Source organism: Cibotium barometz, chromosome 29 (assembly GCF_041138505.1).
Source record: "Cibotium barometz isolate CiBa-2024 chromosome 29, ASM4113850v1, whole genome shotgun sequence".
Taxonomy (NCBI): domain Eukaryota; kingdom Viridiplantae; phylum Streptophyta; class Polypodiopsida; order Cyatheales; family Cibotiaceae; genus Cibotium; species Cibotium barometz.
This window is the reverse complement of record NC_141074.1, coordinates 24,903,179-24,975,267: the sequence shown is the minus strand read 5'-3', so window position 1 is coordinate 24,975,267 and position 72,089 is coordinate 24,903,179. Positions and strand designations below refer to the sequence as shown.

Genomic DNA, 72,089 nt, shown 5'->3' with positions numbered 1-72,089 from the left:
TATATCTTTGGAGGGCTGTTTTTGGTGGCTATTCTTGAGGCACTGAGATGGATTACTCCCTTCGATAGACTTGGAGTCATTGACATCTACTTATCATTGGTGGATGGCTGTTGAGGTTCATGGTTCTACTAATATTTTCCTTCACTTAAGAAAGTTTCATAGCCTCTTGGTTCTACCATATACGTGGTTTTGAGGATGAACCTATTTGGGTGAGGATGGGTTGTAACATGGTAGCCTATGAGCATGAGTCTTGCACATATAAATTGATGTTTAGGGCAAAGGACAAAGGGAATAATTGTCAAAAGCCAATGGGCATGGTCATGGTCATGTGTGAAGGCCAAGGAGTATTGTAGTGTGAAATGGGGGCTAGGTACAAAGGAAAATGAGCCAAATCCCTGAATGAATGATGTGATATAATACTTTGAGAGATTACTTAACCTTCTATGGTGGTAGAGTGCAATGGGGGCTAGGTACAAAGGAAAATGAGCCAAATCCATGAATGAATGATGTGATATAATACTTTGAGAGATTCTTGCTTAACCTTCTATGGTGGTACTCTCTTTGAGTGCATGTGCTACTCCATCATGAGTGTAAATCTCTTCTCTCTCTCTCTCTCTCTCTCTCTCTCTCTCTCTCTCTCACCCCTCTCTTGCACTTTGGGTCTTCATGCTCACTCAAAAATGATGTTTAAGGGTGTACACCATTTTAAGGGTGTACACCATTTTTAGAGACATGGGGCATAGTTTTCTTCGACTTTAGAACCCAAATGTAGGGGTTCTACTCGGCCAATTCCCCCTTTCCCTTTCCTCAATTAAGAAAGGAGGGACGCTTTCATTTTAATCATTTTTAGAAGAATCGAAAAGAAGAGAAATGGCTAGGGTGAGCTTTGAAAAGTGTAATTTGGTGATATAGAATGGCTAAGGCGAGCATTACTACGGGCGAGCAATGTTGCTTGCAACAAGGAGGGTCTCTTGGAGCCATGTCCCCTTCACGTAGGATCACTCGTTAGTTGCGTTGGGTTTGCTGCTTAGCCGAAAGCTATGAAAGCACTTTGTGGCACCTTAAAATTGGAGCCAGGCATAACATCGTGAAGTTGCCGCTTCTGCCTTTGTAAATGCCATGAGATTTAGCTTGGTTTAGATCCAGTGAAGTATTATCTATTGGGGGTGGCATTGCATATTGGGACCATCACTTAGCTCTTTTGGCTTAGAGGGTTGTGGTGTAGATGGTGAGGTTCTTGGGACCCAAACAAAGGGGTTTCTCTGGTAGAAGCCTTGAGCTTCCAACACCTTAACTGAGATCCAATGGGGTTTATGTTAAGAGTACCACACCTTGAGGGTCTTTCTTCATAGCTTTGTGCTTATAGAAGCCTTGAGCTTCTAACACCTTGAATGGGATCCAATTAGGCTTAGGTTGAGAGTACCACCACACCTTTGCTTGAGGATCTTGCTTGGTAGCTTTGTGCTGATAGGTAGGATTCAAACCAAATGGTGGTGGTTATGAGATCTTTGCTTGGGCATTGAACCTACCTTCGCTAGCTAGGGCACTCTTGGGTACCCACTCCTTCTCGCTGACCTCCTTGAGGCTTTGTTGAGGTTTTCGTTTGGGGGGTGGTCTTTGTCTATATCGATGAGGTTTTGGATCTCCACTATGGTTGACACGTCAAGGTAAGAGAAGTGTTGAGTTTTAGGGGTTACCAAAGATGAAGGTGGTACTGGGGTAAAGCTAATGTTTGTGGGGATGTTTACTCTTGCTCTAAGAACCAGGTATTCATGGGCTATGTGGTTGCTTCTACAAGTAGCACACCACGGCAGTTCTTGTCTAGTACTCCCTTTGAGTACTCTTTTTGAGTCCTTTGATCACATCAATTGCTATGTCTTAGGCACTCTTGGGTGCCTCAATCTTCTTTGAATCTTAGCTTTTGAAACTAGGCTCTGTCTTGGACTCATTGATTCTAACCATATACTATCTATGGTCAGGTTGCCCGTAAATTTATCATCAAAGTCTAGGTTAGTTTGGCTTGGTATTTCCTCAATAGAGGGCACTTTTATTCAAGTTCTTGAGATGGTTGATGTAATCTCTCATGGTCTCGTGTTCAGGCTACTTCCTCAATAGAGGGCACTTTTATTCAAGTTCTTGAGATGGTTGATGTAATCTCTCATGGTCTCGTGTTCAGGCTACTTGAATTAGTAAAGTTGCTATGCCTTACAGAATCTACTTGTGTGTACTAGCTTAGCTCTAAATCTTCCATGGTTTCTCTTTCTTGGACTCACTGATTCTAACCATATACTATCTATGGTCAGGTTGCCCGCAAATTTATCATCAAAGTCTAGGTTAGTTTGGCTTGGTATTTCCTCAATAGAGGGTACTTTTATTCAAGTTCTTGAGATGGTTGATGTAATCTCTCATGGTCTTGTGTTCAGGCTACTTGAATTAGTAAAGTTGCTATGCCTTACAGAATCTAGTTGTGTGTGCTAGCTTAGCTCTAAATCTTCCATGGTTTCTCTTTGAGAATCTTCTAACAATTGAAATAGAGCAAAGCATTATTGTTCTCTAGAGTTAAGTCAAAATCATGGATTGTGGTTCGAGGAATCAGTGACCCTTTCTATAGTACAGATCTATTTAAATGCAGCTAAATGTCTATCTCCCAATCCATCAAACTTTGAAATCAGCTTGGCTTTGAGAGAGGATCTTATCCTAGCATGACTATATTCTTCTTCCTCCCTAAATTGGTTGTTCTCATTAATGCCATAATGACATCAATGTTTCTCCTTATTTCTAGGGTTATATAAGTTTTGAACCTAGTCTTTGTTGGTTCTATAACTGGCTCAAGAGCTATTGTGTCCATGTGCATGGGTTCCATTTTGGGAGGTACCTGTGTTAGGATGGTCCCATATATGCATAGGCTAGCACCCCAAAAGATGCTTCTCTTCATTGTTCAAGGGGTACAAAGCTTGAATGCATCATCGAGTATCCCATGACTTGTTGGTACACTTAAGGTCCTGTTGCATTGGCTCCATGACTTGGTACACTTAAGGTCCTGTTGCATTGGCTCTCCACTCTTGCAATTCCCTATCCTATATTGGCACTACTGGTTTAATTGGGGTTACCGGCATGGTTCTTTTAAAAGGATCTCTCACCTAACAATTCTCATCCCTGTGGAAGCTGAATGTTCCTCCCTAATTGGTGGGTCTGATGTGGAAGGGATCCTCACCTAGGCTTTGGGTTTTATGGTTTGTTTCCCTTGTGAAATAAAGGTAAATTCTCTCCTTGCTTCTTCTTGGTCTTGAGGTGATTTCCTCTGGAGAGGTCCTTACTTCACTTGGCCTCAAAGTCTTATGTCCTAGGTCCATGTTGGAAGGAAAAAATCCCCCCTACCTAGACCTTTCCATCCTCCTCACTTTCTTAGTCCGCTCTCGGGATGTATATATATTAATGTTCTCATCTGCATATTTTGTTTGATCATTGGGGTGGGATGATAACACTTGCTCACTAGAGGTACGTCCAAAAGCTTATGGTTTCCCGAGCTACATACCTCTTTGTGTTGGTGATGGTGAAGAGGTTGCCTTGGACATCCTCGTATTGGCCTATGTTGCCTTGATTACTTTTACTCTCCTCAAAAAGAATCTATCTATCACATTTTGAGGTTGAATCAAAATTGAATATATGCAAGCTCTTGAACTCTTGATGACTCTATGCGGTCCTTGTACTACCCCTGTTGGCACACCAAATGATTGGATACTAGAGGAGTCTCACGTAGGGATGTACATACTTCCCCCGGATCTACATAAGACTTGTGTATCGTGTAGTGAGAGAGACGACACCTTTGGGTTATCTAAGGTCTCTGGTTTATGCTTTGGCATAGCTAGAAGTGACCATAGCTAGCAAGAGCACCCCATTATGGTGAATGTAGATGGAAACCTTTGTAGTTTTATAATAACCATAGTGCTATAGTGCATAGTTCTCATTTGCAGTTTGAGTACAAACTTGTTCCCTAATATTCTCACTGACCATAGCTAGCAAGAGCACCCCATTATGGTGAATGTAGATGGAAACCTTTGTAGTTTTATAATAACCATAGTGCTATAGTGCATAGTTCTCATTTGCAGTTTGAGTACAAACTTGTTCCCTAATATTCTCACTGATGGCTTGTCTCTCTCCAGTAGGACAAACTTCTTGAGCTCTCTTAGCCCTTCTTGATACTTCACCTATAAATACGTGATGCTCTCCTGGCTCCATTTTCACATGGTTTATACCCCCCATAGTACTGGTCTAGTCTCTTCCATTGTGAAGGACTCTTGGTCTGCTTTCAAACTAGTGTGTGCATAGTGAGGGAGGTCAATTCTACTTGTGGTCTAGTACGACACGTGAGATGAAGTCTCATATTTAAAGGCCGGATTTGAATAGGACTGGGCAATGATTCGACGTGCTCACAAATGCATAACCACTTGATTCAGCACTAGAATCACTTGCAAAAGTTCTTTCTATGATGGTTTTGGGTGTTCTTTGATCTTTTTATAATGTTTTTGTATTTTTCAAGATTCTTGATAAGAATATAATAACTTTAAAAGGGAAAAGAAAAACATGCAAAATGTAATTATAAATTCTTTTTACTTTTTCCACTCTCTGGAATCTAATCAGATCATCAGCGATTTGGATGATAGATGGACGATCTGAAAGTTAAACAATCCAAATAGGCCATGATTTGAACCTTGTGAAAAAAACAAAAAACAAAACAAAACATTTTTCCCATTTAAACAAAATAATTTTTTTTTTAAAACCTAATTCTACTCATTCCTCTCTCTCTCTCTCTCTCTCTCTCTCTCTCTCTCTCATTCATCTCACTTAGACTCTTTTTTAAGATTTTCCATTTAAGCCAAAAAAAAAATTAAAACTAATTCTACTACTACTCTCTCTCTCTCTCTCTCTCTCTCTCTCTCTCTCTCTCTCTCTCTCTCTCAGATTGTAGTAAAAACAATAGAATTCATAATTTTCATTTTAATTACATAACTTGGTATAGATTGTATAGATATCAAAACCTATAAAAGTTATTTTTATTTAAACCAAAGGTAAAGCCTATATAAACTAAAACTTAAAACAAAAGAAAGCATGCTTATATGGTAGTGTTTCTTTGTTAGATGGTGAACCATAGGGGTTTTCTTTTCTACTTAAACCTAAGTAAACCACAACTACTTAATTCCTTGTACCACCCTAATCATGTTTTCAAGCATACCTAGTTGAGACATGCATGAGGCATGGGGGAGTTTAGATAGATGGAGATGACGATCGTGGAGGTGAGTGCTAGTCCTAGAGTAGATGCTCGTGGAGTTAGTAGCATGTGGGGGGTTGAGATATGCGAGCCTGTGCATGGGGGAGTCAAGACATGCGAGCATGCGTATGGGGGAGGTGAGACAACAATCATGCATGGGGGAGAAAAGCTAGTTTTACGGGCATGCACATCAGAGGGACTAGTTGAAGGGAAAGACGCATGGAGCATTCCTTTACTGTTAGTGAAAATAATAATAGATTTAATAGATATAGATACCCTTTTTCTATCTCCATCAATTAAATCTTATAAGTTGGTAAGCTTACACACTACGAACTGAGTCGTTTTCGTCTTAATTTCAAACTTTTTTTCCCTTATCAGAACTACCCCAGTTCACTACCTAACGTATGGACTGTGCTTGCATCACCATAGCTGGCTTTTACATATGCACACGGTGGTTTGATTTGAAAAGAGAGGAACAAACAAGAAATTTTATACTCTCTCACTCACCTTCTCATACCCGCTGCATTCTCCAAACCCTCTCTTTTTCTTCCCCCCTTCTTTTCATAGGAGATCCTCCCTTCTTACTTTGCTCAACTGAATAGATTCATTCAACAACCCCCCCCCCTTCCTTCTCCCCTTCATCTCTAACCCTGTCGTATTGTAGATAGCGGTTAATTATGTAAAAGGATGAAGTAGCTCTAACCATAGATATTATTATCATAAGATTGATTTGTCTATAAATTTAAGCTAAAGCTCTAACCATAGATATTATTAGATAGAGAGAGAGAGAGAGTTAGAGACAGTATAGAAAGAGAGAGTTAGAGAAAGGTAGAGAGAGAGAGAGAGAGAGAGAGAGAGAGAGAGAGTTGGTCAATTCGAGAGAAATAGGGAGAGTTAGAGAAAGTAAGAGAGATTGAGATAGTTAAAAAAGAGAGAATTAGAGAAAGATAAAGATAAAGAATTAGAGGGAAAAGTTAGAGTGTGTTAAAGAGAGAGAGTGTGTGTTAGAGAGAGAGTTGGCCGGTTCTTCTATATCTTATTTGAGAGATGCCACGTGGTGGTTTCTAGTAGCTGCTCCATGTGGCAGCTCCTCCTTTCTTCTCTTCTTCTACATTATACTACTACTCTTTTAATATTCTTTATACCATACTACTATATACATATACATACATACATACATACATACATACATATATATATTATACACATATCTTATTTGAGGGTTAGATGTGTGCGTGTGCGTGCGTGTGTGTGTAGAGAGAGAGAGAGAGAGAGAGAGAGAGAGAGAGAGAGAGAGAGAGAGAGAGAGGGTTAGAGAGTGAGAAGGTTAGAGAAAGAGAGAGGGTTAGAGAGTGAGAAGGTTAGAGAGAGAGAGAGAGAGAGAGAGAGAGAGAGAGAGAGAGAGAGAGAGAGAGAGAGAGGAGGTTAGAGAGTTAGAGAAATTGAGTTAGAGAAAGGTAAAGAGAGTGAGTTAGAGAGAAACAATGAGTGTTAGAGAGAGAGAGAGAGAGAGAGAGAGAGAGAGAGAGAGAGAGAGAGAGAGAGAGGGTTAAAAAGAGAGAGAGAGAGAGAGAGAGAGAGAGAGAGAGAGAGAGAGAGAGAGGGTTAAAAAGAGAAAGAAAGAGAGCTAGAGAAAGGTAAAGAGAGTTAGAGAGAGCAAGGGGGAGATAGAGAAAAAGAGAGAGGGAGTTATAGAGAGAGAAAAAAAGAGTTCAAGAGAGTGTGTTAAAGAGAGGGAGTTATAGAGAGAGAAAAAAAGAGTTATAGAGAGAGGGAGTTATAGAGAGAGAGAAAAAGAGTTCAAGAGAGTGTGTTAAAGAGAGAGTTGGCCACAAAGAGAGAGACAGAGAGAGAGAGAGAGAGACAGAGAGACAAAGAGAGAGAGAGAGAGAGAGAGAGAGAGAGAGAGAATGTGAGTATTAGAGAGAGAGTTAGAGGGTTAGAGAAAGTTAAAGAGAGTTAGAGAGAAGCAATGTTCTTCTCTATTTTTTTCTTTTTTGAAGAGACTTTGAGGGAAGTGTTATATCTTCAAGAATTTAATGTGGGTGTGCCAAATTCAAAGTATATGCTAGTGTTAATGGACACTAATAAGAGAGATAGCACTAAAAATAATACTCACATACGATGGGTTTTCTTGGAGCCTCGGTGGGTTATATGTGATACCTTTTTTTGAACACAAATCAAAGCTAACAAATTCCATTGTTATCCTAGGTTGTCATGTTGGTGAATATGAACACGGAGAAAGAAACAAAGGTACATAATATATGAACTAGTACCTGATCCTCGAGCTCAGTAGCCTACGCACTACTCTCTTGGTACTACACTACTGCCATGTTGCCTGTGGTTACAGAGGACCTCTAAGACTTACATGGAGTTAGTTATGGAATAATCATTATATGGGAGTTAGTTATGGAATAATCATTAAATGAGAGTTAGTTATGCAAGGATTTCTTATATAGTATAATTATTAAAAATAAATATTTTATGTATTAATGACACTATTTATAATGATTTAAGAATGTTTTTATGTTTGTCATAATAATGATTATTTTTAAAAAATGAGTATATAATTTTTTTCTAATTTGTATAGAATTAGTGTTTAGATTTTGAACTCGTTGTCATTAGTTTGTTGTGTGTTTGTGAGCTGGTTTTCTGAGATCTTGTGTGTTTGTGAGCTGGTTTTCTGAGAGCTTTTCTTGCCATGGAGAACATTTCTTTTCACATTTTTGTAGGAGGTTTGAAGAGTGATCCTATTGTTAGAACTGTAGAGGGTCATTTTTATATTACTAAAGCTGATGATTTTGATGGAATATTATGTTCTCACTCTGGATTGAAGGTTTTTGCAATCAAACCACAAGGTGATTTGTGTAGATCATTTTATACCTATCCAGTCAGCTAGACCCGCTGGAGAGGAACCATGTTATATCTTTGATAAAGATATAACAATAGAATACCTTGTTATTCTAATAATAGGAGAAGAGTCAAGCAACACTACAACAAGCACCCCAAAATAAGTCATTATTAATCTTACAATAGAAGATTCTCCCATAGATACACCGTTTGCAGAAGAGTGTAGTCAAATACTTATTGTCTGAGCAATCTCATTACTTATACTGGCTCTTAAGGAATGCTTCTGACCAAAGACCATGATGTATTAATGCCAAAAAGTAGTTTGCCATGGAAAGCTCCACCATAAGCGTGGAGAGTATCTCTCTGTAATGGGTTCCAAGGCTTGGAGGACTGCTTCGCATAAGAAAAGAAAAGCACAGAGGACCATGTAGAAGCTTCGCTTATCATGCGATACTTATGCTGGCTCTCAAGACGTACTTATCCTATATGCCATGCAATACTTATGCTGGCTCTCAAGGCGTGCTTCTAACCAAAGACCACGATGTATTGACACCAAAAAGTAGTTTGCCTTGGAAAGCTCCACCATAAGCGTGGAGAGTATCTCTCTGCAATGGGTTGGAGGGCTTGGAGGACTGCTTCACATTTTAAAAAAGAAAAGCACAGAGGACCATGTGGAAGCTTCGCTTATCATCATTCAATGCACTCGTCAGTGTTATGCAGCCTTGACGTATATATTCAATTGCACCATCTTCAAAAAGTACATAGCATACAACACGTCCATCCTACATGCACGTATATGTATTTTCACTTAGCACACGAGGATGACAATTGAAGGACTTTAATGACATGCATGAGAAAAAGAATGGCATATTACAAAAAGATTGAAAACTCACATAAAAGTTAGTTGCTTCTCGAGCGAAGTGATGAAACCGCGAAGTCTGTGATACAAAAAAGTACCAATAACTTCTTAGATACACAAAAAAGCACGCGACTGGTAGTAATGCTGCTAGAACGGAACAGCACAGAGTTAGGTGTTCCGTTCAATGCCCACTGGAAGAATGCTAAGTCATCCGATGGGATCAAGCTGATATGGCCCACCAAATCCCCCGCCGACTCGACGTTCCTGCACACAGCATGTGCGCATGCCGAGAGAGAGAGAGAGAACGCAAAATTTGAAAAAGACTAAAACACTATTCACATTTGTGATTGTGTGGTTTAAGGGGTTTTTTCCTTCAAGGAAGTTGTGATCCCACGTAGGCACACGGCTAGAGCTACTTCAATCTTTGCGTTGCGCTTTACATATCCTATACACATCACTTCTTAGTTTCCTTAGAGATTCCAAAAGTCTAACCTTTCACATGAAGAGCAATTACGTTTTCATGTCTTATTATGGAGAAGCTAGAAAACCAAGCCTTATAAATGGAAGCATATACAGTTATGAGATACTTCAAAATTTTTACTAAGTTCAGTATCTCTAAGTTGATCATTGAGTTTTGCTTGAAAGTGTTATAAAAATATTACAAGGCTTGAATGATTTTTCTATCACCTTATTTCTTTTCCTCGCCCATACGACTCATTTCTAGTTCTATGATTATTAATTATAGCCATGCTAGACTATAGCACTATTAATTATAGCCATGCTCGACTATAGCACAACGGTAACATTGGAAGAAACATCTTGATATTTCAAAGATTTATAGCTCATTCAGAATGAACATTCTGAGCATGTCCTATATGAAAATCCAGAAAGCGTCACATCTGTCTGTACTTAGATTGGCCAGCTTGTTTACAAAGAGCCAAGATCAGTGATTTCAGCCAAATCAAGCGGCCTCTACATCCTGAAGTTTCACAAGGTAGCTGTGTCCGCAAGGACAATCCACTCGTTGATGGACGGCCTGCATGAAGTTGTTGACAAGTGCCCAAAATCATCAAGGAACTTATGTTGAGGACAGGTTTAATAGTTGCAACACCATACTGCATTACCTTGAGCTGATTTAGACGAAGTTGCAATGACCTGGTGTACTCTTCTTCCTGGTCCTTCTCGTATTGCATGGCCTTGACTGCTTGTTCCAGATTGTCAAGGTCAAGTTGCTTAATTGTTTCCTGCAAAGAACAGTCCAATAGACTCGCAGATAGTCAGCACATCATGCCCACGATGTAGCACAAGCCTGGATCTATGGAGTAATTATACCGGAAATTGGGAGCATTTGTTAAGGAGCTTGTTTAGTGCCTTTTCTGCCTGATGTTTTTCAGCAAGATGAAGGACCAATGATTAGGGCCTCAAGAAAAAGGAAGGTACAGTGAGTAAGATTTCTAAGAATTCATCAAACAGCTCATGAATAAACCTCTTCAATCTGTGAATGGGTGGTCTGGCATGATCTTTCCAGATCCTGAAGTTCGTCCTCCAAAAGCGCCGGCTTATGGGCTCGCTGAACGTCAAAGACAGCAGAGTTTTCAGTGGAGCTGGAGCTCTTGATGTAATCATCAGCCGATATTGACTTGAACAAACTCATGAGATCAAGTCAGATTTGCAGTATCCGATTAATGAATAGCATCAATTATCATTTGGTACTCGTGAAGTTGAATGTCTTGCAGAAAAGGCTCAACTCTAGCTGTACTCCCTGGCTGCTCAATTATACCTGCTCGAATTGGGCCTGCCCGTTCGGTCCACCGTTTTCTTCTGTCAATCCTCGTGGAAAGGATTAAATTTATGGCTTTAAAGATAAAGAACTGGCTTTCAAAACGGAAAAATTAATGTAATTAATACCACAGGGTATGTCTGGAAGTCCTTGCAGCTTGTCCGCCTGCCACATTTCGCATAGAATTCATGAGAACCCTGGTAACTTCATAACTGGCTCTTCGATCTTTGCAAGATGAAGGCCACAGCAAACGTCCAAAAGCCATAGCCTAGTAAATGCTGGATACCTCTCTGATCTTTTTCACTATCTCGATCGACTCGTAATAAGCCTGCGCATGAAGCCAGAGTATGCAAGAAAAATATCATGAGGGAAGCCTTGTAGCGTTCATCTTACTAGCTACAGCGAGCCCGTGCTGTAACCACTGTGCTGCATCGCAAAGACGAAAAGATGGAAAAAGAAAACCTGATGCTGTTGAGCTTTCATGTTCAGCTCGGCTGAGCATTTCTCGTTCATGGACCTGCATCAAGAGCGATGAAGGGTTTAGTCGCTACAAAATCCCCTGTTTGGAACTTATCTATGCAACACACCATGATTCCACCATAGCCTTGGTAAAATCAATGACTCTGTAGATTAACATTTGCTACGAGTTGAACACTTGCTTGTTCTCATTCAGGTCACTGGCTCGTTTGAGAATCTCGCCATTCAGAAGATCCAAAGCCTGCACGTCACAAAAGTACAGTCTCATGAACATAATCTGCTACCTTGACAGATCAAGAAGCGGCTTTCTTGCCTGAGATAGAGAGCCAGAATTCGTTTGGAGCGTTGCTATTGTTTTCTTCCCCTTCAAAAGAAGCTGAGAGACGTTCTCGCTTTTCTTGAAAAGCTCTTCGCTCCGGGAACGCAGACTTTTAGCCTCTTTGATCACTGCAAACAGGACCAAAACGCCATGACAAAAGCAAGCATACTGACGTTAACGATAGCAGCGTACAGGAAGCTTTTTCAAGTAGCAAGAATGTCAGTACTGACGGTATTCCAACTCTTTCTCCTTCCATTGGACGGCTCTCTGCTGTCGAAACTGCTCGAGGCCAATGTCAGCAACCTTGTTTTCATACTCTGCGCACTCGAAGAGAAATGCAAACACAAATGCGTGAGAAGTAAAAGGCCGATTAGAAACACTAAGCAAGCAAGCTCACCATTAATGTGCGCTCGCAGCGACTTGATGTGATCCTCCATGGACCTTCTTGTCCAAACTCGAGCGTATTGACTCTACGACAGAACTCAGAAGGAAAATGGAGCAGGAAAACTCCAATCAACGTTTCCGTCCAAAAGTTCTACGGGCTTTACACGTCCGTCGACATGGGCCATAAGATCATCTTTGGTGTCCACATTTGGTTGGCTTGATACTAATGGGTAAGTTTAAATGCGCCTTGTTGTGTATTTGGATTCTTGGAGATTGAGAGAGGTCGGTATGATGTAGAAAATTGCTTGACCCAGAGAGACTAGTATTGGACCCGCTGCTTGCTGCTGCTACCAAGGTTCCAGAAAAAACTGGTTCCCTCTCTCCAGCCATCTCTCTCTCTCTCTCTCTCTCTCACACACACACACATGCACATGACCCTGTCCCTTTCTCTCTCATGCACACACACGCTCTCAAATGTTAAAACTCTCTCTCTCTCTCTATCTCTCTCTCTCTCACACACACATGTAAATATGAGTATATATAATATTATGTTTTAGACACATATATTTATTTATACATACATATATACATGTATTTAAAAATATAAATACACACATATACATAATTTTAATTAATTTTGATTAAATTTTAATGTGTGGAGATGGGTGGTAAGGTGTGATCACTTTTAAATATATAGATAGATATATTATACACACACACAGACACATATATATATATATGTGTATACATATACATACATACATACATACATACATATATGTATATGTATATGTATGACTCTCTCTCTCTCTCTCTCTCTCTCTCTCACACACACACACACACACACACACACACATGTAAATATGAGTATATACAATATTATGTTTTAGACACATATATTATTTATACATACATATATACATGTATTTAAAAATATAAATACACACATATACATAATTTTAATTAATTTTGATTAAATTTTAATGTGTGGAGATGGGTGGTAAGGTGTGCTCACTTTTAAATATATAGATAGATATATTATACACACACACATACACATATATATATATATATATGTGTGTATACATATATATACATATATATATATATATATGTATGTATGTATGTATGCGTAAATAAAAACACACATATATACATACATATACATATATTTATTTATTTATATTTATATTTATATTTTATTAAAAGCTACTTTTAAAAAATAAAAATGCATACATATACATAATTTTAATTAATTTTGCTTAAATTTTATGTGTGGAGATGGGTGGTAAGGTTTGCTCACTTTTAAATATATAGTTAGATATATTATATACACACACACACACACATATATATGTGTGTGTGTGTGTGTGTGTGTATGTGTAAATAAAAACACACATGTATACACACATATACATATATATTTTATTTTATTTATATTTATATTTATATTTTATCAAAAGGTACTTTTATTCTCTATCTCTCCTCGCTCTCTTTCTCTCTCTTTTCACTCTTTTCCTCTTTACACCTCTCTCTCTCTCTCTCTCTCTCTCTCTCTCTCTCAAGCACACAAACATAGATGCAGATGTACGCACGCACATGCATACACACACACACTCTCTCTCTCTCTCTCTCTCTCTCTCTCTCTCTCACACGCACACACACACATGCACTAATGTAAACACACACTCTCTCATCCCACACTCTCTCACATAGAAATTATCTGTCTCTCTCTCTCTCTCTCTCTCTCTCTCTCTCTCTCTCTTTCTCACTCACGCACAAACACACTCCCTCTCTCTTAACACACTCTCTCTCATACACATAGAAACTCTCTCTTAACACACTCTCTCTCACACACATAGAAACTCTCTCCCTCTCTCTCTCACACATGCATGCACATGCATACATACTCTCTCTCTCTCTCTCTCTCTCTCTCTCTCTCACACACACACACACACACACACACACAATTTTAATGGTGGGGATGCATGGTGAGGTGTTCTCACTCTCAAATAATTTTAATGGTGGGGATGCATGATGTGGTGTTCTCACTCTCAAATAAATGCATCTTACATGTAATCTCTCTCTCTCTCTCTCTCTCTCTCTCTCTCTCTCTCTCTCTCTCTCTCGTGTGCACACACACACACACACACACACACATGCACACTCTCTCTCTCATATACACACGCACACATTGTCAAATGTTGAAACTCTCTCTCTCTGTGTCTTTGTCTCTCTCTCTCTCTCTCTCACACACACACACTGCACATGCACTAATGCAAACACACACTCTCCCCCCCCACACACACACACGCACTCACACATAGACTTCCATGTCTCTCTCTCTCTCTCTCTCTCTCTCTCTCTCTCTCCCCTCACACACACTCCAACATATAGAAACTCTCTCTCTCTCTCTCTCTCTCTCTCTCTCTCTCTCTCTCTTACATACATGCATGCACACGCACACATACACACACAAACACACACTCTCTTTCTCATGCACACATGCACTCTCTCTCTCTCTCTCTCTCTCTCTCTCTCTCTCACACACACACACACACACACACACACACACACACACAGACTTGCCCCCCCTCTTCCTCCTCCTCCTCCTCCCCCCTCCCCCCGACGTGTGTGGCTCCACTCCCACACGTGGTATTTAAATCATATTTTATAAATTTAGCCCTTGGAGCCATAAATAGCGTAGCTTTTCCAAAATTGGGCTTTTACAAAATTGAACCATACTCCAATGCTTTTAAAGTATCTCATAAAAAATAAACCTTGCCCAACATATATACAATGGGTCAAACTATACAAAACTAATTATTGTGCACACATGTGTACGGCTAGATAATTTTGTCCAATGTCCACCGTTGTTATCCAGAACTTATGATCTATACTCAAAAATAGTCCACAATGTTAGATCACAATTACTTTGAAATCACTCACAAAAATAATACTCACAAGTGGAAATTATTATCTAAATTCACAACCATGCATCACACATAATTAATCAAATTCACTCTCACATTGGATTCACTCACAATGTCTTCACACACGTCGCACATGTCACACAGTTGATCAGATTCACTCACAATCAAACTCACACATTCCTTACATGTGTCACAATGACTTCACACGCGTCGCACATGTCACAGCTGGTTAGATTCAGTGATAACCAACTTGGGTCACACTCTAAAGAATTAATCAGATTTGCTCTTAATTCTTATACCACACTTGGGTCACCCTCTCAAGAATCTTATAACTAATTCTTAAATCACACTTGGGTTATTCGAGATAAATAGTCAATTTTATTATTCGTAACATTCCCTCTTGCTTGGGTAAACTTGATCTCAGATGCATGTTTAATTAGCAAGTGGAAAGAGTTAGGATAGAATACCCATCACCATTGATAGAATCCCTCTCAACACTTGAATGTGATAAGTTATCCATCATAGATAAATATCACTAAGTATTCACAGACATGCACAAAAGAGTATTCTTCACGAACACTAAGACAAGTGTGTATCACAGACAACTAAGTATTCACAGACATGCGCAAAAGAGTATTCTTCACGAACACTAAGACAAGTGTGTATCACAGACAACTAAGTATTCACAGACATGCGCAAAAGAGTATTCTTCACGAACACTAAGACAAGTGTGTATCACAGACAACTCATCAGCCTTCTTTTGAAATCGAAAAGAAAATAATTTGTAGAGTTGAAATATATTTATGCATATATTAAGGTTTATGGGTTCATTGTGAAATGACAATAAGTGACATATATCCTTCAATGATTAATCGAAAAACATATGTGCATCATTGTTATTTCACTGAAGTCTTAATAGCAAATAGTCTAATATGTATTTTCTTCCACGTTTAGAAAGTACAAATCAGTCATTGAAACTATTATAAGGAGTAATTTAAATTTAAGTAATCAATAAACATACCCAAGAATAATTTTTTGATTCTTGCTTGTGGTAAAAAGATCACCTACGGAGTCTAAATTTGTTTTGATATTGAACAATGTAATAGAATGAGTTTTAGGCTTACCTTGCTAGTTGTAGAAGTCATGATTTGGAGTACCCTCGATTTGGTTGGTCATCATTGCCTTCGTCTTCAATCATGTTCATGGCCACAACTCGATCCTTTGTCTTCTCTGGGCACTCGTATGCATAATGTCCTTCTTTGTCACATCTGTAGCATGTAATCACACGAGGCTTTTGATCTCCATTGTTATTCTTCTTTGACAATTCGGTCTTCTTTCCATTCGGTTGTGTACCATTGTCATTTGTTGTTTCACCTTTACGTTAAAATTTCTCAAAAGGTTTGGAAGGATGGTTAGATCGAGGAAATCGAGGAATGTGAGAATCTGCCACTGTGGTGTTCCCGAAATATCCATTTTTCTTATCACGATTTAAGGCTAGAGAGATGGTGTTGCTAAGAGAATGAGGATGGAACATGTTCACTTCCACTCTAATGACTGACTTTAATCTAGCTACTGTAAACTTTCTCCTTTGCTCTTTTTCGCGTACTTTCTCTATAGCTTGAAGTTGTAATAAAGTTTGCGAAAATCTGTCAAGATAAGATAACAAGTTCTCTTTTTCTAGCTGTCTAAAAATATCCCATTGTTGTTTGGCTTTACTCTTGTATGATTGACGGAGGTATGAAATCCTTCTTGATCAGCTTTTGGAATTCTTTCCATGACTTTGGTTTGCGTTTGCCCTATCTAATAACATTTCACCAAAGATTTGCACTACCTACTAAATAATCAGTAGCACATTTAACCTTATCCTTCTTAAAAAATTTATCTCACCAAAAATATATTCATCAAGCTAGCTCAACCATGCGAGTATGACATGTACATCCTTTTTGTCATCACATAATCGTGAAAAGTAAAAGCCTTTCTACTGATCTAGCTTCCCTTCTTCATTTCCTGTGCTTGAAGAGTAGCCTATATTGTCTTGCGTATACGATCCCCCTCAGAATCCGAAGAATCAAATCCAGAAGAGGAACTTCTTCTTTTCTTGTGTGAAATTCTTCTGTCAAGTTCTTCTCTTTGATTACGCTCATTGACGAGTTGAGCTTGAAGTGCATTTAATTGATCTTGGATAGTTGGTGGTAGAGGATAGGTTGCCATTGTAGAAGAAGCAAGCAAAATAATATGGGAGTGTAGAAGTAAAATAGAAAAATAACAAGCTTATCTAACTCATGTGTATTTTGAAAGAAGGCTTGTTGTAGCGCTCGAAGTCGATGGTGTGCAACAAACAATAAGAATAATAATTCAATAACGCCTTGATGTTGACAATTCGGAAAGAAGCCCATTCAAAACCGCTTTAATTTTTTTAAATCAATTTTGCCAATAAAAATAATGCCCAAAATTTTTGTTGCAAAAGGCTTCCAATTTTTTTTAAAAAATGAAGACCTTTCTATAATTTTTTGCAAACCGAAAATTTACTTTTTTTTTCCAATAGTCTAACTCCCTTTCTTCTTTGAGATCTTTTGAAGATAGGCTTTTATGTAAGATTTTATAAGCTTATAGTATAAAGCTTTGCTCTCTTTTTTTAAAAGTCTTATAATATTGAGATTTTAAAGCTTACAAAAGTTAAGCTTTTAAAAAGGTTTCACCATGGCAGCTCTGCTATACTGCAAGGCGCATAGCAGTGAAAGAAAATAAAACTCGCCCAGCATCACATAGTAAGAAGGAGATGGTCAAGAGAAGCTAGCACCGTAATATCCAGCTTTTTTTAAAGCTTATAAGATTTAAATCTTAAACACAAAAGTCCCCATCTGACTAGATAGCACCATGTAGAAGGCGTTGGTGCCATTGAAGCTTAGAGAGGTTTTTTTTAAATAAATTCCTTTGCCTTGTGAGTCAAAAAGCAAATCAATGATTCCAATTTTGCCAAACTATTTGCCCAATTTACTCAATTAATCTAGAAATCATTGCTAATTACATGTTTATAATTTTTACTTTAATTTGACTTCAGAGAAAACCTCTTCCATCCAGTATACAAATTGAGAGAAAACCTCTTACTTTAATTTGACTTCAGAGAAAACCTCGTCCATCCAGTATACAAATTGAGCAGAAGGCAAGCATCACTGTTTTGATCAAAGTATGGTTGTACTTCATGTAAAAAGATATGGGATGGTCGAGCTTCGACATGTGTAATGCTAACCCCATGAGCTACAAATCCTAGTTGTACATAGAGCTAGAGAACTAGTTTTGGTCCCCCAATTATTTATGGGTGGCCAACTATTTGTAAAAAAGGAGCTCTTGTCTATAAGCGACTTAAGGAAATATAAAAAGATATATAATCCCATTATCACATTTGAGTCTTCTCCTTCTTCCCTCTTGCTTTCTTGTGTGGTTATGGTGGTGAGCTTGTATGCTGATATGTGCTTGGTTGCTTGATTGTGAGTGTGTACTTGTAGGTGATGCTCTTTATCCTCTCTGCATTCTCTTCTTCTCTATCTCTCTCTCCCTCCTTGCACCCATGAAGGCATTGAGATAGGATTTGAGCTTTCCATAGCTCTTTCTCTCATTGTTCTCTACCTAAAGCTCCACTTGGGTGACACAAGTGGTGGTGGAGTGAGCCCCTAGTGGCTTCACATTGAGAAGTTTACCCTCATAGGGTTTGCTAAGTGCATGTTCTTGAACTGGCCCTTGTAAGGTGAATGTCCATTTAGGTGAACATCTTTGGCACCGCTCTGCTGAAGATAGCACTTAGCTTAGGGTCGTTCACAATCTCTTCCTAAGCTAGAGACTTATCTTGCCCGAATGGAATACAAATCCACCGGTCGTATGAGCTTGGTATGAGTTGCTTGTTTGATTTGCGTTCTTTTTTTTTCTTTGAAAAATGGATTTGAAATGGAGAATTGGTAGTAATAGGAGCTTTGGAGGCTACATTGAATGCAGAAGGAAGCAAGTGATCCAATTTTACCAATAGTTCCATTGATTTTTGGTTTTTTCTTCAAGTAGATAGAAAAACTGCATGTTAGCTTAATAATAAGATATTAAATTAGACTAGGCATTCCTAACATCATTAGGTAGATTAGGACTAGCCTAATCTATGCATAAAAATAAACCTCAAAAATCATCACTAAGGGAGAAAAATTAGGGAAAAACAAGAGCAACTCTCTCTCGGGTTGCATTTTTTAGAAGTGAACACCTGTTCCTTCATAGAGGTTCGCCATACCTTACTTAGTCATGCCCGTTCACTTCCAGATTGAGAATCTTCCCAAATCTAATCCATAAATACGAGTAATGGTCACTAACAAATACGCCATTTTTGGTGCATTAAGACACCTCTCTGCCAATCTGTGAGTGATCATGCATACCTTCATAGAAGAACACCCCCACGAGTGAATGACCGTACTTGAGACAATCCCATGACCGTTCCTCCACCAGTGAATGTTCTCTTCCTATGCCACCCCTCACGGTTGCACTTTCTCCAAATTGAACATCCATTCCTCTGTGAAAGAACACCCATTCCTCTATCTATCCATGGCTACATCGTGCTTGACTAACAAATGATTGTTCCTTCCCTCCCCAACCTACCTACATCCATACCCAATACTTTTGTGAATGTCCATTCCTCCCCAACCTACCTACGTCCGTACCCAATACTTTTGTGAATGTCCATTCCTCCATTTAGAGAACATCCGTTTTGAAATCCAATCCATGAACTATACCCCCATGTTTGAGAAGATGAACAGTCATTGCTCCAATTAAGCCATGCCCGTACCCACATAGAATTTTACACCTTCATGTAACACATTCATGCACCTATGCTCAAGGAGATTGGTACAAAACAACCCATTATTTAACGATACCGAACCCTCCCAGATTGGACCCATCGGTCAATAGTGCTTAGAGCCAAACAGTATTGGTCTTCGATAGCACTGGTGAAAGTGAAGAGCACCCAAGTACGAGACAAACTACCCTTGACTTAGAGGCATGTGGATTGATTACCTAGTGTATGGAAATATCATTATCTTGAGAGTAAGCCCCAGGATTCCCCACACATTGTAAGATTCCTCCCTCTCTAGCTTTTGAGGTGTAAAGGTACAAGAACCTCTCTGTTCTTGTAATTATTCCCCTCTCTAAAATAGGAGAAAGAACTTGTTTTACCTTGTTTTGGCCTAGAGAGAGAAAATATCTAGAGAGAGATAATCCAAAATTGAGGTATCTTTGGATATAAAAATCCTCCTAGTGTCTAAAATGGTTTCCCCTTAAACAAAAGTTCAAAATGAACTTTCCAATGTGCATTAGGAATCAATTAAAAATGATATAAGGAGCCTTAGCCAAAGGGTCTAGATTTTCAGAAATTTCTAGATTATGGTCCAATTAAGGTTCCTATGGGCCAATAGGATTAATCCAAGTGTTGGGATGAGATAAATCCAAAGAATAAAAGAAAATATCCAAAAATGAGGAAATGCTCACATAAGATGAAGAGTTGATTAAGTACAAGGTTTATTAGTTAAAAATTAAGAGATATTACTTTAAAAAAAGAGATATTTTAGAGAAATGATGAATTTTTGACACCTTGGTAAGGAGGGGGAGACCTTTGAGGTAGGCACCTCCTTCACATGTGTGGGAAAGTTTTTTAATTCAAAAAAATTGTGATATTTGTATCTCTCCTCTCCTGGATCAAACTGGATCAAAATGGGAGCTAAACTGGTCCAAATCTTGTGCAAATTCACCTAAACTAAAGCTGGAAAATTCTAGAACTTAGTTGGACTCAATTAGTGACCTCCCTCACCTATAAATAGACCCTCATTCTTTTGTATTCTCATCTGTGAACTATACCATGTCAATATTACATTAAAATAATGATATTTTCTATTATCCCTTAAAAATCCTCTACTTTTGGAGAGATTGGAGCTTCTCTCTCTCTCTTCAACAATCCTTGGAGCTTTCTTCTCAACATACTAAACCAATTGATTGGTTGGGGACTTCCTTCTAAGATAAAGAAGCAAGCCAAATCTAGAGATAAGAAGTAATTTCATGGTTTTCATTAATATTCTCAATGATTTCACTTCTCAACCCCTCTCAAGATTGAGAAGTTTCAAATTAATTGTTTTCAATGCAAATCAAGCTTGCTATAAGAATTCTAATGATTGATCACAAAAAAGTTAATCTTTATGCTTAATTAGAATGCTTTTTATGTATATCTCTCTCGCTCCCAAAAGAATAGTCATTCCTATGACTAATTCTTTAGCAAATGAATGCTTCTCATTGATACATTCTTAATTCAAAATCAATCTCTAAGCTTGTTAAGCTAGAGGTTAAGTAAATGGCTTTTTTATGCTTTTATGCTAATAAAATTATGGTAAACTTATGATTTAATTCCATAAATTGGATTTAAGTCTAAGGATAGTATTCTATCATAATTGTATTACAAAGTCTTATTCTTTCTAGAAATATTAAAAATTATTAGTAATAGCAATGAAGCTATGGTAAAAATTTTAGAAATTAATACATAACTCATTTTTATGCATAATGTAAAAAGAGGACTTCCTACCATATTCTAGGATTAGACATCCTATGTTAAAAGAATGATTTTCTTTAAATTCATGGGAAACTAATTTTTAGTATTTTTGCATAAATAATTAATTAAAAAAAGAGAAATTTTTGATATTTTTATTTTTATGCAAAAAGAGGAATTCCCATGATAATGGAGATCCATGAAATTAAATGAAAAAAGAGAAATTTTGGTATATTAAAATAATGAATATTTAATTTAAAGAGGAATTTTAGATAAATTTATTTTAGGTATGAGAAAATTTAAATGATAAAAGAGGAATTTCCATGACAATTGGAATTCAATCATTTAAATGGTAAAAGTGGGATTCTTGGCATATTTTAAATAATGGATATTTTTAGATAAATTTATTTTATGATAAAAGAGGAATTCCCATGACATTTGAAATTCAATCATTTAAATGCAAAAAGAGGAATTCCCATGATATTTGAGATCCAAGAAATTAAATGGAAAAAGAGAAATTTTTAGCATAATTCAAATTATGAGTATTTATCAAAAGTGGAATTTTGAGCATTATTGGGAAATATGGGTAGAATTGATTTTTGTAAATCCCATGAATCTTTTACTCAAAAGAAGAATATTGTATATATTTAACTTGAGAAATTTGAGAAAGAATATGAAAATATCCATCAAGCTATGATGTGGATATGGGTAGGTGTGAATAGATGAGATGTGATGAGGATAGATGTGATGAGATATAATATGACGTGATTGGATGGGAATGGATGAAGGACGATAGGAATACATATGATTGGATGTGGATTAGGCAACGTAAATTGATGTAGAAGAATGTGGAATAACGAGAAATTATGTGGAACAATGTGGAAAGATGAGAGTTCGTTAGAAACTGTATTTATGACTTGTTTTTAAATGACCATTTTATGTCAAGAATGCTAGGAAAGCATTTTGACCATCTTGTGAATGAGGTCGTGGAGACCAAAGTGATAAAGTTACAACAGCTGACGGAGAGTCAACGGAGGACATCTCGCATAGTAGCAAGGTCGAGGTCTTGACCAGCCTCGGTTCGATTTAAATGGTGAGCTTCTGGTACGGTGGATGAGGGACCAAGGAAGCGGCCTATGAGTGAAGTACTAGGTGACCTGCGAGAAGGATCTTAGAGGGTGCTGACCATACGGTGCTCGGGCTCTCGCTGAAGATACCTACGCGTGCATCGAGGAAGAAAATGGAACAAGGTGTTAGAGTTGTTTTTTGAACTTGGGCATGGATCTGGTTGATTGACCTTACTGGTCCTCAACGGATGAGTCCATGGCTCTTTTATATGGATTTGTTATTTGATCTTACTGATCTTCAACGGAGAGTCCATCTGGATTTTTATAAGTGAATATATTTCTAGGTACTATGAGCTAGGAACTATTGAAAAGGCCCCTGAGTGAACAGGTGGTGAGCGTTCTGGTTGCCAATGATGACATAGGTACATCGATGAAGGAATGATTGAAAATTAGAATTCAAGCTAGATATTTTGGAGGATTATGATCAGTGATACTATGGTTTCATTAAAAGATTGTTTTAAAGATAGCTGAATCTGTGAAAAAGGTAATTTCATATTGGGTGTGTAAGTGGTGTGACTATCTTGAACTTTGCTTGAAGCGCCGGCTAGGGGGCTTGGGAACTCTTTTCCCTGGTACCCGAGACAAAACATAACCAAACCTAGGAACTCTTTTCCCTGGTACCCGGGGCAAAACATAACCGAATTCCTAAATGGATCCTATCACTATAGTGGTTGGGCGGTGGGCTAACCCATGGGATTGGATGGGGTTAGGCTGGACTGATGGATCCCTAAAATGAGACTCAATTCTGTTATGTTACGATAGATGAAGTAAATCCCGGATAGTCCTTGTTCTATGGAAAAGAATCAACAGCTGTGCCTCTTGACGAGGAAAAAAGCGTTGGTCTCTATGATCCAAGTGCAAGTCTCTTCCTTGATCTGACCATGTGACTTATTGGTTCGGTCGGATCAGTTTGGTTAGTTAAAGCTCTTGACTATTTTAGAATATTAATATCCTGGAGGAATTGCCTGTGCTTTCTGGGCAAGGGAAGTTTTTTCGGGTTTGGTTTTGGAATAAACCAAGGGATTAGTCTCTTGTCCAGATATCCGTGGTAGGTGAGGCCTTGAGTGAGAATCTCTACCCTGCGCAAGAAGTGCTACTTCTGCTAGCACCCCCGAATTTGTTGCGCGGAGGGGGCAGGGATCTTTCAGCTGGTATCAGAGCGAATTGTCTAAAGTGGAACAACCGAGAAGCCAGAAATGTCAAAAATTTATGAAGTACCAGTAAAAGATTGTAATTGTGTGATGAAATTCATACAAATTGATATTCAAAATAAAATTTCATAAATTGGTAATTGGGTCTTCAAATGGAAGTATCGCAATTGTATGGAATCCTTCACTTACTTGAGGCCTAGATATGATGGTATTTACCTTATAATTCCAAGGACCGTGACTACCCGTACATACCGTGGGTATATCTATAGCTCTTTACTGATAATACATGCAAGAAAATCTAAGACCTTGAAATTATAAGCAAAAATGCTATCCAGATGATGAATTCGAATGCTGGTTGATATGATTTTAGAATTCTGGCTGAGAATTGCTGAGTTGATTTGGATTCTGATTGAAAGATAATGATTCCTGAATTCTGGTGAAAGAAGATAAGTTGAACAAAGCCACAATGAGGATGAATGGGACAAATCCCAGTGATGATATTGGTAATTGGAATGACGATTATGACTTCAGCAAATCACTATGAGATTAGTGGATTGTGCTGACAGATTGTTGTTGTTAACCCTTGACCTAGTGGATCTAATTAAGGGATAACAAATTCAAAACCTGCATAACTGAAATTCCAGTGTGGAGGAATGATCAGATGGAATTTTCGATCTGATGGACCATTACTGTGTTAAGAATATGAATGAATTATTCTCTAATAATGATTTCTGTATGTTCTTATGTTAGAAGGGATCTTTATCCCATAATTCTGTGGGGGGCTGACCAATCTAAAGAACCCTAGAATCAGTTGGATCTAAAGTCGGATTTGAATTATAAATAAAGGGACTTAACAAGAATTTGATAGGATCATGGATCGAGGTCGTCATGGTAGGAATGTTAACCCCCAACTCGATAAAGAAGATCTTGACTTGGATGTTCGTCAAACTCTTCATAGATCGTAGCTTGGACCTTTCAAGGGTGAAGGAGAAAACTTGGGCGAGGTTGTGGAGAAGTGGATCAAAGCAATGGAAGAATACTTCGATGTCACTGGGTACAACGAGAAAAGTAAAATGGCTCTTGCAAGGCTGAAGATAGTAGAAACAACGAGAGTGGCATGGAGAAACCACTGCAAGACAAACCATCTGGATTGGAACACCCATACATGGAATGATCTCAAAATTTACCTAAGGAAGAGATTTTGTCCTCCCGGCTTTATGGAAACCAAGATGAATGAATTCTTAGAGTTAACCCACGGGAGCAGAACTATTAAAGTGTATCACCAAGCGTTCGCTCTTCTCCTCAAGTACTCGCCACCGCTGATGAAGAACAGCTGATGGCCAAGCTCATTCGGGGACTGAACGAACCTTTGAATATCCTAGTGAAGAATGCCAAGCCAGTTTCCATGGCCGAAGTAGTGCGGATGGCGAAGGTTTCGCTAAGGCTTTTGATGTCAAGGTCCCGCCGCGAAGCTAGCACCATCATCTTTCAAAAGATTTCTAGCTCCAGAAGCCGCCGAAGCTAGCACCATCATCTTTCAAAAGATTTCTAGCTCCAGAAGGTGATTCCAACCTCCCACCGCCTAAGAGACAATAAGGTCAAGCTTAGGATATGGAAAGTTCAAGAATGGAAGAAAGGTCCTTTTCCCGGAACTCAATCCTCTGGAATTCAACTTCAGACATTCCACCCTTGAACAAGGAAGTGCAATGCTATAATTGTCAAGGATTTGGACATCGCAATATGGATTGCCCAACTCCTTTTGGATCAAGGTTTTCGGGGTGGGGAAATCAGGGACCAAGATTCCAGACTCGAGCTCCTTCCTTCCAGACTAATCAGGTTCCTTTCTGTCAAAATCAGGGAAATCCCAGAGGTAGACCCTCTAACCAACCCTCAGTTTCAATCCAAAGTAATGCAAGAACTCTATCTCAGAATAGGGGAAGTCAAAGGGAGATGTTCCCAAATCGGCCATCCACTTCCAAGGTAGTAACGCTGGAAGTGATTGAAGAGGAAGAAGATGAAAGAGATTATACTCTACCTGCTGCGAGATGAGGACATCTCGCATTTTTTAAGTGGAGTAGGATGTCAGATTCCTCTCTCTAGCTTTTGAGGTATAAAGGTGTAAGAACCTGCCCTTTTGTTCTTGTAATTATTCCCCTCTCTGAAATAGGAGAAAGATCTTGTTTTACCCTGTTTGGCCTAGAGAGAGAAAATATCTAGAGAGAGGTAATCCAAAATCAAGATATCTTTGGATATAAAAATCCTCCTAGTGTCTAAAATAGTTTTCCCTGAAATAGAAGTTCAAAATGAACTTCCCAATGTGCATTAGGAATCAATTTAGCCTAAGGGTCTAGATTTTCAGAAATTTTTGGATTATGGTCCAATAATTAAGGTTCCTATGGGACCAGTAGGATTAATCCAAGTGTTGGGATGAGATAAGTCCAAAGAATAAAAGAAAATACCCAAAAATGAGTAAATGCTCACATAAGATGAAGAGTTGACTGAGTACAAGGTTTATTAGTTAAAAACTATGAGATATTACTAAAAAAATGAGATATTTTAGAGAAATGATGAATTTTTGACACCTTGGCGTAAGGAGGGGGAGACCTTTGATGTAGGCACCTTCTTGTTGCCATATATATATATAGGCAGTGATGTGTGTGAACACACTTAGGACCGCCGGGGCACTTTTTCCCTCTTTAGGAGGTTTTTTCCCTCGGCTTGTATATACGCCCATCCTTCTAGGGCTAACTTATCTTTTGTACATTGACACAATCTAATACATTGTGTGTTGTGTGCATTCTTTCTTCTTCTTCTCCAAGCTTTGTGTGCTTTCCTGCAACCCTAATTCCAACAATTGGTATCAAAGCAGGCATCAGCTCCCAGGGCTACACCGCCAGCACACCCTCCGACTCACGTTCTCCGATTGAGGTGAGCTTTCACGAGCGCTTGCAAGTTCCTATACTCTGTAAATAAGCCCATAGGGCTTGGCGTTCTCAGAAATCGCATCTGAGGTCGTTTCGGGCTCCGTTTTTGCATTTCAAGTTCTGCACAGGTGTTTTCGTCCTTTTGTACAGAAATTTCGACAGTGCAATTTTCTAGCAAAACAGGCATACATATTCTATTGTGGACCGTGCTACATAGCACGAGTTGTTCTCTGTTCAGTCTTTGCTTCATTATAGGTAGCTTTTGCATCAGTTTCAGTCAGTGGCCACCCATGGCTGATAACAACAATGATGTATTTCGCATGTTGTCTGCTGAAGATAAACTGGATGGAGACAGCAACTACCCACTTTGGGCATACAGGATGCAGCATGTTTTGGTTGCAAAAGGAGTGTGGAACATTGTGCAGGATATGGATGTACGTCCAGGTTCTTTGGATGTAGGATCTATTGAGGATGTTGCAGGTTCTAGTAGCTCTACTGTTGCTGCTGTTTTACCCACTGCTGAACAAGCTTGTTGGGATGGTAAAGATGCGCAGGCTCATGCCTTGATTGCACTTTCTGTCAAACGTAACATCACCCCACATATTCGTTCAGCTAAAATAGCAAAACAGGCTTGGGATATTCTAGCTGGTTTGTATGCAGGTCGTAATGAGGCAAAAATCTCTTACCTGCGTAAAGAGCTAGAATTGAAGATTATGCAGGAAGATGATGACATGAATGTTTTTCTTGCTGAGATTAAAGATCTCAAAGAACAGTTGATTTCTGCACGTGAGATTATTCCTGATCATTCTCTTGTGCAGACTGTTCTTGATGCTTTACCTGAGACATATCAGACTTTTGCTTCCACGTGGAGACTTCTTACTAAGGACAGACCTGATGCTGTCAAGTATGATACTTTAGTCAACAAGATCTTGCAAGAAGCGCAGTCCAGGCAAAACAGGGCCAGGCAACGTGCAGTTAATCAAGCATTTATTGCTGCTCAACAGCAGAGAAGAAGTGGTAAGACAGCCCCTTCCACTGTTTCTTCTCCTATTAGTAGGTCTGCAACTTCTTCTCCTTCCACAGGTAGCAACAATAAGTCTGAGAAGGCTCTTGAAAAAGGCAGGAAAAAGGCCACGTGCAACTATTGTAAGGCAAATGATCATGTCATTAAGAATTGCCCTAAGCTAAAGGCTAAAGAGGCAAAGAAGAAAGAGTCAAATGTAGCCACAATAGTGGATGCTTCTACAAATGCAGATTCTGCAAATGTTGTGCAGGATACAGAATGGGCGTTTAGCGTGTATTGCCAATATGACCCATCTGTACATGATGCATGTTTGGCAATTTCTGTTGACTCTAATGTATGGTATTTTGACAATGGTGCTACAAAGCACATTACCTCGCATCATGATATGTTCACTTGTCTTGAGGCTGTCTCTAATGGGAATATTGTCACATGTGCCAATAATGCTTCTTACCCAGTGAAGGGCATTGGTAAAATTATGCTTACTGCTGCAAATGGCAGTGCTTTCACACTTTCAGATGCTTTGTATGTACCAGGGATAAAGAAGAATCTATTGTCTGTCTCTGCGCTTGCTAGACTTGGACTTGTAGTCAAATTTATGGATGACAGATGTACTGTTCACATGATTTGACTTCTGGTGATACGATTATTGCATCTGGCACCTTGTTTCATGGGCTATATAGGCTCAATTCTTATGACAAGTGTGTGGAAGATTCAGCAAATGTAGTTTCTGATAAAAAGGCAATTTCAGATGCAAAATTATGGCATGCTTGTTTTGGTCATCTGAACTTTGCTAGTATGCTCCGTTTACATAAATTTGATATGGTTGCTTCATTGCCCCCTTATGGAGATGGCACGATGTATGGTCAAGAGCCAAGCTTTGCCACATGCGTTTTGGCTTGAGGCTGTCATGTGTGCTGCATATGTACTCAACAGGTGTCCCACTAAGGCCTTGCAGTCTATTACTCCATACGAAGCTTAGCATGGCAGGAAGCCTTCTATTGGTCACTTGCGTGTCTTTGGTTACTTGGCCTATGCTTTAGTGCCTGTGCAACAATGCAGAAAATTGGATGATAAGGCTGTCAAATGTATTTTTGTTGGCTACAGTGCTGAGAGCAAGGGTTACAGATTGTATCATCCGCAGTCAAAGCGTATCTTGATTAGTCGAGATGTTGTTTTTGTGGAAGATGCTGTGCAGCCTTTGTTATCATGTACCAAAGAGATAGGTGTGAGCTCACGAGATGTATTTGATACATTGTTGTCTCTGTTTACAGGTGGGAATTCAAATGTAAGTCCTAATGAGGCAAATATTCAGCCTATGCAGATTTCAAACGACATCATAGATCAGCCTATTTTTGATGTAGATTTACAGGATGTAATTTCTGAGGATAGGGCTGAAAATGAGCAGGCTAGAGGTATGCCTAAATGGCTGGTGCAAACCTTGCGTGATAGTAAAATTGATGCACCTATATCTAGTCGTACTCGTTCAAGTTTTCAGCATGCCTCTTATGCATCAGATTGTTATGCTTTGGCTGTGTCTAGTATGTGTGAAGAGGAAGAACCTCTTTCATTTGATGAGGCACAAAAATTAGAAAATTGGTTGGCTGCAATGCAAAGTGAATATGATGCTAGAATGAAGAATGGTACATGGTCTTTGTGTGATTTGCCTATTGGTAAAAAGGCCATTGGATGTAAGTGGGTTTTTAAGTTGAAACGAAAGCCAGATGGTAGTGTTGATCGCTATAAGGCTAGACTTGTTGCAAAGGGTTATGCTCAAGAAAAGGGCATTGATTTTGATGAGGCCTTTGCTCCCACTTGTCGTATCACTTTGATGTCACACTCTATCAGACAGCTATTGGTTGCCTCATTTATGTATGCATTACGAGGCCGGACATTCAGTTTGCAGTCTCACAAGTGAGCAGGTTTATGCATAGCCCAGGGTCTCAGCATTGGAAGGCAGTTAAATGCATCTTTCGCTACTTGAGTGGCACCATACATCTTGGGTTGTTTTATCCCAAGGGGGGATCGTTGCCACCAGATTTACATGCTTTTTCGGACTCAGATTGGGCTGGTTGCTATGACACAAGAGTGTCCACAAGTGGTTTTTGTTTCATGCTCGGTAGCTCATGCATATCTTGGTTGAGCAAGAAGCAACCTACTGTGGCCACTTCTAGTTGTGAAGCTGAGTACAGGGCAGCTTTCACAGCTACGATTGAGTGTGTGTGGCTCAGACGGCTTATGGCTGACTTGGGTGTTGGACAGGAGTCTGCCACCTCTATCTTCACTGACAGTCAGAGCGTATTGGCAGTTGCGAGAAACCTAGTTTTTCATGCTCGCACAAAGCACATTGAGGTGCATTATCACTATGTCAGGGAGAGACTCTCAGCAGGAGAGATCAGCTTGGCCTATGTGCCAACACAGGACAACCTCGCCGATCTTTTCATATCACATAGGCGCTTCCTCGTGAGAAGTTCTAAGCTTTCCGCAAAGCTTTGGGCTTGCTCCCCTTTGTGGACTGATCTACTTCGGGCATGGCACTCCCCTATACATGAGTGCTAGCTCTCGTTCACACCATCACTCCTAGGGTTTATAGGCAGTGATGTGTGTGAACACACTTAGGACCGCTGGGGCACTTTTTTCCTCTTTAGGAGGTTTTTTCCCTCGGCTTGTATATACGCCCATCCTTCTAGGGCTAACTTATCTTTTGTACATTGACACAATCTAATACATAATTTGTGTGTTGTGTGCATTCTTGCTTCTTCTTCTTCAAGCTTTGTGTGCTTTCTTGCAACCCTAATTCCAACACTTCTTCACATGTGTGGGAAGGTTTTTTAATTCAAAAAAATTGTGATATTTTTATCTCTCCTCTCTCCTGGATCAAACTGGATCAAATTGTGATATTTTTATCTCTCCTCTCTCCTGGATCAAACTGGATCAAAATGGGGGCTAAACTAGTCCAAATCTTATCCAAATTCAGCCAAACTGAAGCTAGAAAATTCTAGAACTTAGTTGGACTCAGTTAGTGGCCTCCCTCACCTATAAATAGACCCTCATTCTTTTGTATTCTCGTATGTGAACCATACCATGCTAGTATTACATTAAAATAATAATATTTTTTATTATCTCTTAAAAATCCTCTACTTTTGGAGAGATTGGAGCTTCTCTCTCTCTTCAACAATCCTTGGAGCTTTTGTCTCAACATACTAAACCAATTGATTGAATGGGGGCTTCCTTCTAAGATAAAGAAGCAAGCCAAATCTAGAGGTAAGAAGTAATTTCATGGTTTTCATTAATATTCTCAATGATTTCACTTCTCAACCCCTCTCAAGCTAGAGAAGTTTCAAATTAATTATTTTCAATGCAAATCAAGCTTTCTATAAGAATTCTAACGATTGATCACAAAAAAGTTAATCTTTATGCTTAATTAGAATGCTTTTTATGTATATCTCTCTCTCTCCCAAAAGAATAGTCATTCCTATGACTAATTCTTTAGCAAATGAATGCTTCTCATTGATAAATTCCTAATTCAAAATCAATCTCTAAGCTTGTTAAGCTAGAGGTTATGTAAATGGCTTTTTTATGCTTTTATGCTAATAAAATTATGGTAAACTTATAATTTAATTTCATAAATTGGATTTAAGTCTAAGGATAGTATTCTATCATAATTGTATTACAAGGTCTTATTCTTTCTACAAATATTTAAAATTATTAGTAATAGCAGAGCGAAGCTATGGCAGAAATTTTAGAAATTAATACATAACTCATTTTTATGCATAATGTGAAAAGAGGACTTCCTACCATATTCTAGGATCAAACATCCTATGCTAAAAGAATGATTTTCATCAAATTCATGGGAAACTAATTTTTAGTATTTATGCATAATTAATTAATTAAAGAAAAGAGAAATTTTTGGTATTTTTATTTTTATACAAAAAGCAGAATTCCCACGATAATGGAGATCCATGCAATTAAATGGAAAAAGATAAATTTTGGTATATTAAAATAATGAATATTTAATTTAAAGAGAAATTTTAGATAAATTTATTTTATGCATGAGAAAATTTAAATGATAAAAGAGGAATTCCCATGGCAATTGGAATTCAATCATTTAAATGGTAAAAGTGGAATTCTTGGCATATTTGAAATAATGGATATTTTTATTAAAGAAAAGAGAAATTTTAGATAAGTTTATTTCATGATAAAAGAGGAATTCCCATGACGTTTGGAATTCAATCATTTTAATGCAAAAAGAGGAATTCCCATTATATTTGAGATCCAAGAAATTAAATGGATAAAGAGGACATTTTAGAATAATTCAAATTATGAGTATTTATTAAAAGTGAAATTTTGAGCATTATTGGGAAATATGGGTAGAATTGATTTTTGTAAATCCCATGAATCTTTTACTCAAAAGAAGAATATTGAATATATTTCACTTGAGAAATTTGAGAAAAAATATGAAAATATCCATCAAGAAAAAGTACCTTTAACTAGGCCAAGCAATTGGCAAAAATTTAGAAAAAGTCCCATCGGTATCGAAAGTAGAAAATGTTACTAAATGTGAATAGATGTGAATACGATGTGAATAAGATGAGAATACGATGACTATGTTAGAATAAAAATATCCTAGAGGAATCGCCCGTGCTTTCTGGGCGAGGGAAGTTTTTTTAGGTTCGGTTTTGGAATAAGCTAAGGGATTAGTCTCTTGTCCAAATATCCGTGGGGGCGAGGCCTGGAGTGAGAGGCTCTGTCCTCCTGTGCAAGAAGTGCTACTTCTGCTAGCCAAGGGATTAGTCTCTTGTCCAAATATCCGTGGGGGCGAGGCCTCGAGTGAGAGGCTCTGTCTTCCTGTACAAGAAGTGCTACTTCCACTAGCCAAGGGATTAGTCTCTTGTCCAAGTATCCGTGGGCGAGGCCTCGAGTGAGAGGCTCTGCCCTGTGCAAGAAGTGCTACTTCCACTAGCACCCCCGAATTCGTTGCGCAGAGGGGGCAGGGATCTTTTAGCTGGTATTAGAGCGAATTGGATAAAAAAGCCAGAAATGTCCAAAATTTATGAAGTACCAGTAAAAGATTATAATTATGTGATGAAATTCATACAATTTGATATTCAAAATAAAAATTCATAAATTGGTAATTGGGTCTTCAGATGGAAGTACCGCAATTATATAGAATCCCTGACTTGCTTGAGGCCTAGATATGATGGTATTTACCTTATAATTCCAAGGACTGTGACTACCCGTATATACCGTGGGTATACCTGCAGCTCTTTATTGACAATATATGCGAGAAAATCTAAGACCTTGAAATTATAAGCAAAAATGCTATCCAGATGATGAATTCGAATGTTGGTTGATATGATTTTAGAATTCTGGTTGAGAATTGATGAGTTGATTTGGATTCTAATTGAAAGATAATGATTCCTGAATTCTGGTTGAAAGAAGATAAGTTGAACAAAGCCACAATGAGGATGAATGGGACGAATCCCAGTGATGATATTGGTAACTGGAATGACGATTATGACTTTAGTAACAAATTGAAAACTTGCATAACTGAAATTCCCGCATGGAGGAATGATCAGATAGAACTTTCGATCTAATGGACCATTACTGTGTTAAGAATATGAATGAATTATTCTCTAATAATGAGTTATGTATGTTCTTATGTTAGAAGGGATCTTTATCCCATAATTCTGTGGGGGGATGACCAATCTAAAGAACCCTAGAATCAGTTGGATCTAAAGTCAGATTTTAATTATAAATAAAGGGACTTAACAAGAATTTTTGTAATGATAGGATCATGGATCGAGGTCGTCGTCATTGGAATAATAACCCCCAACTCGATGAGGAAGTTCTCGACTTGGATGTTCATAAAACACTTCATAGATCGCAGCCTGGACCTTTTAAGGGTGAAGGGGAAAACTTGGGCAAGGCTGTGGAGAAGTGGATCGAAGTAATGGAAGAATACTTCGATGTCACCGGGTACAACGAGAAAAGTAAAATGGCTCTTGCAAGACTGAAGATAGTAGAAACAGCCAGAGTGGCATGGAGAAACCACTGCGAGACAAACCATCTGGATTGGAACACCCAGACATTGAATGATCTCAAAATTTACCTAAGGAGGAAGAGATTTTGTCCTCTCGGCTTTATGGAAACCAAGATGAATGAATTCTTAGAGTTAACCCAGGGGAGCATAACTTTTGAAGTGTATCACCAAGCGTTCGCTCTTCTCCTCAAGTACTTGCCACCGCTGGATGAAGAACAGCTGATGGCCAGGCTCATTCGGGGGCTGAACAAACCTTTGAATATCCTAGTGAAGAATGCCAAGCCAGTTTCCATGGCCGAAGCAGTGCAGATGGCGAAGGATTTTGCCAAGGCCTTTGATGTCAAGGTCCCGCCGAAGCTAGCACGATCATCTTTCAAAAGATTTCTAGCTTCAAAAGGTGATTCCAACCTCCATTCGCCTAAGAGACAACAAGGTCAAGCTCAGGATATGGAAAGTTCCAGAATGGAAGAAAGGTCCTTTTCCCGGAACTCAATCCCCTGGAATTCAACTTTAGAAGTTCCACCCTTGAACAAGGAAGTGAAATGCTATAACTGTCAAGGATTTGGACATCGCAGTATGGATTGCCCAACTCCTTTTGGATCAAGATTTTCAAGGCAGGGAAATCAAGGACCAAGATTCCAGACTCCAACTCCTTCCTTTCAGAGTAATCAGGTTTCTTTCCGTCAAAATCAGGGAAATCCCAAAGGTAGACCCTCTAACCAACCCTCAGTTTCAATCCAAAAAAAATGCAAGAACTCTATCTCAGAATAGGGGAAGTCAAAGGGAGATGTTCCCAAATCGGCCGTCCACTTCCAAGGTAGTAACGCTAGAAGTGATTGAAGAGGAAGAAGATGAAAGAGATTATACTCCACCTACGAGATGAGGACATCTCGCATTTTTTAAGTGGGGTAGGATGTCAGATTCCTCCCTCTAGCTTTTGAGGTATAAAGGTGTAAGAACCTGCCCTTCTGTTCTTGTAATTATTCCCCTCTCTGAAATAGGAGAAATGTCTTGTTTTACCCTGTTTTGGCCTAGAGAGAGAAAATGTCTAGAGAGAGATAATCCAAAATTGAGATATCTTTGGATATAAAAATCCTCCTAGTGTCTAAAATGGTTTCCTTTGAAATAGAAGTTCAAAATGAACTTTCCAATGTGCATTTGGAAACATTAAAAATGGGACCTTAGCCTAAGGGTCTAGATTTTCATAAATTTCTGGATTATGGTCCAATTAAGGTTCCTATGGGCCAATAGTGGAAAGGTAGGCTAAAGGCTTCTCAAGAGCTAGTCAAAGAATGTCAAGCCCAGTTGGAGGAGGAACCTCATGCAGTTTAAGCTACAAGAAGTTCATTAATATCTAACATAAAACTAATTGGTGGAACCCATGAGATAAATAGAGGACTTAACCGTCAGGTACTCTTTCGAGACCTCCCTTAAGAGATTGAACTAGAACCAGTAACAGTTCTGCATTATGTGGATCCTGTTATTGCTTATCTTAAGGATTTGTGGGATGACGGCCCAAGAAAATTGGACACTGATGTTTATGTCCCTATACCATACACTTTAAGAAGCCTGAGCATGAATAGGGATCATCAAATTCACGAGTGCACCCCGTTCCAAGAGACATTGCTGGTCTTTCTTCCTTTCTGTCTTCACAAGTCTAGATTTCCATTGGCACCTTGATTTAAGGTAGCATGAGTCTATGGAAGGCTTGGAGCTATAATGGAGGAGCAAGCGGAACACAGGAGTCTCAATGAGTCAAATGATGAAGGATCCATAGAACCAAACGAAACCACAAGCATACCTACGGTACAGGTAAATAAGTTAGGGTAGTATTTTGAAGGAGAGGAACTTAATGCAGCACTGTCCTAGCCTTCGATGAGCATCAAGCCATTGCAACCCTAGATGGTTGCGTAGGAGTGAGCATTTTAATACCAAGAAATGATGGGAAAAATGGCGTAAACCTCCTATGGATGACACTGTATTGATGACACTGTATTGATTATAAAACTAGCTACTAATAGAGCATTTTGTTACCAAGAAATGATGGGAAAATTGGTGTAAACCTCCTATGGATGACACTGTATTGATTATAAAACTAGCTAATAGAGCCACCATGAAGCCTATAGGTCTTCTGCAGGATTTGAAAATTAAGATTCTCAAAACTAGTTTCCAACACACATTTGTGGTAATGAACTTTGGCTCTAGCAACAACGACATATTTCCTATGATTGCATCATGGGACGGCCCTTCATGAGAGAAACAAATATGATCTGATTAGAACACAGATCACATTTACATTCAGAAAAAAGACTGAACACTAAAGGTGAACCTACGCACTTGGAAGAACCATCCAATGAGTGGGGGACCCTTGGTAGAATATTTAGTGACTACTGCTAGGTCTACACAATAGTACACCTGTGCCAAACATGTAACAAAATGTTGGAAGATGAAAGGGATAGTATGGAATTTACACCTCTCCTAGAGCTGAAGACTCCGAAAACTTGATGCGTATTCCTGCCACCCCATGGATATACTTCCAAAATGAGCTAGTACGAGATTTGCCACAGCAAACGGGTAAGAAATTACCTCTCTCTACATGCTGAGTGCCTGACACTGCAAACCATGAAGAAGTAAGGCCGTTACAAGGGAAATCTACCCATAAGGCCCCTAGAACAAGTAGTTTAAGGGAAACGAATATTATATCTTCCATGATAGAATCCAAAAAACATTGGTTGAGGTATGTAGAGGCCATCAATGTACGTACATTCACAGTATTGCCAAGTCTAGCAAAAGGAGTTTGATGAGTTTCCCATTTCGGTTAACAAGGTACACTAAAGGGGAAGAGTCACCTGACTTACAAGTAGAACCCCAAAAACTCTCTAGCTCCGCTCGTGGAACATGAAACAAAAAGTTGGCACAAGCTAAGCGAGAAGCCAAAAAATAATGGATGAGGAAAGCGCTAAAGAAAGGGAGACCAAACTAGTTTCTCAAACACTTCAAAGCTTACAAGTGGGTGACTGCTTTGTATAGTACAAGAAGGCTCAAAGAATCCATGATGGAAAGCCTGGAACGTCTTATGATGGTCCACAAAAAGGATAAGGAGATCAATCTACTAGGTCTAGGGGAAGATCTGAAACCTATCTATATTGGGAAAGACCTTTTTGCGCACAAGACGATCGAGACCTTACTGACCTACTCTTTGAATTCCAAGATTGCTTTGCTTGGAAATACATTGATATGAAATGTGTACCTCTTGAAGTAGTCAAACAGACCATCCCCATGGTGGAAGGGACAAGGCCAATAAAGCAAAGAGAATATCCAAGAAAAATGGGTCTCACCTAGTGTGATAGTAACCAAGAAAAATGGAAAAGTGAGAGTGTGTGTGGACCTCAAAAAGCTTAATGCAGCCAAGATACAAGATCACTATGTGTTACCCTCAGAAACCATGTGCTGAAGAGTGTCATAGGGAAGGAGGCCTACATTTTTCTTAACGGGTTTCCAATTACAACTAGTGTTGAGACAAACCTAAAGGATCAGCTTAAAATGTCTTTTTCCACTAAATGGGGATATATGCATACCATGTCATGTTCAGTTTTACCAATGCCCAAAGGACCTTTCAATGCCTAATGTGCATGGCCTATAAAAGGAGTATCTACAAAATTTCCTTAAAGTCTTTTTGACCTCTCTGTGTCAATTCTATGGTGTTTGAGAAAAAAGTACTAGAGCGATGCATACTTTACACGATCTCTCTTAATAACCCTTTGAAACACCAATTTTGGGTTCAGCATGGGTTGATCTTGGGACACATTATCTTAGAACATGGCATTTCCTTAGATGACAGCAAGGTGCAACTCATTCTGAAGTTGCCACCCCCTACCAACTTTTAAGGGAGTCCAAAGACTTATGAGGCATGTTGGTTATTATCGGCATTTCATCTTCATGTATGCTGACATAGCTTGTCCCCTTTATAGGCTCATGGTTGTTTTTAAATGGATAGAGGAGTGCCAGCAAGCATATGATACCCTAAAGAAAGAATTATATAGCAAGTGGTCATATTTTGAGATCCCCCGATTGGGAAATAATATTTCATATCCATATAGATGCTTCAACTTTTACAATTGGTTGTGTGGTAGCTCAACCCGGAAAACATAGCAGGGACTTCCCTGTTAGCTTTGTTAGTCGCTAATTAAATGAAGCAGAATGAAATTACACCACCACATAAAGAGAAGGGTTGGCCATGGTCTATACAATCAAAGAGTTTTGTCATTATCTTTTGATGACTAAATTCGTTTCCTTTGTAGACCATCAAGCTCTACTTTACCTTGTGAGTGAATAAGCCTTGCACCATGGGCAAAATCACAAGATGGCTCCTAATTTTGTTGCAGTTTAATTTTACTGTCATGATATGCAAAGGTTTCCAACATGTACTGGCCGACCATATGTCATGCATTCCTAATGGAGAACCATAAGTGGGAGTTGATGATGACTTACCATATGCTCCCATGTTCCAACTATGCTTGATTTGTGAATGGGGAGAGGAAGTTACACATTTCCTAGCTAATGGCCTACCCACCAAAATGCCTACTCGATCAACAAGGATCGAGTAAGACGCCTTATTAAGAAGGCATCCCCCTTTTAATTAATCTTGCAGGACAATTGTACAAATAAGGAAAGGTGGAATAATGAGACGAAGAGTCCATGAGGATGAATACATCTCTATTTTGGAATACGCCCACTCTGGGGCTATAGGCTGAGTGGCATCGTAATAAGGATGCCGCATGTCAGGGAGATGGCACCACGGATGTGAGCCGGGTTTGTTGTGTGTAGGGAATAAGAGTAGGCCATGCTATTGTGGGAGCTGAAGGATGATGAGGAGTAGGCAAAGTGGAAGGGCAAGGAGTAGGCAAAGTGGAAGTGAGAGGGGTAGGGAAACTAATGGGATGCATGAGAATGGGTGATTGCAGGATAGATGAAGTCTGCACATAGAAGGTGGGGGGATACACTTGAGCAGATCAATAGCTCTGCCACGTACGTAGAGTTTGACAACAACCACTGCCACCAAGCCGCTTGTGCCTCATAGACACTACGTAAATCCAGGTCATCCTCTCATATAGGAAGGTGTACTCGAGGATGCACCTCCATACGTCGGATCATTCTCTAACGGTGGGCTTATGCATAAATCCTTATGCATATGGATTTATGCACAAGCTTAATGCATAAAGCCTTATGCATAAAAAATAATGGATATGCATAAGTATAAAGCCATAATGCATGAGCCTTATGCTTATGTATAATGAAAAAGAAACTCCCCCAGCACACCTGGGGGGCCCCATAAACAAGTAAATGATGTGATGAATGCCAATTAGACCATAATTCTACACAATAGAGATAGGATGCCCCTCTATCCCATAATATCATTGTAACCATTCAAGAAATGGGACATTAATTTTGTTGGTCCCATTAGCCTGGCTACCCAAAACACCCAAGCATGGTATATCATAGCGGAATGGACTACTACACAAAATGGGTCAAAGCTCAAGCCACAAGAAAAGCCAACGCAAGGTCCATGACCAAATTCCTTTACAAGTGTGTAATCACTCAATTCAGGTATTCTCTTGAGCTTGTCAGTGACAATGTCACCCCTTTCATAAATGAGATAGTATGATTCTTGTTATAAGAATTCTTGGTCATGCACCGTAAACCATCATGTCACCCTATTACCCACAAGCTAATGGCTAATCAAAAAGCATTAACAAAATGATATGTGCCATCCTCACCAAGACCATAGAGGCAAGTTGTAATGATTGGGAATAGAAGTTATCGACCTCACTTTGGGCTTATCGGATGGCATACAATGTGGCCATTAACGCAACACCCTTCAGCTTAACCTATTGAACTAAAGTGGTCATGCCCATGGAATTCTTGGTGCCAAGCTTAAGAGTTGTGGTACAAGAAAGGCTCACTGGGAACATTTTGAGAAATCAACTCTTTGAGCTTAAGAAACTCGACAAAACACGTCTAAGAGCTATATATAGCATGATTGTAGAAAAACTAAGGTGTAAGTAATGGTTTTATGATGACCAACTAAAGGATAAAGAGATGAATGAAGGGGATATGGTCCTTCTTTATAGCACCAAAAACTACAAAAAAAGGTTAAATTTAGAGGACTAGGAGGACCCTTCCTAGTGACTGAAATAACCCCACAGGGCACTGTATGCATCAAAACACTTGACGGCATAGAAATGGCATATTAGTTCAATGGCATAGAGGACTAGGAGGACCCTTCCTAGTGACTGAAATAACCCCACAGGGCACTGTATGCATCAAAACACTTGACGGCATAGAAATGGCATATTAGTTCAATGGTAGCAAATTGCAACGCTACTATGAACCACTCGCACAAAACACCTTGAAGGCAATTCACCTTAAAAAGGGGAAAAAAAAACTAAACGAGATGAAAAAGCATCACAAAAGAAAGCCAAGCAAAGGCAAGCTAAACTTAGAGGAAAGCAAATCTCTGTGAACATGGCTCAAGTAGTTGACCTAAAAGAAGAGGACTAGGAAGTTAAACCTACCTATTTGTGGTGGTTAGGAATGACCACACCGACAAGCTTTACCCAAAAGTTACTAGAGTAGACATTAGTGCTAATCACAACTTAATATCCTATGATACATGGGACTCTCTAGGTCAACCAACTTTACTTCACACCTAGGCCACAGTCACTACCGTTGCTTTAAATGGTGTTTAATACCTAGGTATTATTATAGTTCTATTTCACATTGGGAATAACCCCTTGAAAGGAAAGTTTTATGTCATGCTTGCGATGCAAGAAGAAATCCTCCGTGGAAGATTAGCACAACTTAATATTCTATGACACATGGGACTCTTTAGATCAACCAACTTTACTCCACACCTAGGCCACAGTCACTACCATTGCTTTAAATTGTGTTTAATACCTAGGTATTATTATAGTTCTATTTCACATTGGGAATAACCCCTTGAAAGGAAAGTTGTATGTCATGATTGCATGGATGATGCAAGAAGAAATCCTCCTTGGAAGAGGATGGATGGGCAACAACATGTGTCACATTGACTGGGAAGCCAAGATGGCCATACTACAACTTGCCTCAGGACTAGTTACTTCCCTCATGATAGAACAGTTGGCTGCTAAAGCCAAGTCTGATGATCATACTTTGTGTGGTATTTTTATCAATGGTTTATCTCGTGATTGTCAATACGAGGTGAAGAAGTGCAAAGTTAAAACGGCTGAGGATGCTATTCAGGCTGCTCAGGTTTTTCATAAGACAATGGTTGGCACCAATTCATCAAAACCAGCGTCAAGTGAAAAGAAACCCACGTTCACTTATTCAAACAGTGGACAAAAAAGGAAATTGGTTTTCACACCAAAACCAAAAAATGGTGACAATGCCAGCAAAAAACCAAAGTTTGTGAGTAGGGAAAAATTCACATGCTTTAAGTGCAACGAGAAATGGCATACAAAGAAATTTTATCCTTTGAATGGAGCTACAACAACTTCGGCACCTAGTCAAAAAAGGCAGCATCATCGAAAAAGTTTATTCCAAAGAAATCTGTACACATTACAGAACTTCAAGATAAATTCTCTGAAGTCAATATTTCACATCTTGAAGGAACCCAATGTTCAGATTGTACTTTCAGTAAAGATGTTTATGGTCTAAATGAATTATTTCGTGTTTATGGATCAGTGAAAGGACATCAGGTTCATATTTTGTTTGATCCTGGTAGTACTCACAATTTTATTGATAATATTGTGGTATACAGAAGATGAAGCTGGAAACTATGCAGAATGATCACATGTACAAGATCAAGATGGCTAGAGGATAAGTCTAATTTTGGGACAAGAAGGTGTCAAAACTACCATTAGACATCCAATTGTACTCAGATAGGCTTGATTTCCATGTCATGAGTTTGGGTCATGTGGATATAATTTTGGAAATGGAATGGTTTCATAGCAAAAATAAGAATTTTTTAATTAATTGGGTCAAACATTTGATGTCTTTCCATCACAATGGAAGCCTTGTAATTCTTAAAGGAAACATTGTTATACAGGAAACTTTTATCAATGAGCTGGAATTAATGGAAGATATTTTTAACTATGAACTTTTCCAGTTGGTTATGGATCCAGTGTTTTCGTGTATTCATTTTGATGCAAACACTGTTTCTTTAGATGTTTGGGAAAGTAAAGTGTTAAGTTCCATTAAAAGCAAATTTCAGGATGTATTTCCTGATGAATTGCCTCATGGATTACCTCCTAAATGAGGTGGACCATAAAATAGAGCTAGTACCAGGGGCAGAACCTGTTAGTATTCCTCTGTATCGGCTTAGCCAATCTGAGGAGGATGAGGTAGCCAAACAACTAGCTGAATATTTGAGGATGGGTCAAATTAGACCAAGTAAGTCTCCTTGGGGTGCACCAGTTCTTTTGGTTAAGAAAAAGGATCAAGGTACCTGGAGGATGTGTATTGATTATAAACATCTTAACAAAGTTACAATTAAAAATGGCTTGTCTACAGTGGCCTTCCGCCGGCCTGCGTTCGATGCGGCCACCCATTGGAGACTGGCCGAGCAAGACTTCCAAATGCGTTTTTTTTCAGCTTGATGACGTTTGGGGCACCTTCAGGAAGGCGATTGCACTACCGTTGTGATATTTTTCTATGAGAACAGATATTGCCCGAGAGCCGTGCACCGTCCCTTCCACCGGCTTATGTTGGCTACTCCCGGCAAAGCAGATCTACGTTAGAAGCTTGCACCTTAGATTAGCTGCTCTTCCGACCCTTTGTTCAGCTCTGCAAGTCTTTTGATCTCGCTCTTCCAGCCCTTCATTCAGCTCTGCAAGTCACACTATCTAGACACAGCTTATTGTCAGCTTAGATGAAGCATTCCAGTGATCCTTCGTCCCCTCCTATCCCTAGCTCTTCTGAAACGGAGGGGAAGCCACAGCTATCCTTTGAGTTGCTCAGAGTTCCTACCAGGCACTCTGCTACGTTGTATAGAAAGATCATGAAGCAAACAAACTCTGTAATCGCAGTTGCAGTTGTATCATCCTTCTTCTGTGCTATATTATTTCAAGGGAGAGAAACTGAAATAGATGGTAGCTTGAAGCTCCGCTCTCTTTGATGTTTGATGCTTGGAGATTGCAGTTTGTGTAGATTCAAATACATCATCTAGGATATCAAACACAATATAAGTAGATAAACTTGAGCAATCTCTGGGAGAGATCCACTATCCAATTGTTTATCCTCTATCAATGAGAGCTTAACCAAATAGCTCAATGATGAAAAAGGTTTCTCTGTTATGTTATTGTAGAACTCAATCTTGATTTTACTATCATATTTAGCACTAATCTTTAAAGGATAACATTAATCCACTATTGTAATCACTTTCTTGATCACAAATTGTTTGTATTACATCAAGATTTAAAGATGTTGCACAAAGATTAATAGAAATGGTAATAGGCAGTAAAGATGCTTACACCTCTTTTAGGCAAAGATTTAAAATCCGATCAAACTTTCCATTATTGAAATTATTGTACCCTTGATTTATAGCAAAACTTTACTCTAAATCTATGCAAAAAAACTTGATTTGCACGTCTTTGTAATCTTTACAAATATGTACCAAGATTCTTCAAAGCTTTAAAGAGTACATAGTATCAGCTCCAATCTGAATTTTGCTTTGAAATCTTCATAATTTTTCAACATAAACTGTTAAACAGAACTGTAAATCTCCACGCTCGCTCTGTAATAATCTGCACAAAATTGTAATCTGAATAATAACTCTCTGGTAGCACTGATCTTGAATTCTACACTCAAATCTGCAAGAATACTGCAATAACACTGCAATAAATCTTCAATCTGTTGACTATTGTTGAAAACTGTGCCAAAATCTGTAATATTTGCAATTTGTCTCCAATTCCTTTGATAATCAACACCTTTCTTGATGAACCTGTCTCCAATTCCTATGATAATCAGCAGCATCTTTCTTTATGAATCTTTCACCAAAAATTGCACATCCATCAAGAATCTTCCCAAGAATGTAAGAAACTCAAAGAATCTTACAAATGATAGCAAGAAACTAGGGTTTGTGTGAAGATTTGATGAAAATAGACTCTAATTCATGTATAATTTCTCTAAAATTCAAGAAAATCAAGAAGATTTTCAAGAACTTCAAGAAATGCATTTTGAAAACTGTGGAAATTCTCAATTCGAGAATGATTAACACTAATCATGATCAAGAAATTAATGCTTTCTAAAAATTAGATTAATAGTAATCCGAAAATGATTGTCACTAATCATGATCAAAAAAATGTATTCTGAAAAATTAGATTAATAGTAATCCAAAAATGATTATCACTAATCATGATCAAGAAAATGTATTCTAAAAATTGGATTAAGAATAATCTGAAAAAGTGACTAATCATCTAATCACTCCCTAAACAAATATCTAAGCCAAGAGCTCTAATACCAATTAAAATAGAGCAATCATAAAGCTGAGATAAGGGATAATCACAATGGATTAATATAAGATTAAGGAGCTATAATCTCATACAATGGCTATATGCCTAAGTGAGTTAACCTCCCACTAAGAGGATGGAAATAGCCTTCCACAAGCCAAGATATGAAAGCCATGAGGCTCCAAGAGTCAAGATCACCAATATCAAATGTCAAAAGATACAATAGTGGTCCGTGAGCCCCCTTTTATAGTTGAGCCCATGACCATGGTCCGAAACCTAATCTAAAGTTGTTGCTTCAATACAAGAGTGCTGAAACTTTTCCTATCCCAACCAAACCTCTCTCCCAAGCAGAAGAGGTGGCCAACTACTCTTTAAATTTATGATTTTGAGGTATCATATGTGGTAGCATATGCATTGTTAAGGATGCCACGCTTGCACTATGACATCAATCATGGAGGTTTATAATGCTTGGATTAAAGGGATTCAAGAGGAATATCTTTTAATGAGGGTTCTACCCATATTTACAAGAAATTACAAGAAGGTGATTATGAAGATATCCCTCATTACAAGCTTCACAATAACCTCTTGTGATATACGAATAGAGTGCATCTTGTTTTCACTTCATCCTACATACCTAAGGTGCTTCATGAGATGCATTCTTCTCTACTCCTGGGTCATCTTGCTGTGCCAAAAGCCTATGACAAAGTGAGCAAGAATTTCTTTAGGAAAGGCATGTGGAGAGTCTGTCAAGAAGTTTGTGACATAATATTCCTATCAAAGAAACAAGGATAGGTATCAACTCCCCGTCGATGGTCTACTTTATCCTTTAACCATTCTGGATGGGAAGTAAACCCACATCTCTATGGATTTCATTACGGGTCTTCCCAAGACTAAGCATGGATGGGATCGAATATTTATGGTGTTTGATAGGCTTACCAAATCAGCTCACTTCATTGCCTCGAAGACCACATATGGAGCATCTGAAATTGCAAAACAATTTATGGAGCATGTATTCAAGATACATAGCTTGCCACTTAACATAGTGTGTGATAGAGACACTAAATTCATGGAAAATTTTTGGAGATCTTTGTATGAGAACATGGGGACACAAATTACTCCATCTATATATAGCCTATCATCCTCAAATGGATGGTCAAATAGAGTGTACCAACAAGTGGCTTGAGGTGTATTTGAGACATTATGTCATGACATACAATCTTCATGGGTCATCAAATGAAAGCATTTACTCTTGGATGAAGCTACATCAAAACCACTTTCCTATGTGCAACAACAAATGAAAGCATTTACTCTTGGATGAAGCTACATCAAAACCACTTTCCTATGTGCAACAACAAGGTCTATCTATGGAGGATGTTTCTGGACCATGTGGCATGATTTCCATATGGACATTTTACCTCTTATTTGGGCAGATCTACATTCTGTAATTTTTTGGATAGATTCTATAGAGGCGATTTAGGGATCTTTTCTCTATCTTAATAGACTCCAATTGCAATTTGGGGTCTTTTCTCTATCTTAATCAAATCCAATCGCTATTATAATGAATACTTATGATGTGGAGATGTTTTGACATTGTGTACAACTCATTTGCAGCCCATTTCAAAGTGTTTCCATGAAGCAATTACAAGGGGAGAATTGCATGGGCTTTCAAATATGACATGGATGTCAAGATAGTTTCCTACATGGGTTTATGGTTATTCTTCATTGGATAGTCAAAGCTTATAGGTTGAAGTTTTCTAAGATTGAGTGAAGACTTAATCATTTCCTTGGAGACTTTATTCATGAGGCCATATGGAAGACCAAGGAAATTTATTTTCTCACACTTGGAGGATCTAGCTCTACACCAAAAATGCTATCACCATGGCTACTTTTGGAGATCTTTCCATCTATTTTTTATGGTCTTATGGGCATGATGGGACCTTCACTTCTCATTGATGTATAATTGTACATATGATAGATTTTGAGGATAAAATCTTTGGGAAGGAAGGGGTAGCACAACTTCACTAGTTAGATTTAGGGATCATGGTCATGGGCTCAAGTATAAAAGGACCCGAACTCATGGGCCATTATGGTATCTTTTGACATTTTATCAATTGAATAATCTTAGAGCCTTTCACTTTCTTACGTTGGTCTTGTGGAAGGATATTTCTATCCTCTTGGTGAGAGGTTAACTCACTTAGGCATCATGACTTTGTATGTGACTATCTCATACAAAGCTTCCAAGTTTTCATGGTGATTTTCCATATCTTAGCTTCTAAGTTTTGCATTAGTGATTCTTCACTACACCTTATATACCCACTTACATCCTGTTGCCTTCTTTTCCTTGGGAACAAAGGCACTAACTCTCATGTTGTATTTGTATCAATGCTGCCATCTTCTTATCCATGGCATCTTTCCATTTTCCTTGGACAAAGGCACTAACTCTCATGTTGTATTTTCATCCAATGCTGCCATCTTCTTATCCATGGCATCTTTCCATTTTTATATTTCCAAGTGCCTGCTCAAAACAATTGACTCTAACTCTTGTATTGCTTTAACCATGTAAGCATAATGATGAGTTACACATCCATCATATCTCAACCTGTCAACTAACCCTCATAGACCTACATACACCTAGATTACCCTGCAAGGTGTCCTCAAAATAGCCCTACACTAAGAGTAACCAGTGATGACGGAATGCCAAGCTCCTCAATAAGAGCTCTGCTTGGAGCCACTGGAGTCATTATCCATCAAAGAGTAACTTGATTTAAAAAATCAAGCACAAAAGGTTGATCTACCTTTCCCTTCTCTTTGTGTAATATATGTGTACCAACACCTATAATACATTCCTTGCATCTGTCCCTCAACCTACCTAACCATGGACTACCATTGGATCCAATGCTAGAGAACTCTCTAGGTCTACTAAACACCTGTGAGATTGCTACTCTACATGTGGGACAACATCATTACTTCTTACATTTTTATCTTTAGTTATCTTCACTGGTGTATCCTAGCTACTCATCTCATCAAAGACAACACCTCTGCTTACTCGCATCTTATAAGTGGAAGGGTTGTAGAATCTATAACCTTTCTGCTCCAAAGAATAACCAATGAAGATACATTTCTCTGTCTTTGGATCTAAATTTATTCTCACTTTATTGGGAACATGCACATATGAAATACATCCAAACACTTTTAAGTGAGATACATTTGGTTTTCTACTTGTAAACTTCTATTCAAGTGTCATACCATGAACAGTTACAGTGGGAGTCTTGTTCCTTATGAAAATAGCAGTTGCTATTGCTTCAACCTACAGTGGGTGTCATGCCATGAACAATTGCAGTGGAGGTCTTGTTCATTATGAAAACAACAGTTACTACTCTTCAACCTAAAAATATTATGGCATCTTCTTTTCAGACAGTAAGATGTGCCACTTCTATGATGTGCCTATGGTTCCTTTCTGCGACACCATTCTATATCAGAGTACCTACATATAGACTCTCTTGATTCCCAAATTTCTCAAGAAATCATTAAAGTCATTGGTGGAGAAGTACTCTCCCCCACCATCTCATCTCTGGCATTTTATTTGTATACCTTTTTTCTTCTTGAACCAAGACTTAAAATCTCTAAAAGTGAGAAAACGCCTCACTTTTCTCTTGCAACCCACACTTTCCTAGTGTTGATCATCAAATGAATGTAATAACCTACAATTGTTACAACTTTGGTTGGCCCCCATGCATCGGAATGTATAATATCCAATGGACTTGCTTTTCATGTGTGAAAGCATGTTTGACCTCCTTAACAAGCTGGCATACTGTTAACCATAAACTTCAGTAAATCTTCAATAAACTTCACATACTTTATGCATACTATTAACCATAAACTTCAGTAAATCTGCAACAATATTTCAGACCTGCATAAATTTCATCCCGATGTGTATATTCACATGACCAATGTGCTTATGCTATATGTCAATATCTATAATGATAGCCATCCCATGCATAAACTTGGTTGCTTTAACCTTAAACACGTTAACATCCAAGGTAAACATTGTCATTTATGTAACCCTTTGTAATGATAGCCATCCCATGCGTAAACATGGTTGCTTTAACCTCAAGTATGTTAAAATCCAAAGTAAACATCATGTCATTTTTGTAACCCTTTGTAACCAAGCGGTATTGATTTTGAAGTCTTCCACAAAACACCCTTGAGGATTAAAACTTACTTATAGACCCTATTTATAGACCCTACTCAACCATTTATCCCCCAATAAAACCAAGTTTTTCATAATATTAGGAACATGAAGTACATCTACCAACAGGTACTTTATTTTGTTATCTTACATAGACAATGACACATTACCAACGTGCACAATGGGATGTGCAATATCATCATATATGTTTCTATATATCCTGGTTTTATTTTTTGCATATCTCTAAACCACTCACCATGATTGGTCATGTGGATAGAGACGTCTAAATCCATATACCAAATATCTCTTAATTTTGATACATCTCCTATTATGGAACTAAGCATATATTACATCACAAACGCCTCCTTTGGCATGTGCCGTGGTTTACCACAGTAATAGCACTCTATGCTATATATGCATTCTGATTTATTTTCTAGTCACCTCGGCCTTTGCGGCTCCCTTTGCCTCTAGAGTGGCCTCTGTCACCTGTTTGTATATTAGATTCATGTTGTTATTTTATGGCCTCTAGATAATGATCTACCTCTACCTGTATGTGAGTAGAAGGCCTACTAGATCTTTTGTGGCCTCTAGATGATGACTATGCCTCAACCTGTATCTAAGTAGAAGGCCTACTTATATGAATATTTAGAGGATGATCCTCCTCCAATATTCATCTCCTCATGGATGAGGAAAGCAATCAATCAGGAAAGTTCTCTCAAACTCCAATGGAGGTCTGAAATTGGCCATATTCCTTGCCAAATCCATTCAAGGTCATCGTCATCTTCTATTGGTGACCCAATATAGAAGCAAGGGCATCTACAAGCCCTTGATTCTTCACCAAGTATTTACTTATACTTAGATTCTCTCTTGTCATACTATGCAACTCCAATTTTAGCCGCATCTTTCAAGCTTGGATATTAGTATTGTATATCATCACAAAGGTGTCACAATCCTGCTTAGGTGTTTGTGCATCCAATATATACACAATTATAGAATCTATCACGCTAAATAGACAAACAATATAGCACCTTTATAGCTCTTTCATACCATACTTTATATGCCTGCACACCTGCTCTGCTACGCCTGTACATGCTGTCGGATTGAATTTTCTTCAGCAATCTTTACCTTCTTTTTATCCCCTCTGTGATGAACTTCATATCCTTTCCCCATAAGAAAATTGGTCATCTTGAATCTTCATACCTAGAAATTATTCTTGTCCAACTTCTCACTCATAATTTGTGTGACAAGTATCAAAACCTACAAGCTACCAAATAGCGCTTGCAAAAACATATGGACTTACAACAAACTTTTAATCTCCAACAAAGCAGTATTGTACACCTATTATATTGCACTTGTATATGGAACAGTCACACAAACATACATACCAAACCAAAAATTGGACATATACAGTTAAAATCAACACTTTCTCACTGAGTGCTTGTGGAAAATTTGTAACTTGTTGAGCCAAATAGGGGACTCAAGACGTGCTCGAATTGCATCGACACACCCCCAATTTTTAGTTAACAAAGTTAACTGAACACAATAAGGTCTTCTTTCTTCACCCACCAAGAGGATGCATGAATCTGAGACAGTGACTTCTCTAACTCCGTGTAGCTCTCACAGCTGCCAAAGATGTTGCTCCAAAATCAAAGAGGGAAAGATATCCCAATATATAATGTCTCCATAGATCACTACTAATAATTCCAAGTCCTGAGGAGGACAATTCTTCTCATGAAGTTAAAGTTTCTTGGATTCTTATGCCACTGGGTGACCTGCTTGAAGCAAAATTCCACCAATGGCATGCCCACTAGCATCAACCACTACTTCAAACGGCTGAGTGAAATTTGGGAGTTTCAAAGCTAGAGAAGCTACAAGGATAACCTTCAACTTTCCAAAATTACTCTTGCATTATGGGTGTCCATTTGAAGGGCAAATCTTTCTTAGTCATTTTAGGTAGAGGAGCGACAACCTTTGTATAGTCCTTCACAAAAATTTGGCACCAACCTATAAGACCTAAGAAACTACAAACATCCTTGGGTGATTTAGGAGTCAGGCAATGAATCATAGCTTTCACTTTTTTGGATCAAGAGTTAGACCTTCTCTGGTTACTACAAATCCCAAACGAGTCAATCTACCACAACAAAGAATACACATTTTCTCTTCTTGGTATATAACTAATTCTCTCGAAGGATCTCTTAAACATTTCTAACATGTTGCTCATATTCTTTTTCGTCTTTGGAATACACTAGGATGTCCTCAAATAAGACCAGTACATAATCATCAAACTGATCATGTAAACATCCACCATAAGCTGTGGTGGAAGGTAGATGGAACATTGGTTAACGCAAATGGCATCACCTTAATATTACCCCGCTTGCAAATCTATCTTGGTGAAGTACTTAGCTCCATGAAGACAATCTAGAAGCTCATCTATGTGAGGGTATAGGAGGATACTTCTATTGAAATAGCAACAAGTGATTTGGGGTAAATGTTTGAAGCAAGGGAGTGGTACGGAACCCTCAAACATTTGTATGAGTTGCACAATTGATACATTGTGGTTCAAAGGGTCAAAGGGTACAAATAGCAAGTGATGCGGCATAAATGTTTAAAGCAAGGAATAGTGGTAACGTTTGTATAAGTTGCATAAGTTATACACTATGGTTCAAAGGGTCAAAGGGAGCCCAAAGGATGCAAAATGTGAAATGGCTAGCCCATGTGAATGCCAAAAGTAGGAACTTCACAATGAGGATGAGATTTTCAAGAAAAGCATTAGCATACTCACGCAACCACTTCGGTTCATAACTACATGCACGGAAGGGCGTCCGCGGCCACCACAAATCAAGACCTTGTATTGAACCCTAGTTGAATCATCCATAAAAGATACAATCCCATCCGAACATTTGATATTAGCTTGTTGGTTTGAGCACTGTTGACTATTACACCCTCTAGCTTCCACATGAACTCTACCTTGTTCTTCTTCCTCCACTTCACTCATAACTACATGCACAGAAGGGAAGTCCGCGGCCACCACAAATCAAGACCTTGTATTGAACTCTAGTTGAATCATCCATAAAAGATGCAATCCCATCCGAACATTTGATATTAGCTTGTTGATTTGAGCACTGTTGACTATTGCACCCTCTAGCTTCCACAGATGCAACTACATGGACTCGACCTTGTTCTTCTTCCTCCACTTCACCCATAACAACAATGCGGGTGCAGGCTGCTCCGCTATAGTCAACCTCAAAGATTCGATCTCGCTGTCAATAGATTTTGTAGTTCATTAACAAATCTTCTCAATAGCAACTCATGTCTTGTGCATACTTCAAAGTCGGATGAACTCTTCTTGGTAAACTTCTTTGTCTGCTCCTTTAAGTGCAAGCAAAAAAATTCATTTATTTTGGAACTAGAAAAAAGATATCGACTTTTCATCAAAAATTTTACCACAATCACTGCCCATTGTAAACATACCAGTGGGCAGTAATTGTAGAGGTCTTACAAGGAATCACATGTGGAATCTCCTACCTTAGACATGACTCAAATGGTGGAAACATTAAGGTAAAAAGAGTAATAAGAGAATCCACGTGGTATAGATCTACCCTACGATGCTTGCAGTCATAATGCCACCATTCCCACACCTCGACAGAAAGCATCATCCCACAATTACACTGCTTGTAATTCCTTCTGATGTGGCATCTTTCCAGCATGCAACGTCTTGCAACAAAGACTTCCCATGCTCATACCTTGGTTCCAACACAAGATCACAAATGAAAGGCCATTGAGCACAAACCCGCAGGTTGCAAGAGTTCATCTGCAGGGCAGATTAATCTGTTGACCAACTACTTTCCACAATAAAGTTTCAGTCCAATTCCAATGCCAATCAATTAAAACAAACATAATTATCATACAAAACATTGTTCTCACACATGTCATAATTAGAAAGAAAAACTCGTTTTCCAGCTAAGAATCCATCAGAGCTTGCACTTGCCATGCTATAGGTACTGCCATGAAACAATTCAGGCACCTATGCCCCCGAACAAGCGCCTTCGAATCTGAAATATATCAAAAGCCCCCATCATCATTCTTGAGGTTGATGCTTTGGTCCTTGTTGAACAATAATCATGTACGTACAACACTTGCAGCGTTCAATTGACATGACAAGGAAAACAAACGTCCACTAACTTACCTCAGGAAGCTTCTGCTTAAAAACCACACCTAATCTGGCATCCAGCGTATTTTCACAAACGATGCGCCCATCTTTAGATGCTAATACAACCCCCCCAGCACTGCATACCACATCCAACTCTTGTCAGCTCATGCCCATGAATGGACTTTTTTCTTTTAGCAAACATCAGAAAACAAATACCAGAAATGCCCAGCTCTCTTTGAGTCATGGGACGGAGGTAAAAATTTCCGATCATCCACATGAACTTCTACATGATCAGCATTGGCCTTGTTCAGATACTCATTTTTTGCATCTTCCAACACCTCATAGACCAGCTCAAGGTCACTTTCTCTACAGCGTAACAATACAGATGGTTCTCTGAGGCGGAGCAAACCCTGAAATTTGGTACAACATTCAAGTTTAAAAGCCCCCTCAAACACCACCCTCCCTCACTCTAGAATCTCTACAAACTAGCTGAGATAGTGGTCAACTGCCACAAAGTACATTCTGTGGATTAGAAAGCGAAAAACAGAGCAATGACCAATTCATCATCCACACTCATGGCAGTGCTGTCAGCTAAATTTCAGACCAGGCATATGTACCTGTATTATAAGGTCTTTCATGAGCTTCCTATAGTTGAGAGCATAGTTACTAACAGAAGCCAACTGTTTTTCAGCAGACTCTCTCATGCCTCGAACAAGATCATCTTGAGCTTGTAGAACTTTCAGGCGAGAAGCATTCAGCTGCATGGAGTAGTCTCTGGTGTGTACAGACCAAAGAGTTGTCACCATTAAAGAGGAAAAAATAGAAAAAAGTAAGAACTTACGTTAAACTCTTACATTCTCTTTCGTATTTCTAACTGCTTCTCTTTCCGTTCATACTCTTGCTTTATCTTACGCTTCTCAGCCTCAACAATTTGAAGTTTCTCAATATTGAATTCCTGCCAGATTTCCAATGTGAGCAACCAAAATTAGTGGGATGCACAAAACAAGAGCTTTACACCAATCACCAACACTAGTACTAGTGTCAAGAGTTTCCGTAAGCCAACGAGCTCCAAAAAGAACATAGTAAAAAAGGCAAATTGCAGATGAAGGGGAATGATCTATGCACATGCAGCTAAATCAGAATTGTATACCCAAGTACAAGTCTAAGATTATAGATTTCCTACATCCAAAAACCCAGGTCTAGCCCTCCCATAAATCACACAACCACCCACTTCTTCCAGAAAAGCATGAGCTGCCATTAGCACTCCGCTCTCCATCACCACCGACCAGCGAGAACAGTGCTAATCCCTGTGCAGCCAGCAGTGATCTATAGGGCCTGCACCCGTGTATGGACATGGACAGCTGGCACACTTGTGGACGACGCAGTTGTATGGAGAGTGCCGACACAAACACGTGGTTGTAGGGGCAAGGCTGTGACATTGCCTCTACATTGAGAGCCAATTCCTGGTAATTGGTATTGTCTGATTGTGTACACATCAAATCTGAGAAAATATTGTATCTCACTTGGACTATTAATGCGATTAAAACACTTTATGCCATAGCCACAACACCAAATCCATGGCAAAAACTTTAAATATACTGACACCACACTTGGGCTGGAACGGGCCAACCCCCCTCCCCGTAGAATAGCTTTATTTACAAAAAAATATTTAATATGTACAAGCATGAGGGCCTTTTCTTGGCCAGATTATCCATGTATTTCACAAATGACCAGTGTATCCTGGACATGTAAACGATACCATGTGCACATAACCTTCATCTTCTTGCCAAATCCAGGGCTCTATAACTGGTTCACATCCCCATCATGACACTTGACCCAAGGTGCATCAAAATACAGGTTGCTGATATGTAAAAATGCAACATGTAAATTTTTTTTAAAGTTTTTGAAGAAAAACGTAACGTGGCGCTGATGACATGAGGATGGTGACATGGCACACACACGTCAAGATAGCAACGCAAGCCACCTTACAAGCTTGGAATGATGCGACTAGCATTTAGAAAGCAAAACATTAACGACTTTTTAAATACTGAAAAGAGGAGCTTTTATTTTTAAAAATATGCTTTTTGGCAAGAACTATAAATTCAGCTATTCTCGCATTGTTGAGACATGTAAAAAGACAAGAGAGCTCTCTATGTTGACGAAGCATCAAAATTAGGTTGCTTTTATTATTAAAAATATACTTTTTGGCAAGAACTATAAATTCAACTATTCTCTCATTGTTGAGAGTCGAGAAATGTAAAAAGACGAGAGCTCTCTATGTCGACGAAGCATAGTTGCTGATATGCATTAACGCAACACATGCAAAAACCAAAAAAAAAAAGATTACATTTTTGAAAAAATGGTCTGAAAAAAAAGTAGCATGGTGGCACTGACAAGTGACAGGAAAGCAATGCAAGGTCACTTTACAGGCTTGGAATGATGCGACTAGCTTTTGGAAAGCAAAAGATTAAAAGCTTTTTAAAAACTAAACAGAGAAGAGCTTTTATTATGCTTTTTGGACTATAAGCGAGTTTTGAAGCACTTTTCTCAAGTGCTTTTGGACAAGAACTATAAATTCAGCTATTCTCTCATTGTTGAGACATGTAAAAAGACAAAAGAGCTCTCTAGCTCTAAGAATTTGTACTCAAGACTCCTCCAAGGAGTTTTATCTAATATAACTCGGAGGGGGGGGTCGGCCCAAGGCTAGTGTAGTGTAGTGTCTTCTCTCTACTCTCTTCGTTGTACGCATGAAATTGTTGTTTTCTTGAAGATAAGCTAAGTACTCGTGCCACAATCCTTGCAAAGGCCTGTTTCAGTAGTATCAGAGCGAAGGTTATATCTCTCCTACGAGGGAAAACGAATTGTACGCTTTTTGCTTTTTGCTTTTTCTTCAAGCAATGGGAAGCACTCACCACCAAGAAGAGGACCAAGTCACCAAGAGTGGAAAGCAAACCCAAGAACCCTCATGGTCAAAGAAACTATCACCAATGCAACCTCCTTAGGGATGGCGACTTCGGCGAGGCCACCAATGTGTCCTCTTCTCATGAGGATGATTTCAATGAGAGCTCTGATAGTGATGCCTTTGTCTAGTCTCTCCTTGGACCTTGGCCCTCTTTTTGTCTACTCGCACCTCTATGCGTATGTACTTTTGTTTCTCACTTCAAACTTATTTTTTATGAAATTTTGCTTTGAAGCAACTTCTCTAGAGTCTACCCTTCCAAGTTGAAAATGTCTAAGTTTGTAGTGTTTTTTTCTTTTTTTTTTTAAAGAATCGTATTTTATTGTACGGTATCCAAAAATTTCATATTGTACCAAAAATTCCCGTACGGTATCATGTTGTGCAGTGACATATTTTCGTATTGTGACAAATACGGTTAGAACGTCTAACAAAGTGGTGCGGACGCATTCATTCACAACAATAGCAAACGACACCAAGGCGAAAAGCAGGCGTAGCTAGTGGTGATGCTGATGGACGGTGAGCAACAACTCAGCAAGGTGAAGGCAAGTTGCACACACATGATGCAAGGGACTGATGGCGGGCAACTATAGGCACCCTAGAATGAACTGAAACGCCAACTAATGGTTAACCCTAGCATGTAAGTATCCACCAAGTAGCCTATAATCGCAAGGATCCACACAATAAAAACTGTGTTCCCGCATCACCGCATGTTAACGGAATAAGTATCAAAAGATATACACCCCGCATCTCGTGCTTAAATATGCAAACCCTGTCGTCTGTAAGTCTTGCCATCACATCGAACTCATCTTTCGCATGAAGAAATTCAATCCAAAACCGAGCTAGAATTCGGTCCATGTAATAGCTTATCCCTCAATTCCCTCCACTCGATCTCGGCCTTCCCCTTGAGAAACCCTCGTATTATTTGTATCCTTCCATTATCTCAAAAAGGTTGGAATTCCAAGTGATTATTCGCTTGGTTCACCCAAGAATCCTCAAACTCTTGGGAATGCTCCCTCTTGTCACACACATAAAGCTCTGGTATGAAAGAAGGGCCACCGAACTCGGTATGAAGACAAGTTCAAAACTACCTGCTACCAGAGAACTAAATACTCCCTCCCTGTTGAAGTTTTGCCATCTTAGCAAGCTCAAGCATACTAGATCTCGATGCTCCAGTGGGCAACTAAAGGGTGCACATACAAGCTATCACATGTTTTCTTGAGACTTGCGAGATGGTGTTTTTTTTTATTTCTTCTACCTCTTTTATTCCACCTCTTAAAAACTCCACTTGCGAGATGGTGTTTTTTAAAATTTCTTCTAGCTCTTTTCTTCGACCTCATAAAAACTCCACTTGTATTGACGTCATTGATGGCATGGATCATCATGAGGAGTGCAAGGGGATGAAAAGAGAAATACTACAAGTTGAGATCTGCCTTGGAGTGTGCACTGGAGTAAAGAGGTATGCTTTTTTCCCAAAAGGCCGTGTATGCTTTTTCCCAAAAAAAAGCGATAAAGCAAGTATGAAAGAGCACTAGTTAGGCAACCAGCAGTTTCCAGCCTTTTACTTTAATTCTCAAAGCAAATACTCTGCGGATGGGGCAGATGAGGGAGGTTCCCTAAGTAAAACAAAGAGCCAGGGAAGAAAGACTTCAACAAGAAGCAGAAGAAGTCAATGCAGCCAGGACCAAGAAACTGAAGATAGACATCAATGCAATTGTAAAGAAGCTGCAGTAGAAGGCAACTCAAACGTTGATGCGTCGAGGGAGTCTGCCTCCCACCACACCATCGTGAGGAGGACACTATATGCTAGCACAACAACACCAACACAACACAAATCTTAGACACACTCTGTCCCAAAACATGTGATGGTCCTGGGTGATGGCCCCTATATCACCACCACCAGCCACAAGAAGCCAGGACCAAGAAACTGAAGATAGACGTCAATGCAATTGTAAAGAAGCTGCAGTAGAAGGCAACTCAAATGTTGATGCATCAAGGGAGGACACTATATGCTAGCACCACAACACCAATAAAACACAAATCTTAGACACACTCTCTCCCAAAACATGTGATGGTCTTGGGTGATGGCCCCTATATCACCACCACCAGCCACAAGAAGTCAAAATCACAACTTTGAAGCACTTTCTGATATCCTCTGACCTTCAACTAACTCCACCAATTGTCCTCCCAAGTCAAACCTGACCTCCCACAACTCTGATCTTCACTCCTAACTCTTCAACTGACCTCCTCTGACAACCAACTGACCAAAAAAGCTCTCAGCTAACACCCATCTGATCAATTGCTAACTGTAACCTGGATCAGATACCTGTTGCTGACCCCAGTCAGATACATGTCCTCCAGGTTCCCAAAATGTCCTCCAGCGTCAGCAACCTTCAAATGCCTTGCCTTAGAATCTCTTTGAAAATGTCAACACTCCTCCCCTACTCACTTCTTGTTGACTCAAATCTGACCCGACTAATTCAGCTACCTCAGCTCTGAATCAAATCTCTCCACTCCAGTGTCCTCTGACACTTCTACACCTTCAGATATCCCAAAACCCACAAAGATTCAACACAAGTGACTCAAAATTGACAACAGATAACTGTCTATTGACTCTGGAACACTTTCAGCCCACAAATCAATCCGATTTACTGCTGCTAACATACCTCTGACCGTTAGACCTAACCCAAAAGGATCATATCTACACCCTTCTACACCCTCCAACTGATCTCTCCTGATGCACAGCTGACTTCATCTGACACCCTTCTAACCTGAATCAGCCCTCAGAAAGAATCAGCCCTCAGCTGACACCCAGACCACCATCCAACCCACACACTTCTCTGACTGACTTCTCACAGTCCTCTGATTGTCAAAACAGATTTCAAAAGCTTTCCTTCAATCCAACAAGACAAGATCTACTCTTCTACAACATCAGCTGATTAACCCTAATACACAGCTGACTCCAGCTGACTCTGTCAAACAATGCTGACTGTAAATTAAAGCTATCTGACTCAATTCTGATTCTATACTAACAGAGACTTTCACTAACAATTGATTCCTCTCAACAAATTCGATCAAAACAACACAAATATAACACTCGAGCATAAAAACTCATCAATCCAACTCATAGGATTCAAACTCACACTCGAGCCTTTTGCATATAGATGAAATCAAGCCAATCTCAACAACCCTGAGACATGGGGTTCAAACAAAAGAGAAGAAGCACCAAAAGCCTGAGGGATCCTTCACAAGTATATCCCAACAACAACTCTTCAAACCTATGTCTTCATCTTCACAAATACAAACATCAATGGAAACTGCAGCCACCTTCTGCAAGCCTCTATCTTCAATCACAAAAAGGAATAATTGAGCAAAACACCGAATATGTCCAAGTTCTAACAGAGCTACACTCCCAGAGATCCTAGGACACGTCCAAGTTCTAACAGAGCTACACTCCCAGAGATCCTAGGACACCTCAACCTCCTGAAGATCCTATGCTTCCTCTTGCACCCTCTGCTCTAGACAAACCCAAGCCACCTCACACTACTCCCACATCTTTCTCCACAAAAAACATTGTTCTCACAAGCTTTCCACATAACTCTTCCAAACTCTTGGCTCTTCACCCCTCTTCTTTGGCTGTCTCTATCTCATGCATGCAAAAGCTCCTCTTTTTTTTTAAAAGCACGATCACCAACTCAGCTCCTAGCCTCTACTTCTCTTAACTAAAACTGGCAACAACTACTTCTATTTTAGGTGGCAATGCAAAAGTCTTTTATTTCTAAGGTTCTAATCATGCCCATTGGGCTTATTCTCTTTTCTAAGGTTTGGGCAAGCACGTATCTTGGGCACTAGGGTCTAGACACTAAAAAAACCCATCATTATTTGCCCAACTCTCCTTAGGTTAGAGCATTCATGCTCAACCACATTCTACTGGCTCACCAAGATGGTCCTCAAGGAAGAATAGATCCAAGTCCCAAGAAGTATCTTCAGGACCAGTTGGAACATGTGCATCAATATGCAGGCCGTCCCAAGAAGTATCTTCAGGACCAGTTGGAACATGTGCATCAATATGCAGGCCGGTATCCATCACGACTGAATGGCATCCAATCCCCACTTTTCAAAAGCTCCATAGGACACAATGCTCTTCCTCAGCTCATACTGCAAAACTCTTTTGCCTTGCTTCTGACAAGGCTCGCAACTTTTGCACCAATGATATGCATCCCTCCTTAAGCTAGGCCAAACATATCCAACTGTTAAGATTTTCCTAAGTGTTAGCTTCAAGGCAAAATGTCTCCCACACACACCTTCGTGGCAGGAGGCCAAAATGGCAAAAATCTCCTCCCTGCTAGAAACTCTCCTCAAAATCAAGTCTTTTCCCTTCATGTACAGCTGATCATTTATAATGATGAATTGCAAGGCTTTCCTTATGAATCCATACTTCTGCCTCTTGGATATGCCTGAAGGTGCATGGCCTGTATGTCAAAAATCTTCTCTCTCCTGCAAGTTTTCTCTTCCAGCATAGCATAACTGGGATGGGCAACAGTAATGGCATGTACATCCAAGTCCTTGCCTTCATGTACAGCTGATCATTTATAATGATGTATTGCAAGGCTTTCCTTATGAATCCATACTTCTGCCTCTTGGATATGCTTGAAGGTGCATGGCCTGTATGTCAAAAATCTTCTCTCCTGCAAGTTTTCTCTTCCAGCATAGCATAACTGGGATGGGTAACAGTAATGGCATGTACATCCAAGTCCTTGCTCAACACCCCTTTTACCAATGCATCTCCAGCTTGATTCAACTCCCTCTACATGCTGAATTTGCACTTCTTGGAATCTATGTAGCATCCTTTTTATATAGAAATTCCACTCCTTCAGTTTGGGGTTTTTGGCCTTCCAAAAAGCTTTAAGCTGCCTAATAACCAGCAGGCTGTCCCCTTTGATGATGAGCCTACTGATCCCCTTCTTTATGCACTGCTGAAGTCCATATTCCAAGGTTGCATACTCAGCTTGATTCAACTCCCTCTACATGCTGAATTTGCACTTCTTGGAATCTATGTAGCATCCTTTTTATCTAGAAATTCCACTCCTTTAGTTTGGGGTTTTTGGCCTTCCAAAAAGCTTTAAGCTGCCTAATAACCAGCAGGCTATCCCCTTTGATGATGAGCCTACTGATCCCCTTCTTTATGCACTGCTGAAGTCCATATTCCAAGGTTGCATACTCAGCTTCATTGATGGTCTGTACTTGCAGTTTAATTACCTCTTTACCCTTTGGATCCAGTAGAACAATGCCACCACTTGCCATTCCTAAGCTCCTCTTGAAAGCCCCATCAAAATATAAAGTATAAGCATTTGGCAGCCCTATTTATGGGTCCTTCCAATCTAGTCACTTTCTTCTCCGCTATTGTCTCCTCCTTTAAAACCACAGTGTTCTACCTATATGCCAAGATGTCAACCAATGTAGCAGTGGTGCTGTCCTCCACCATACATGTAAATTGGAACTCCTACAATTCTATCAACCATTTGGATAACCTCCTGGAAGGGATATCGGATTGGATAAGATGAGGGAGAAGAGAATAATGGGTCAAGATGGTGAATGGCTTACGGAACGGATAGAACCTAAATCTTCTAAGAGCAAAAATAACAGCCACCATCACCTGCCTCTGAATATGTCCTCTCCCCTTGTGTTTTAGTCCTGCTGGCAAAGTAAACAGGCATGATCACTGGTATGGTACTTAGAATCTCCTTCACTTGCATGAAAGCCTCTTCCTCCTTGTTCTTTCAACTAAAAGGATCCCTCAGGGATGCCTGCTACAAAGGATACAGAGCTTGGGACAAAAGGAAAATAAACCTGGCAAGCCGCAAGATACCTCACCTTATGGGTGAAGGTTAGCAACTGCTTCACATCCTGGGGAGCATCCAATAGTAGCAAAGCTTTAATCTTTTCTAGATCAGCCTCAATCCCATTCTCAGATACTGCATGGCCAAGAAGAGAAACCTTGCCTTGAGTCAAATGACACTTGTCTAGATTCAATTGACCTCCCAAATCATCCATTCTTCTCAGAGCCAATTCCAACTTCTCACAATGGACCTATCTGCCACTATAGATGCAAAAGTCATCAATAAAAACTCTAATAAAAGATCCCAGATAAGGCTCAAACACCAGGTTCATGAATCTCCGAAAGGATGCTGAAGCATTTGTCAGCCCAAACGGCATGACCCTCCTGTAAGCAAAGCATCCCCATGGGGTGATGAAAGTAGTTTTTCTTTGGTCCTCTAGAGCAATAGAAATCTAAAAATACCTTGAATACCCATCACCCACACACACACACACACTGTATCTCTCATGTCTAGCAACACTATCCAAAATCTCATCTTGGAAAGGCAATGGATAGTGATCTCTTTTAGTCCCAGCATTCAGGGTTTTAAAATCCACACACCCCCTCCCATTTGCCATTCTTTTTTGGAGTAATGCCCACTGGGCAGAAGCCCACTCGCAATTATCCATAGGGAAAATAAACCCTGCCTTTAACAGCTTATCTACCTCTTCTTTCAGCAATTGTTGCTGTATAATTCCCAACTTCCTTAACCTCTGGACTACTGGCTTGGCTCCTGGCTTCAACTGGATTTGATGTTGTACTACAGAATAAAGATACTCCTCTAACTTGTGTGTAAGAAGAAATAAACAAACCTGGAAATTTCTGCAACACGGCCATATACTCTCCCCTTCCATGCCTCAATCAGGTCCTTGGCCAACATCTTTTGCAAAACCTCTTCCCGGCTTGGCTACACTCCAGTTTCAGATTTTAGCCTCTTTTCTTCCTCTGCACATAGCTGCACAGACATGCACAAAAGGTATGAATCTGGCTCTAACAATCTGACCTCTTTCCCATCATCTACAAAGCTAATTTCCTTAGTTTCTTAGTCTTCTACAGAGCTTGTTTCCTCATCCTCGCCCTCTGCTGTACTGTTGTCCTCAATCAGCTCCCTTGGCCATATCATACCTAATCTACCTCCTTACAGGCTGGTCCAGCTCCAAAAGCAAATGCCCTCTCCACCAGTCTCGTCTTGCCTTCATAGCAATCAGCCATGGCCTCCCGAGGATAAGTGGGTAAGCTTCTGGCTTGGCTGGCATCACATGTACATCCAATTCAGCCTCTTGTCCCAGTATATTCACCTGTAGCGTCTTCACAATCCCTAGGCATCTGACCCTTGCAGCCATTTTGACTCTAAATTCATAGGGTGCACCTACCTTCAATCTCAAGGCTTACATTGTCTACTGTGTCATCACACATACATGTGCACCACCATCTATATACACTTTTGGGACTCTGTGATTATTCACCCAAGCATCCATGACTGGCAAATAGTCTTTATTCCCTCTCACTTTCATTACATTAATCTGGCTTCCTTCCTTCTTCTCTTCTCTGGAGCTTCTGATGCTGACCAATTTACTCTCCCAAGTCTAGGACATAACTGTAAGAGCTGGGGGTAGGTCCTTTCTACTGAAGATCTTTCATCAGGTCATAAGCTTCTTATGAGCACCTAAGCGGAAGTATTGCAAATTTGCATGCCAATATGTCTCTTGGATCTGGTCTTTTTCTTACCCTCCTTGGGATGATCTTCCACTTGCTTCCCGTTCTTCCTTCTAGAAGGTCCTGGCTCATCCTCAACCTCTGTCCCTCTAGTCCTCTTATTGGCTAAGATATTTACCTCTACATCCATCCCACTCAAGTTCATCTCTCCCTGTCTAGGACCATTCCCTGAATGTTGTTGTTGAGCCTGTGGTACCTGTTGGTTTGGCATCTCCTCTTCCCTCCTAGCATCCTGTCTGTCTTCTCTCGTGGGTGACAGGGTAGATGTCACCTCCTATTCTCCTAGGGTAAGGGCAGAGAGGAGAAATATGGCCTCTCTCCATGTGGTTAATGTCAGAATACGCAGCGGAGATGATGACCAACCAGATCTGGGAACACAAGAGTAAAAAAACGCATGCAGAAAAACAGCACTAGAGAGAGAGAGATGTAGGCGTGTAACTCTGCTCTGATATACACAAGAAGATCCCGAATATGATACAAGTGTGGTATGGGGGCTGGGGGCCTATTTATATGCCCCCACATCAGCAATCGGCCTGCTGTAGGCAGCCGACTGGCCCTGAGAACTCCACGACCAGCACACCTCCAGTCGGCCAGATCACTAGCAGTCGGCCACCTCCCAGATGCAGTCGTGGACCATTTCAGCAGTCGGCCGGCACATAGGCTGCCTCCCAAGCCACAGAAAAATGGGAAAAAATAGGGAAAAATGCGGGGAGTGAGGAAAAATGATAAAACACCTCATAAGGGCGGGCACACCCACAACAAAGGCCCTGGTGTATAAAATTGGACAGGAGATGACTTCTAACACCCCCTCTCAGCTCCTGGCTGTGTAACCAACCACAGGGAGCTGGGGTGCCGCCTGAGCAAATCCTGAGATAGCGACTTCGTGAAGAGGTCCACCGTACTGTCCTCCGTCGAACAGAACTCCAGCAACATGTCATCAGCAACGATTTGTTCACGAACAAAGTGCCTCTGGATGACCATGGGTTCCTCAAGTGGAAGCCCAAACCTGCCATGCAACCTCTGCATCTTCACCACCTCACAAACAGTATCACAAACAGCCCGGTACTCTGCCTCTGTTCTCGACAAGGCAAAAGATGACTGTCTCCAACTGCTCCGTAAAACTGCTCCTGGGCTTGAAGTAGATCCCCTCGTGTCCAGATCTCCTCCCCAAACCGAGTCACTCCAACCGTGGAGTCGGACTCCATCCAGCAATCCCCCTCCTGTGTAAAAGAGTCCATGATCCTTCGCATGCCGCAGAAACCACAGGAAACGCAATCCAGCCTCCCAAAGAGTCATCTGCAACCATGAGCTCAACCGCCTCATCGGGAAGCGCCCGTCCAATCTGGTGTCCATCAACCAGATCAATGAACCATACAGCTTCTGAGTCACAGAGACATCACACTGCTCACAAGGATCAACACCTGTTACGGTGCACAAACAAGTCCTGGAAACCTGCTGAAGACCACGCAAGGCCTTCTGAAACCTGTCAACCACCCCCTCTCAATCCGGAACCACAAAGCCTAGAGAAACCACCTCCTTCTGCAAGTAAGCACCTGCTACCTGCCTGGCTTTCCGAGAGGTCCCCGTTGAAAGAACATCCTCAACTACTGGAAGTTCTATGTCCCGAATACTATGAGACATCAAAGCATAAGTGACCTGTTCAGCTTCCTTTGACTGACGAACACAAGAACTACCAACATCAGTACTGGAAAGTTCCTGCTAACTGCTGCCATCTACTGGTAAGCTATCCACCATCTGGTCCCAGAAAGCCTATACCTGCAGCGTATCCACACTTGAGTGGCCATTACCAGACTGCCACTCATCACAAACCTGAGGACTTGGGAGAGAGTAAGCTGAAAGCCTGTAAACTCCATTCTCCACTCCGCCTTCCCAAACCACTTGGCCTGTTGCTTTGTCCCGAAGAGCAACAAAATGCTCATCAAACTCCACCCGTACGCCAATCTTGCAAACCTGATGCACTGACAACAAATGAAAACCAAGTGCCAGAACATACCACACCTGGGAGGAATGCTTCCCCCCTCTGCCATCGGGAACTATCTCCATCCTGCCCTCACTATGAACTGGGATAGTGGACGTATCCCCAGTAAGAATATGACCAGAAAGCCTGCAGAGATCCTGTAAACCGAAACGGGAAGGAGTCATGTGCCTGGAAGCACCACTATCGAGAATCCACTCTCGAGTATCCGTTGCGGAGAGTCCTCCAATCTCCTCCCTGCCTGAAGAAAATGAAGCATCGGTGTCCATCATCTCCAGGTGCACAAAAGCCGGAGTCTTCATGATTGCTGCTGAGGAGTCTTCACCCTTCTCGGTCTTCCGCTTGGGACACTACCTCCAATAGTGGCCTTTCTCGCCACAATCATTACAGGTCCTCTCTGCCTTCAGTTTCTCGCGGTCAGCGTCGGACTTCTTCTCAGAAGACTTCTCCGATGAAGCCTTCCCTTTGCCCGAGTTACGGCCTTTCGACCTTTGGCCAGTTAAGGCCTCCGAACCTCCACCCTGAGAAGGGTTTGTGAATCGTTCCTCCTGGTCCAGGACCATGGGCACAAGCTCCTCCCACGTGATGGTGCTGAGCCTGCCACTGGTGATCAAAGACGAGTAAAATGCTAAGTACGAAGAGGGCAAGTGTGACAGCAACGTTATGGCCATGTCCTCTGACGATATCTCCTTCCCAGCCTGAAGAACTTCTTGCTGAAGAGCCTGCAGCTTGTTAATATGCTCCCGCATCGTCGACGACTTTGCAGGGCTCATAACCCACATCTGTACTTCCAAGGAAATCCTCTTCATGGGCGATACCCTGTTGTAAAGTGAGGCCAAATGCTGCCCTATACCTCTGGCCAGCGTCATATGCTTTACATGATTGATTACCTGTGGTGTGCAGTTGAGGAAAATAAACGAACGGACCCTGGCGTTGACACGACCCCACATCTGTGTCTGGGCCTCCCGGTCCTTTCGGGTCGACGGTAACTCCCCTTCCTCTACTTCCGGCCGTGGAACACCAACGGCAACGAAATCAACGAGGTCGTAAGACTCCAGAACAGATTCCATCATAACCTTCCATATGCCGTAGTTGCTCCCGTCCAACTGACGGTCCACCGGGAACGTGGGGAGTGTCGGGATCTTCACATGTCTCTCGGCCATCTCAAACAGATCTACCATTACGGGGATGTACTCTAAATAGGGTGGGTGGGTGGGAACAAAGAAGAAATAAAACCTGCAAGTGGCTGTCCAGCAAATCAGCCCGCCTTCCTCTTCCCGAACAGTCCAAAACAGTCCACCAATCAGCCACAAAACAGTCCCCCTCTTGCTCACACAAATCCCAAGACCTATCTAGAGCCTAGGGCTTTGATACTATGTCAGAATACGCAACGGAGATGATGACCAGATCTGGGAACACAAGAGTAAAAAAACGCATGCAGAAAACAGCACTAGAGAGAGAGAGATGTAGGCGTGTAACTCTGCTCTGATATACACAAGAAGATCCCGAATATGATACAAGTGTGGTATGGGGGCTGGGGGCCTATGTATATGCCCCCACATCAGCAGTCGGCCTGCTGTAGACAGCCGACTGGCCCTGAGAACTCCACGACCAGCACACCTCCAGTCGGCCAGATCACTAGCAGTCGGCCACCTCCCAGATGCAGTCGTGGACCATTTCAGCAGTCGGCCGGCACATAGGCTGCCTCCCAAGCCACAGAAAAATGGGAAAAAATAGGGGAAAATGCGGGGAGTGAGGAAAAATGATAAAACACCTCATAAGGGCGGGCACACCCACAACAAAGGCCCTGGTGTATAAAATTGGACAGGAGATGGCTTCTAACAGTTAAAGCATTGTACATTCATATTAGGTCCTCATCTTCCCCTGCCTCTTAGACCATCCCTGTCTCCTACCCTAGAAGCATTCTTGCCCCCTTACATAAGATTCAAATTTAGGTTCTCCATCTACTAAGTCAGATGGGTGATTCCCTACATAAGCTGGTCTGTGACTATCGGAACCAATAGATCAACTCTCCCTTCTTCTACGCATCTTTCCCTGGGCATGACTCGGCTTCCTTCAACTTGGACCTCCATTTGCTTCTGAGCCATCCTTTGTAACTTTCATTCTTTCTCCCTGGCAATCCTCAAAGCTTCTTCAAAAGTCCTTGGCCTCTTTAGTTCCACCTTCTCCCTCAAGTCTACATGGAGAGACTGGATGAACATGTCCTTTAGAAGAACTAGTGGATGCTCTGCTCCCAAAGAGGTGTCCCACCTTCCCCACAAAACTTCAAAGTGATCTACAAACCTATCAAAAACATCAGATAAATTATGCTTTTAGTTTTGAATTTCCTACTATCATGTTCATCCAGTCTCTCCATGCAGACTTGAGGGAGAAGGTGGAACTAAAGAGGCCAAGGACTTTTGAAGGACTGGTGGATGCTCTGCTTACAGAGAGGGGTCCCACCTTCCCCACAAATCTTCAAAGTGATCTACAAACCTATCAAAAACATCAGATAAATTACACTTTTAGTTTTGAATTTCCTGCCATAAGGCATTAGGGGATTCACTCTGCTTGTAGTGCTGTACCAAAGCCACCTTAATATCTTCATATGTCTGCCCTGGCTGGGCTCTCCATGCCTACAACCATCTTTTAGCATCACCTTTCAGCAGCATGGTCAACAAAGTCAACTTATCATCTTCCCTCTCCTTACCAAAGGGAAAGGCTATAAGTTCCATTTCCATCCCTGCCAAGAATTCTTCTAGATCTTAACCAGCATGGCCATGAAACACTAGATATGCATCATAGCAACCATCTCACCTACTGAGAATTTTTCCAAGCCTGCAAGTAATCTAAAGGGTGCTTTCAAAGCCCTCCTCAGTGGGGGCACCAAAACAATGATGCGTCGAGGGAGTCTGCCTCTATAGCTCATCCCAACACACCGTCGTGAGGAGGACACTATATGCTAGCAACCACAACACCAGCAAAACACAAATGTTAGACACACTTTGTCCCAAAACATGTGCTGGTCCTGGGTGATGGCCTCTATATCACCACCACCAGCCACAAGAAGCCAAAATCACAAAGCACTTTCTAATATCCTCTGACTGTCAGACCAAACCCAGAACCACTTCCCTTTAACCCAAAAGGATCATATCTACCCTTCTACACCTCAAGCTGATCTCTCCTGATGCACAATTGACTTTATCTAACACCCTTCTGACTTGAATCAGCCCTCAACTGACACCCGGACCACCATATGTGTGAAAATGGCATTTTATCCAACCCTAAAAAGTAGATATTTTTTTATTTATTAGTTTTTATTTATGTTTTTTAGGTCTTGGTGCTGGTGGCCGACTACCCTTTTGCTAGCCGACCTGTAGCCCCCCCTTACTATATATAGCATAACCTCTTCATTCAACACATTGTACCACATCATAGATCATATCAGGTACCATCTGCTGATGTTGTTGCTACTGCTGCCACCAAGCCCTACACCACATCTGCTTTATCATCATCGCCTATTAGCTCCAGTACTTCAGCGTTTTACATCAAGCCACACCTTGGGACAGTAGCCCGCTCTGCTACAGCACAGTACTTTAGCGTTTTACATCTGGATACACTCTGGGACGACAGCCCTTTCTACCACATAGATCACATCAGCGATACAAGTCTATTCATGGGACAACAACCCTCTCTGCTACAATAGAGCATACCAGCGTTTTACCTCAGCTCATGGGACCGCAACCCAATCTCTGCTACACTTCAACACATCAATGTTTATCTTCAATTCACTCTCCGAGAGAGCAGCCCACTCTCTGCTACACACCATCGAGACGGCAGCTCACTCTCTATCACAACACTTGGGACGACAGCCCTCTCTGCTCCTCACCTCACTCAGGTTTTGCAGCACCCTTATCACTAGAGCTCATACCACCACCACTAGGGATGGCAGCCCTGCCTCACATCGACGCGAGCCTTCATCATCGACCGTGCTTCTGCTCCCACATTGTCTTTGGTCTTCTACTCAGAGTTTCATCACATCAGAAGGCTCTTGTACATATTTTCACTCACCATCATATATACATTCACTCACCCATTTAATGCTGTGTTGTTTTGCTCTGATCTCTCATACATCTGGTCCTTTCATCCTTTTGCCCTCACACCATCCAATCCACAGACTTATCCGACTGACTTCTGACAATCCTCTGATTGTCAAACAGGATTGCAAAAGCTTCCCTTCCTTCTACAGCATCGATTGATTAAGCCTAATACACAACTGACTCCAACTAACACTATCAAACAATGCTTAGTGTAAATTAAAGCTATCAGACTCAATTCTGATTTTGTACTAACAGAGACTTTCACTAACAATTGATTCCTCTCAACAAATTCCATCAAAACAACACAATTATAACACTGGACCATAAAAACTCATCAATCCAACTCATAGGATTCAAATTCACACTCGAGCCTTTTGCATATAGATGAAATCAAGCCAATCTCGACAACCCTGAGACATGGGGTTCAAACAAAAGAGAAGAAGCACTAAAAGCCTGAGGGATCCTTCACAAGTATATCCCAGCAACAACCTATGTCTTCATCTTCACAAATACAAACTTCAATGGAAGCTGCAACCTCCTTCTGCAGGTCTCTATCTTCAATCACAAAAAGGAATAGTTGAGCAAAACACTGGATATGTCCAAGTTCTAACAGAGCTGCACTCCCAGAGATCCTAGGGCACCTCAACCTCCTCAACATCCTATGTTCCCTCTTGCACCCTCTGCTCTGGACAAACCCAAGCATCCTCACACTACTCTCACATCTTTCTCCACAAAAAACGTTGTTCTCACAAGCTTTCCACAGAACTCTTCCAAACTCTTGGCTCTTCAACCCTCTTTTTTGACTATCTCTATCTCATGCATGCAAAAGCTCCTCCTTTTCTAAAAAAAGCGCGATCACCAACTCAGCTCCTAGCCTCTCCTTCTCTTACCTAAAACTAGCAACAGCTACTTCTATTTTAGGTGGCCATGCAAAAGCCTTTTATTTCTAAGGTTCTAATCATGTCCATTGGGCTTATTCTCTTTTCTAAGGTTTGGGCAGGCACGTGGCACGTATCTTGGGCACTAGGGTCTAGACACTAAAAAAACCCATCAACGTGACGAAGAAGAACAGCTTTGCCAAGTAGCTGAAAGAAACTGTCCACATGGAAAAGAAAAGCGAAGCACATATGGATAAAATGGAAGATATCATCAAGAATGGAAAAGGAGGTTCCCTCGATAGAGAGAGATTTATGAAAGTTTTCTGGGAGTTTGGACCAATGATTGAACAAGAGGAGATGCCACTTTTCCTTTTGTCAACAAGATAAGCCCCAGTCGCCAGAGCAGACGCTTCTGCTCTTGGTGCATGTGGTCAATATCTCTCAATTGTAGAGCATGACCAGAAATACATTCTGTATGATGCCTGCATTTGTGAGTTCCAATACCTGGAACAGAGCACCAGCAGTTGAGTGGATGGACACATAAAAAAATAGGGGCAGATTTGAGCTGATGATTCACTATAGCAGGTAAAACAATGGCCTGTACAGACAGCGATTCATAATCGCAACACTTCAGGCTTCACCCGCTAGTGCTGCTGCAATGTAATAAATATAGTGCACCTTAGAGATTGTTTCCACTCTCCTAGGACTCATCCCTCAGCTTGTCTTGCCAGCTTCACCTTCTAGATTCGGGACAAAGTCAAAAGTAAAAACTAACTCTCTCTCTCTCTCTCTCTCTCTCTCTCTCTCTCTCTCTCTCTCACACACACACACACACACATACCCTTTGTGACCAGGTTTGACATCTTTAGTTTACGCATGGAACTTTTGTAACACTTATTGGTCTCATAGACCCTTGGGTGTTTAGAAGATGTTATTTCTTTCTTTCTCCCCCCTTGTTTGCAACTTAATCTGAGCATGCATCTCCATTTCCTGCCCTGCTCGGCAGGAGAGAAGACTGGTGATGTCCCAGAGGATGGCAAGAAAAAGCACGGCTTACAGAAAACACAGTTCTCCTGGGAAGCTTGTAGTGGGGACATGATTAAGACTGACCTCGGAGAGGATGAACTGAGTCAAAAATGCAAAAGATCAAGTGCGGGACGGGCAATCGATCTAGATCTAATGAATAAAGCAATCAGAGCAGACCTCCTCAGCAGAGACAGCTATCTCGTTGGCTTTCTCTTCCGCTTCCTGCCTGATGAAGCGGACCATCTGCTGCACTTGCTTGGAGACCTCTGCATCGTTCATCCTTGCTCACTGTACCTGCAAACAGCAAGCGACGCATGAGTTGAATCCACGCGGCAGATGCTGCAATTGCTCGGGCAGAGCCCTTACCTTCGGTCGAGACGGATCTCCAACGGCTGGAGGCTCTCTAGGGCAATCTCGGCTTCTTAAAGTCGTTAATGATGACGTGCCGGTCGCCCCAGCCAGCTGCCTGTTCTCCGTGTCCGAGTTAACTTCTCCATTTTCTGGCTCTAACTGGGCCAAGTTCCAACGGTCAACTTAACTTCTCAATTTTGCATTCACCCTAGAGGCAGGCCATACTCTAGGGAAACTTAACATGGTCAAAGTCGGGCCAGTTAGAAGTTTGATCAGCCCAACCAGTCGTGCATTAGAGAGAACATGGTACTCACCTACTATAGTGGATTGTGGCTCAACTCACCTGCCACATCATATAATTCACTCAATTGTTCCTTCTTGTGTGGAAACAGCACTCCATTCTTGACTAGCCGCGGCTATGAGTGCTTTAGTGCTTGATCGGAGTAGATGGTTGTGCAAGTAAAGGCTCGGTGCTAGATGTGTTGTGGACGTGTTAGGAGACGTAATGTTGAGGAGAGCTAGTTGATGTTTAGATATATACATACACATGGAGATGGTGTTACATACGTTGTGGATGTGTTAGGAGACGCAACGCTAAGGAGAGTTAGTTGATGTCTGAATATATACAACTTATAAGATGGGAAGATTCTATTGAAAGAG

General features: G+C 40.3%; 2 protein-coding genes and 1 long non-coding RNA gene across 4 annotated transcripts; all 3 read right to left on the bottom strand.

The window, feature by feature from the left end:
• Positions 1-10,679: 10,679 nt before the first annotated feature.
• LOC147621974 (uncharacterized) lies at positions 10,680-11,272 on the bottom strand. Its single transcript, XR_015269727.1, has 3 exons — positions 11,221-11,272; positions 11,045-11,086; positions 10,680-10,923 (listed from the first exon to the last, which is right to left on the bottom strand). It is a non-coding gene; the product is annotated as an uncharacterized LOC147621974 (long non-coding RNA).
• A 126-nt stretch (positions 11,273-11,398) lies between these two features.
• On the bottom strand, positions 11,399-12,042 carry LOC147621973 (uncharacterized). The gene is made up of 4 exons (XM_086823525.1): positions 11,952-12,042; positions 11,785-11,871; positions 11,549-11,682; positions 11,399-11,476 (listed from the first exon to the last, which is right to left on the bottom strand). Exons 1-4 carry the CDS (start codon positions 11,989-11,991, stop codon positions 11,399-11,401), a joined length of 339 nt encoding a protein of 112 aa, XP_086679651.1. The 5' UTR covers positions 11,992-12,042.
• A 39,712-nt stretch (positions 12,043-51,754) lies between these two features.
• Positions 51,755-71,581, bottom strand: LOC147621972 (V-type proton ATPase subunit E1-like). 2 transcript variants are annotated; one of them, XM_086822999.1, is made up of 8 exons: positions 71,445-71,581; positions 71,256-71,372; positions 53,383-53,483; positions 53,146-53,302; positions 52,745-52,938; positions 52,565-52,664; positions 52,367-52,430; positions 51,755-52,189 (listed from the first exon to the last, which is right to left on the bottom strand). In XM_086822999.1, the coding sequence occupies exons 2-7, from the start codon at positions 71,355-71,357 to the stop codon at positions 52,395-52,397; spliced, it is 690 nt and encodes a 229-aa protein (XP_086679125.1). In that variant the 5' UTR covers positions 71,358-71,372; positions 71,445-71,581; the 3' UTR covers positions 51,755-52,189; positions 52,367-52,394. The 2 variants fall into 2 exon arrangements, with proteins under 2 accessions (XP_086679125.1, XP_086679124.1); XM_086822998.1 differs by lacking the exon at positions 51,755-52,189 and having other exon boundaries at positions 52,236-52,430.
• Between the last annotated feature and the right edge of the window lie 508 nt (positions 71,582-72,089).

Excerpts from the sequence above, each read along its gene's own strand:
- LOC147621973 (XM_086823525.1), bottom strand. The coding sequence starts at position 11,991 with ATGGAGGATCACATCAAGTCGCTGCGAGCGCACATTAATG. Across the intron at positions 11,872-11,951 it reads GCTGCGAGCGCACATTAATG|AGTATGAAAACAAGGTTGCT; the intron begins GTGAGCTTGCTT and ends TCGAGTGCGCAG. Across the intron at positions 11,477-11,548 it reads ATTCTGGCTCTCTATCTCAG|GCTTTGGATCTTCTGAATGG; the intron begins GCAAGAAAGCCG and ends TGTGACGTGCAG.
- LOC147621972 (XM_086822999.1), bottom strand. The coding sequence starts at position 71,357 with ATGAACGATGCAGAGGTCTCCAAGCAAGTGCAGCAGATGGTCCGCTTC. Across the intron at positions 53,303-53,382 it reads TTAGAAATACGAAAGAGAAT|AGACTACTCCATGCAGCTGA; the intron begins GTAAGAGTTTAA and ends TGTACACACCAG. Across the intron at positions 52,939-53,145 it reads TGAAAGACCTTATAATACAG|GGTTTGCTCCGCCTCAGAGA; the intron begins GTACATATGCCT and ends ACCAAATTTCAG.